Below are 72,089 nucleotides of genomic sequence, written 5' to 3'. Positions count from 1 at the left end.
GCAGTTCCTTTGTTTCAAGGCAAAACAAGATAAAGACTGGTTAGGTGAGTAATAAACTTATATCACAGACATTAATATACAGTAATCAGATAGTAAAATCTTATTCAAAAAGCCTATTGTGCAAGACATGGTACAAAGACAGAGTTCCTGCCTGGCAGCTCCAAAAAGGCAAACGGGAGAATGAATCTATTTAACAGAAGATTAACACAAAGCATAGTAAAGTCAGTGCTGGTCTTTCCATGGACTTCCCTTGACTGCAGATCCCATATGCACACGTGTACATGTATGTCATGCCTGTGTTTGTAGATGCGCACATTTAACTGAGATGCAAGTCTTGCAGTGGTGCTTCATATGTGCAGCAGTGTACAAGGTCATAAACTCAGAGAATGGTTTCTGTTGGAAGGGACCATAGAGATCATCCAGTTCCAGCTCCCTGCCATGGGCAGGGACACTTTCCACTATCTCAGCTTGTTCAGAGCCCCATCCAGCCTGGACTTGGACACTGCCAGGGATGGGGCAGCCACAGCATCTCTGGAAAACCTGTGCCAGGGCCTCAGCATCCTCACAGGGAACAATTTTTTCCCAATATCCAAACTAAACCTGCTCTCTGTCAGGGTGAAGCCATTCCCCCTCATCCTGTCACTCCAGGCCCTTGCCAAGAGTCTCCATCTTTCCTGTGGCTTCCCTTCAGGCACTGCAAGGCCACAATGAGGTCACCCCAAAGCCTTCTCTTCCCCAGGCTGAACAATCCCAATTGTTCCCTCAGCCTTTCCTCCCAGCAGAGCTGCTCCATCCCTCTGATTGCCTTGGTGTCCCTGCTCTGGCCTGGCTGCAGCAGCTCCCTGTCCTTCCTGTGCTGGGCCCAGGGCTGGATGCAGCCCTGCAGGGGGGGCTCAGCAGAGCCGGGCAGAGGGGCAGAATCGCCCTCCCCTGCTGCCCTGGGGCTCTGGGTGCAGCCCAGCACGGGGGGGTTCTGAGTTGGGGTATGTCCAGCTCTCACCCACAGCACCCCCAGGTCCCTCTCCCAGGGCCACTCTCAATCTGTTTATCCCCAGCTTGGATTGATCCCAGGGATCACTTGGTCTTGTTGAACCTTATGAAATGTCCACGGGCCACTGCTCGAGCTTGTCCAAGTCCCTCTGGATGCCATCCCATCCTTCAGGTGTGGTAACAGACCACTCAGCTTGGTGGCATCTGCAATTTGCTGAGGGTGCACTTCATCCCTGACTGTACTGAAAAAAGAATCCACATTTCTCCTGGCAATGAAATCAACCCCTGTTGTGTTTAATTGCTGCCACTCTCCTGGAATGGGTTGGTGTCCTAACAGTTGTACTGTGACAGAAAGAGGGAATGAGGGAGGATCTATCTCGAGCAGAAATAGAGGATTACATTTTAGAAAAATGTGTAATAACAATGCAGAATAACAATGTATATTTTCATCCAAATAAGCTGTTCTATGAGGAGGAGAAGGAATTTCACTCTTTGAATTTTCTGGGGTTTAGTGTAAGCTGAGGTACTAAATTCCTACACTGAAGGCATGAGCTACAAAGGTTAAACCTAGTAAAGCACAGTTTTAGCAATGTGGGGGCAGGGTAAGAATGCATCTTTTCTCCCACAGTATTTCAAGAACCAGTTCTCACAAATTTTTGAAATATTTTGTGCAGCATTTAGTGAAGCCACATCAAGACTCCCTCCTCAGCCCTTAAGAGATGCTATTGTCTTTTTCAAACACACTTTTTCAAAGCATACTCCTTCGCTGCTAAACTCATGATAAAAACCAGTGTGAAAGGCACAGAGAATTTTCAATACATGAAACATTCCATTTGTGTGAAACTTGAGGATAGAAACCAGTGCCACAAAGTCTCATGAACAGGGGACAAGTTTTAAATGATGCTGAAGGAAGGTGGGTGCTCTCCCTCAAAAAGATTGACTGAACCCAGTGTGAAATGCTCCTGTCCATGAGAACTTCCAGTCACAGGGTTTTTTTGGCTTAGATTTAGCTTTCATTTGTGAATGCTTACTCCCCAGTTGCCCTTTGGTCCCTTATGGAGGATGCTGACTCCTACAGAAAGATCGCTGTACCTTTTACCCAAATCCTACCTCCCAGCCGGCTCCTAACTTTCCCTAACCTAGCAGGAGTAATCTCAGCCTCAAAACCCTACCCAAACTTCACCAAATAAATGTACTCTGCCTACCCAGCTCTCCTACTTAGTTTCAGTAGGAAAAATTCATGCTGCAGGTTCCGTATTGCTGTGTTTTATAAAGTTTTTACAATGTAAATGTACCAAGTCTTTGCCAAAATGTGCCCTACTTCTGACACAGCCACAAAAGTGAGGGGGGGAAATGCTCGGTGAATGGCACGCACTGATGGCTCTGAAATGTCTTTGTGTGAAGGAATTTCTATAAATTATGTATAAACCTATTTTTGTTCATTTAAAGGCATTTCTTCTGGTGGCTTATTGTCTCAGGCTAATGTACGCAGTTATGCCACCATCGTACATTTACAAATTGGGCTATGAATAAATAACAATTAAACTGTTTATACTTTCATTTTCAAATTTCACATCCTACTGGCACTGAGAATGTATAACTTGAAGGTTGAACCCAGGAATACAATAAGGGAAGGATGCACATGGCTAAGCCTTGGGTTTATAACATCTTGCTTGCAGATATTTCCTTTTGCATCTAACGGGAGGCGAGGGAAGACCCATGTTTCAGTTTATCTGAACCACCAAAGTTTACAGAGAAGGAAAAGAGTGGGTGGGAGAAGAGGAAAAGGGAGGGGAGGCTGAGGGGAAAAAAACCAATTCAGCTGTTGTCTATCTATATTCTAAACACAGAATCCTCTGATCCACTGATATGTCATTCATACCAGCAATTTGATACCTTGAAAATATTTTGCATGGGGCTGATGATGTTATAGTTTCCCTCCACCTCCTTTAACAAACAGGGCCACAGGATGATTTTCCTCTTGTAGCCTGAGTCATTTCCTCTTCCGTCGCCCGGAGCTCTTTCAGCTACAACTGACAGCAGCCATCTCTCCATCAGGGGAGCCCTCCAAGTGTCCCTGCCCGGCTGCAGCTCGCAGGAATTCCGCATTGCTCTTTGGGGAAGCTGTTGTGACACTTGCCAGGGTGTCAGCGGAGTTATTGTGGTTGAACTGCCCACGTGGACACTCTTATTCTGCCTTTTTTTTTTGTGGTTTGATTTGATCCAGTTCCAAACGAGCCTATGCTAAAGCCACATGGACATATCTACATGGAAAAGTAGCTTGAAATAGCTTGTAAGAGCTTGTATTCTTCCAATGTAGGGATGGTTATTCCCACCCTAATTACCCTTTGGAATTGCCTACTGAAACCTTGGGTAGTTTTATATAAAAAATTGTTTCTATTATCTCTTTTATACTACCAACTGCAAGCAACCCTACCCAGCTATATAAAATGAGAACTTCCCTGATTACCCTTTTTCACGAGCATTCTGAAATGCCTTGAGTGAGTGATATTTTATAGATTTACTGGAATACCACAGATAAGACACAGATCTTTTTAAGAAAAGATCATGCTGATGAGACGTTGCTATAGAAATACTTAAAATATAAATGGCCTTCATTTAATAAATAACTTCAGCTATTGTGATGGAGAAAAAAAAAAAAAGACAGAAACTTCCAGGTGTTTTGGCACTTCAGGCTAAGCCTGGAAGCAGTGGGGTGATAGGTGCAGGTAGCAGGTAAGGAGAGCCAAGGTGTGAGGCAACAGCATTTCATCAGGCAAAGCTGGAGGAGCCAGGGCAGAGGCAGTGCATGGTTAATGAGAGCTTGGAGCTTCTGGGGCATGGTCAGAGGAAGGGGTTTGGGCTTAGGAAGGAGTGGAGTGTGCTGTGGGGAAAAGGGCTTTGGAGCGAAGACAATCCCAGCAGAAGGGAGTGGGAAGTGGGGAGCTGGAGGGCTGAAAGGCTCTGGAGGGGTAGAGCAGGGACAAACCTTGTGGCAGACAACCAGAACAGAAGTACTTGTGGCTGGGAGGTGCAGGAGGGCTCTGAGATGAGGTGGGTGCGAGCAGGGACGTCTTGGACAGCTGGATTCACCATGGATGTACTCCTTCCCAGGCATTCCCAGTTACACCTGGGGTCTAACAGGGGTCAATTACCTTCACCTTCCTCATCTTCACGTTTGCTGTGAGGAAGGCAGGAGCTCAGCTTAAAGCTCTGTGCTTGCTGCTGCTGGGGCCTCTTTGAACTCCAAGGATTTTGGCAGCAGAGCTGACAACCCTGGCTGCTGCAGGTCCTGGGGAGCCTTGAGGGGTTCAGGGCCTCCCCCAGAGCTGTGTGAGTCACAGACCTGCTTGTGAATGACTTTTGAATTCAGAATTGAACACGAGTTCAGCTAAAAGGAGTAAAAGGAGAGCTTTATGTGCTGGGAAACCACTTCAATCCAAGGGGATTCAGGCTGTGAGATCCCCAGAACACTCCCTCCAAGGACAATGTCCAAAGAGTGATGCAGATGTTTCTGTCCACAGACCCAAAGAGTGAAATCTCTGTCCCACAGGGCTGGAATTGTATTTACAGAAACTATAGGGACTTCTGAGCAACAAGTTAAATGCTGCTGCTGCTGTGACTGCTCAGGAGTCCACTTACTCATCACTGTATTTGGCAACATCTTAAATTACTTATAATAATTTCATTTAGAGCATGGAAAACCTTTAGAGAAAGGACTGAATGATAAGGTCCTTTGAGTTTGTTTTATGTTGAGAGCTTTATTTTTTAAGAACCTAGGTTATGACATTTTTTAAAAGCATTTGTCTGTGTATCAAGCCTTTACAAGAGTTGGGAGGGAAAAGGAAGAACAACAGACATTTCATCCTGAAACATAAAGGAGTCATGTGGATCTTGGCTTAGTTCAAGTTAATTTCTACTTAGGTGATAAATCTATTTTTCATAGATTTGTAACTTGGCTATAAAAGCATATTTGAAGCTTTGAATATTGGCAGTCAAAACTTTCAGGTCAGGAGATTATTTTTAGCAATATTTTATTAAAAAAAAAAAAAAAAAGAAAACCATAAAATGTTGTTTTTAAGTCTAGAAAGTTAAAGGGAGAGTTTTAAAAAGTATGGGTTGGGTCACATTTTGACACCCGTGTTTGTTTTATTTTCCCTTAAAGAAAAGAAACAAAAATCCCGTCCAACACGCTTCCACCCTGATAGATAATAAAAGACATTTCAGATTGATCCTTTTAAAAACTGCCCACAGGCTTTTTTCATATCCAAGAGTAAACAGTCCATCTCAACTAATAACCCATAAAAAGCTGAAATCAAGGGACTAGTGTGAATTTTAATGGGTGGGTTAAATGAGCAGATCTTCAGCTTGTGCAGATCGTTGTAACTCTGGGAATGGCAACAGCACTACATCAACCAGCACTCGCTGGAGATGTGGGTGGTAAATATACACTAGCCTCCCTCCCTCCAAACACGTGACTAATCCAGCAATACTGAGGCAGTAATTAAGGTAATTGATACACCGGAAGGAATGAAGACCCAATGAGAGGAGACCAGTCAGCTCAGCATGCCACGTACAAAAAGCATCAGGACAATTTTGGCCACATGTTCTGGGGCAAACACTTCGCCACAGAATCCTTCGTTTCACAGTTTCCTTCAGCCTCAAAATTACAGAGGGGCTGAGTCAATCCTGCCAGGATCTGAGTTAGTGGCTCCAGGGAGAGCAGGAGCTGAGCCACTGGTACAGCTAAGCTGGGGGACAGAGAAGGTGTGGAGCAGACAGAGCAAACAGGAAGGCTCATTTCTGGCCTTTCACTCACACCCTCTTGTGTGTTTTGTGCTGCACAGTCTCTCTACTGTGATTTAGGCTCCCTTTAACACTGTGGGCCAAATGCAGCTCTGGCTGCCAGGGTTCACCTCTTTGTGCTATCCCTGTATGGAAAAGGGGTGTCCTAAAAGAGCAGCTGCTATTTAGTTGACAAGAAGAGAAATCCAGACTTGGTATAAAGATGATTCATCCACCTGCTCCCAGCTCAGACCAAGAAACTCTTTAGGACATTGTCTGGGCCAGACCTAAGGCACCCCCTGCAATGGAACAACCCCTATGAGACCATTTTAGAGAAGTTATGGCTTTAAATATTCTGGAGCCAAACTGATCCCAGCCCTGCAAAGTTTGGAGGGATCAGAAAGATCACTTTGACAGATTTTACTCTCACCACGGGGTCTGTTTTCAGTTCAGCCCATCTGGGCCAGATGATCTAGTTCTTCTGAGGCGACCAAATCAACATTTAAAAGCAATTCTCATCCCAAAGGAGGTCTTTGAGTTTATCTTCAGATGTTTCACATCCAGCGGTGACTTGTAATCCCAATTACTACCTTAGTCTCTGTCCCTCCACCACTGCTCCTTCCACCCTCATCCTTCCTTGCTCTCCCTCCCCTGCCTCCTTCCTCCTGCGGCTGGGTCCCCCCCTTTGGGCTGCACACACCCTCCTAATGATTTCTGCACATCTTCCAAGCACACATCCTTCCTACAGCGTGTCACAGCGCGCACCTCCCCTGCCGAACAACCGGCCTTTTCTTCCAGCTGCTGTCCAGCGGCTCGGTCCCAGCACCTCGCCACAGCCCAAAATAGAATAGAGCAAGGAGGGGGATGGCTGGGCAAGGTTTGGGCTATGCTGGGCTCAGTTTCACACCCAGCAAAGCCGTGGGGCAGCAGCTGGGATGTTCGCAGCCTGTTTGCAATTAGCAAGGTAGCTGTGCTGGAGGAGGTGGATGTATGCTTTCACTTAAAGGTAGGGCTCTGCTAACACCATTTAGGGGGAGAATCTCACCACTCAGCTATTTCAGCCGGGCTTTGAGCTGCTGCTGGAGCTCTTTCAGCTCCAGGCTAGGTATTATATAGTCCCCCTCGCTGCAGAATTGGAGCACCTCCCAAGTATTTGGAAACAGAAGTCGCAGTAACAATCTCCCTTTCTTACTTGGCAGCGAGAGGGAGAAATACTTGGCGTAACTTATGCATTTGTTTGCATATTGGTGGGTGGGATAAAGTTATTTGTTGATGTGTATATGGGAAGAATTAAATCTCAGTAAGCTGAAAATATTTTAGCATAAGGAAACATGACTTTAGAGGCAGTTTTCCACGTACGCACAGTGCAGCTCAATGAGCTGCCTTGTGTCCCCTTGTGTTCCCTAGGTTTTGCCCAGAGGGCAAAGGTGTGGCCAAGGCAACGATCTGGAGCTCATCGTTCTTGTTAATTAGCTAATGGGGTCCCCCCAGCATGAAGATCTTTCTGTCCCTTTCTTGCTTCCAGAGAAAGCCACAGCGCTGCTTTGGAAACACTTCTGTGCTCTGGAAAGCCTTTTGAAAGGGCCGAGCAGCCCACCCACGTGGCACAAACACCAATTGTTTGTTTGGACAAGTCTCTCTAATGGAACATTCTTCACCCCACGCCCTCTGTCACCCAGACAGGGCCGACTGCCCTGGGATGCAGTTCCTATCAGCAGCTCACTGCATGGATCCCAGATATGACTGTACACGACGTGTACTCATCAGCTCACACATCTGTACACTGAGGGAGGACACACCTCACAATGAGGTCAGCACGCTGCTGAGAAATACAGCTTGAACCTTCAAGGGTTACCAACTTAGCAGGGATCAAGCCCAGAAGGTGACTGAGCCTGGAGAATCAATGGGAAACGATGAAATTGCTCACAGATCGATATTGGGAGGGGAGGGAAAGGGTGGAAATGGAAGAATTTAATCCCTTTGCCTGCTATAAATATAAACTGGAGGCAAATATGGTGGGCATAAATAAATGTGAGGAGAAATAGGAAAGCTGGAATCTCTTCTCTGATAATTTTTGCTCTCTGAAAACAATCTAAAGATATAGGATGTACTCCAGGACTGAGTGTCTGGATGTATTTATCAGGAAGTTTCTCAGCTGGAAAAGGATAAAGAGCAAGGGGCTTTTTCTGTCTGGATGTGTCCTTGAAGAGAGTAGATAACCTTATATTTACTTCCTTTCTGTCCCTTGTTTAGGCAAAAATGAAAGGCATTGTTTCCTATTGTTGTCTTGTTATTAACTAATTTCTCAACAAATATATGGAATTTAACATGCACTGCCATGATACTGGCATTGTTTTAGTTCTTGAAGCTTCAGATTTTCTTGTGAAATGCCCCTGGAATAATGCAAAACTTTGGCAGAAGGAGGTCTGTAAGTAATGCCTGTTCTGGACTTATAGGCCTGAAAAAGCCAAACCTGCTCCTACTCAGTGTGAGTTAATTTAGGTGGTGTGGAGCCATCTCCCAGCCTTTGGAAAGGTGTGGGGTGCCACCCCACAGGAATGTTCCTTGTAACACAGTGCCCTACAGACAGGTGATGCAACAGCTGAGGTGCTCCTGGGATGCTGGATGTTAATTTGCCTCTGTTGCAACCTGTCCCACTCAGCCTGTCTAGCTCCTTGTCCCTGTTGCCGCAGCTCCACTCACCTCCCCAAAACCCAAACCTGAGGTTTCCCGGTGGGTGTCTGCGTTCCCACACCTGACCTAAAATAGCTTAAGCCTCCCATGTTGCCTCCTTTGCTACCCTTTTGCCACACAACCAGATGGGTGAGCTGAAGGTGCTTTTGTGTGTCCCAAATCGTGGCTGAGCAGCCAGGGATGAATCTGACCCGGCAGCCTCTGTATGGTCACGTGCAAGCTGCAGCACTTTGAGCTCATTAGAGCTTTTCCTCATACTGTCAGTGGCTCTCTGAAGAGCTTTCTACCATTTTCAGAGTATGATTTATTGACCCCGCACATATTCCAGTATGGTACATCAAGGTTTGGCTACCTGGTCTTACATTTCTCTTACATTTCTTGATCATTTCTCCAGGCACCTCCAGAGATTCACTAATCAACTAATCCTACCCTCTGCTCAAGGCAGGATCAGGCTGCCATGTCCATGTCCAGCTAGATTTTGAATATCTCCAAGGTCAGAGACTCCACAACCTCTTTGGGCAACTTGTTCCAGCATTTGATCACCCTTCCAGTAAAAAAGACTTTTTCTGTTTATGGTAGATTCTCCCATATTTGCCTTTGCCATGTTCCTGGGGAAAAGCCTGGCTCCATCTCCTTTATATCCTCTTGTCAGTTCTCTATACACATGGATAGAATCCAGCAGGCCTCATCAGCCCAACACTCTCAGCCTCTCCTTGTGGGACAGGTACACCAATCCCTTAACCACCTTACTGGCCTTTTGCTGTATTCACTCTGTATTTCCATGTCTCCCTAATGCTGGGAGACCCCAGGACTGGATCCGGTGCTCCAGACACACCTCAGCAGTGCTGAACAGAGAGGAAAGATCACCCCTTTGAACCTGCTGGTAGTGCTTTTTGAATGCATCCAGGGAGGCTCTTGCCTTCCTTGTCTTGGCAGAATGCTTCTTTTTGAGACTGTTTTCTGCTAGCAAAGGTGTACACCCAAAATACACAGGAAAAATGAAACTACTGTAATTTTCCCTTCTTGTCACTGAAGCACTACGGTTGTCACTGGACTTATCAGGAATAGACTGTGATTCATGCCCACTGGCAAACACACACAGATCCTACGCAATTCTGCCACAATCAGAAAATCCCTTCCATGGCTCTGGGCTGCTGGCACTCTTCTGACTATCATGATTAACACCAGCCACCAGAAAACACCCGTACCAGGGCTCCTGAATTATGAGATGTAAACAGCCTCATGTGGATTACTGGAGTTATACTGGAAAGCTTCTGGCTGTCCTGCAGAAAGGTTTTGAGCTGCTGGGCACAGTGACAGCATTCCAGTACCCTCATTTCAACACTTCCACTCATGCAGGTAGCATGTCTCCTGATGAGAGACCCTTACCTTGCAATTGTCTTTAGCATAAACTAGAGTAAGGTAAAAGCAAATAAGAGCAAAATAAGCTCAAAATATAAGCAATCCAAAATCCATAACATTTTGTAAAGATTTGTGAAGCCAGAGGTGACAAAAAAGACAGAAAAAAAACCTTTTATCATGTGATGAAATCCTTAATTCCTCCTCCTCTCCTCCTTCCCCCTTAAGCTGATAAGCTGTAGATCCACTCTTAACCCACATGGTCAGACTGGATCCCTGTGCACACTCCTGCCTTCAGGCAGCATTTACAGCTGGTGGAACCACACCAGCTCTGTAGTTTCACCTTTGTGTGGAATTTGTGTGGGAATTACTCAGATTCAGATCTCACGCTTCTCCCAACTTGGCCCTGCCTCCTGGTTTCAAACCTCATCTCCTGAAACTGTACCTTTGTTTTTTTCGAAATACCAATCCCTGTGCAAGGCCTGATGTATCAGAGCTGTCTCTGAGGATATGTAAAACACCTTTTCTACCTGACAGGACCAAATGCAAATACTCAGTGAGCAGCATTTCCCTACACTTGCACTTATTTTTCACAGGAATATGCACATGGCAACCACACTGAGGGCAGATACCTGTTTGAGAGACATCCTGGCTGAGATTTCACGTGACAGTGATTAGTTATTTCAGACAACAACATGCATGGGAAAGCTGAGCAACCAGTTCTTGGTTTGGGGATGTTGTTTGCAGCTGCACATCGTAAATTTGCCAGGACAAATCAAAACTAGTGTTACACATCCTAAATTTAACACTGGTACCTCCTTGTTACCACTTGTGTAAAGTGGAACCTTGTTTTACCCCCCCTTCACACGTCTGCAGTGGCATGACTGGGCAAGATGCAGAGCAGCTTCCTCTCTTGAGGAATTATTATTATTATTATTATTATTATTATTATTATTATTATTATTATTATTATTATTATTATTAATAATAATAATAATAATAATAATAATAATAATAACTTGAATAGTGCTTTTCATCCATGAGGTTCCTCAGTAATGTTAATACAACTAGCTAACTTAATTTTCCCTCCTCCTTCCCCCTGAACATGCACAGAGCAGGCAAAATGAGGTGCCAAAGGAAGTGTGAGAGGCCCTGGCATCCATCCCTGAGGCCGCTCCCTCTTCGAGAAAAGTGACACAAGACCTCCCTACAAGGCCCCACTCCTCCAGCTCAGTGTCCTGAGCACCTCTGAGTAGCAGCTTTTGTTCTTTATCACCCAAGGCAAACAGCTTCTGGGAAGGGACACACTCCTGTTTACCTTTGCTCTGTGTGCCACCACCAGCGCTCCCCAAAGCCAGGCAGGCAGGGAACAGGTGCCAGGGTTGTGTGTTTGAGTCACCCTCGGTATAAAAGCTGACTCATAATTGCAGTGAAGGTAGAGTCTGCTTTCAGAGCTTTGGGGAGAGATGTGAAAACTGATTGTCACGTTAAAGAAAGGCTGTCAGCCTTCTTTGTCTCTAAGGAAACAGGGTTTGACAGTGAAAATGGATAATGATATCATTTCTGAAACATTTTTTAGAGTTTATGACTCCTAGACTTTACACAAATCAATTAGGCTTCTCTATGCAGCCGCTACAGAAACACATCTAAAAAATACACATTTATGGAGGAAGTCTCTCAGTTGTCCTCAGGGGAAAAAAATTTGCATTTAAGTGAATAGAAGAGAACAGGCACAAAGACCACCCCTTTTAGCTTAGATTGAAGTCAGAGCTGATCCCAAGCTATGTCAGGCACAGGTGAGTTTTCAATATGTTTCAGTAGTTCATGTTCAGGCATTTCTGCACAGTGTGTGCCCTGTTTGCTTTCATTACTGAGGATGGTCTCCCAAATTTAGAGAAGATTCTTTCTTTACTAATGAGCGAGGAGGGAAACAAAGTAGAATGGACTTCTCAGGAGGCAAATGAACCTGGCAAAATGAGAGACCTTTAATTTCTGCAACATGAGGCCTTTCCTACCTTTGGACTAGCAGCACTTCTCTCCACCCCTTTCCCTTCTCTGCAGCTGGGACCGGCAGCTGGAGTCCAGCTGGAAAGGTCATCGCTGCATTAACCCCTGCCGGGCTGATTTCCTGCCCTTCAGACCGAGGGGATCCTGGACTGGGAGTATCTCACTGTACTTTGGTGAAGGACTGGGGATTTCTGACTCTAATTTGGTGGAGGAGTTCTAAATGACCACCTGCAGAGCTGCATCCAGCCCTGGGCCCAGCACAGGAAGGACAGGGAGCTGCTGCAGCCACTCCAGAGCAGGGACACCAAGGGCATCAGAGGGATGGAGCAGCTCTGCTGGGAGGAAAGGCTGAGGGAACAATTGGGATTGTTCAGCCTGGGGAAGAGAAGGCTTTGGGGTGTCCTCATTGTGGCCTTGCAGTGCCTGAAGGGAAGCCACAGGAAAGATGGAGAGAGACTCTTGACAAGGGTCTGGAGTGACAGGATGAGGGGGAATGGCTTCACACTGACAGAGAGCAGGTTTTGATTGGATATTGGGAAAAAATTGTTCCCTGTGAGGATGCTGAGGCCCTGGCACAGGTTTTCCAGAGATGCTGTGGCTGCCCCATCCCTGGCAGTGTCCAAGGCCAGGTTGGATGGGGCTCTGAACAAGCTGAGATAGTGGAAGGTGTCCCTGCCCATGGCAGGAGGGGTTGGAACTGGATGGGCTTTAAGGTCCCTTTCAACAGAAGTCTTTCTGTGATTTTATGCTTTTGGCCCATCCAAAACGCAGGGAAGAGTTTATGGCCAATCCTAAGGGAGCTTTACAAGCTAATGTGCCTGCACAGTACTCTTACATAGCACATTATCCAATTATCAATCACTATTTTTAAACAAAGGAAATAAAACTATCCCCATTGTATAGAAATATCAGGCACAGGAAGTTGTATGTAAACTTCTTAAATGGACATAAACATCTCTGTTAGAGCTGCAGTCAGGACCCAGGTCAGTGCTGTAACCTCTTGTTTCTCTCTGCTGGGTGTTACTTCAGATATTTCACAGACAATTTCAGAGGCTAGATTTTCTAAATGTTGCAGAAGAGCACCATGATTACTCAGAAGACAAGAGCAAAAATACAAAGTCACATTCCCTCTTCATTACCTCATCAAAAATGCACTTGAGAGGGCAGTATCTACTCCCCACCTGGTTACACACCAGGTAACTTCCCAAAAGGGATCAAAGAGTCCTGCCAGGGAGCACATCTGCAGCAGAACAATACAGTTCTGGTGTAGCAAGAAACACTTCCTCTCACTACGATGGTTACGCTGGATCAGTTCCCTGGGAGACAATCTAATCAAGTGATCAGTTTGATCAGAGGTTTCTATGAAGGTTTTATATGCTCCTGTCTGGTGAGAACAGTTTACTGCCAGCCAAGTTCTGGCATGTTTGAAAGATTGAGAAATAACAGATTCCAGTAGCAACAATTCAGAAGAACTTCTGCCAGCAAAGGCCCAGATCCTACAATCAGAAGCAGGCAAGCAACCTCCTACACCTACAAGCCACTGTTGATTGAAGTGAAACTTTGTGCTTTCTTTGACAGTTCTTGCCCATGAGCTCCCTGTTATGAAGCTGAGCCAAAGGCTGTACCTCCCAGCCACGGACAGATTCCCAAGGAAATGGGAAGGCTCTAGGGGCAGGTTTCACACCATGCACCTGTATTCCAGCCCCACCTGAACTGTGTGTGCCCTTGGCAGAACAGGAGGCACCTTCCTAGTATCTCCCAATGAGGTCTTCCTCAAGAATGACTGCTCCCTGTTTTCCTTTCCCTTGCTTTCCTTGGCTTTGTGCATTCATCAAATTGTCTCACAGAACTCCCTCCTTGCTGGTTTTCATCCAGTCTCCTCCTGCATCTATTGCTGTTTCCACAGTCCTGCTAAATACTTGGAGATTATCTGGAGACCACACCAGTCTCTTGCCCTACGGCATCACCCCCACCTTCATTACTACCATCTTTCATGCCAAACAGCAGGATTTCTCCTATCATGGAACATCCCACAGGCAGAGAATCAAGTATTTCACCTCCAGTGCTTAAAAACTTTGTCCCATTTTGTTCTCTACTCTTCCACCATTGTGGTGATGGGCTGAACAATGCACCTGACTCAACTAAAAAAAAAAAAAAACCAAACAAAAAACCTGGGGAAGTTGAAATCTAGACCTGCAGCTGAGATGACCCCTGCAAAGCAACAGTAACAAGAGTAGCAAGAGCTAAAAACCAATTGGACTTATCCAACCTTGTGGATGTCCAAAGAACTGACATGATTTTGCCTAAAAGTAAAGGTCACAGATTAGTTCACCATTAGTGTAACACCAGAACCTCCACAGTTTTGGCAGCTCCTCTATGGAACGGGAGAGTCACCACAGAGCATCCCTGAGCTCTATAACCTTCCCCTCCAACTGCATCAAGCTCTCTGGGAAACATTAGCATGCCTAAATTTAGCAGCTTTGGTGCTAAACTGAGGGCTCAGGCATGTCCTGCTGAAGTCTCACTGAGGAGGTTCAGACTCTCACTCCAAAGAAAATTTACCTTATGGATTTTAGGAAGCATGTGTTCTTTTATTTTCTCAGCCAGTATATGTAAATTAGGCATAAACCAGAACTTTAAATGAGTACAAGTCTTTGCACCATATCTGTTCACAGCTGCCAACTGTGAAAGTGCCAAGTGTTTGTCCTGGACTGCAATTAAAAATGAAACCAGTATAGTTAGAGGAGAGCAGGAGTTTCTGTGTGGATATGTGGGAACAAACCACTTATTTCCAGCACAGCTGTCCCTGGGAGAAAACCACTTTCTGCTACATCACCAAAGGAGAACCCATCCGCTGGTGCTTATTATGTAACTTGGAAGCACTAAGATATCTGTCAGAAATACGGGTGTGACTCCAAACCCTCTGCAAATTCGGGGAAATTCAGCTCTGTAATGCCTCTATCTGGGCAATTCCCTCTGGATAGGCAAAGTCCCCCTAGGTCCTGTGCAGCACTGAAAACACAAGCACTTAGCACTCATTCTAATGGCCCTGGGATGATTTCAGCCGAGCACTGCAGCGTGATTTGAGCTCAGCACCCCCTGAATCGATTTTCCACGGTCTATAATCTTTGCTGTAAACAGCCTGCTCTGCAACTAAGGAAGCAGAAAGGGTTTTAATGCCATCAGTTTCACCCTCAATACCCTCACATTAAGCTCAAAGAGCTGAAAGGATTTCATATGATTTGTTCCAGACTTGTATCAGACCCTACATCAAGGCACCTCCCTTGTTCTAGACCACCATGGTGGCCTCTCATGTTTGGCTCTTTGCAGGACCAGCCCTGTGTTCGGCATAAATTAAAGCAGCTGGAGGATTGCATCCAAAGGAGTGGGGAAGCCCTCTCAGGGTAACCTCTGCCCTCCCCAGGCTTGGCATGTGCCCATGTTGGGAGCAAGACAGAAGTTCCACAGGCTGCTTTACCTTCGCTTCCAGCACAAACCCGAAGGAAAGCCAGTTCTGCCGTGTGATGTCCCCTTTGAACAGCTGCACAGTCTCCAAGGGGTCACGGTGCTGGGGAGGGGTGAACTGCTCTCTTTGTTTCTTATATCCACCCTGCAGTCAAACATCCATTCTCTTTTTAGCCATCCAAACTATAACAAAATCTCCAAAGGCATTTTCCCAACCTTCACCCCCAAATAAACCACACAAGAGGATGCCACAGGGTGCTAGAAAGACTTTGAAGTCCCCATGAGAGAATTTTCTGTGACATTCCCTCCCTTATCATGCCTAAATTATGCTTCTAAAAAAACAACAGCGTAAGAAAGATAAGCCATAACCTCTTTTTGCTTCATCTCCGTTTAAAACTGAAGCCTGTGAAAAGCTGTAGTTAAGATCCGACATAAATAAAAGGAGTTGCCAGTTGGGGTTGAACCACAACATTGGGCTATCTTTAAAATCACAGGTAACATCATAAGCAAAAGAGCATTTAATAAATGAGAAATCATCCCTGCAATGCTCCAAAACCTCAGAAGCACAGCAGGTTTTCCATAACTTAAGATAGGGGGGTGTCTTCGGTATTGAGTACTCTGAAATAGTAACTGTGCAAAACCCCTGTGATGCAGCAGATGATGAAGACTGCTGACTAGAGTACCACTGTCATCATGTGATAGAAATCCCGGAGAAATTTCTTTCTGACAGAACAGTCCCCACCTCTTTTTTTTTTTTCTGTCCTTCTGTAGCATCTCTTTGGAAAGAAAAAAACTGCCCAAGTGGCCACTGTAGCTACTGAGAAAGAGTTAGACTAAAAAGGACAAAAGGTCGAAGAACAGAGAGCCAAATGTGAAGAAACAATGTCAACTTTTGACATTACACATAGTTCTGCCTTATTTTTTAAAAGTCTGCAGTACCAATGTTTAGATTTCAGAAGTCCTCAAAAACATTCAGTGTTTGGATCTCAGGTTCTGGTTTGAATTAACTCTTATTTTCAGGCTGTTTTCCCTTACCATTGGTGTAAGTACATCTTTTTGAAATGCCTGATAATGATTAGCACACATTTTTAATTTTTTTAATTTGTTCATTTTGTATGGATATGAAAAACCCTCAAACCCTAAACCTTCAATTGAGATCAAGGAAATGTCTCATTAAAAGAAAAGAAAAAAAAAAAGAGAGCGAGAACGGGTTTTTGCTTCCAGAGTCCTAAGTCTAGCTAAGCCTAGCAATTATTTTATTTTGGTACATCATGAAACAAAAAGCAGTATTTCTAAATGACCTGAGACATTTAAATTTTTACACATGTTGAAATTTTTTCTGGTGAGCTCAGAAACCAGGCCCTGCCCCCACCACTTCGTTGGAAGGATGGAAGGGAGGGAGGAAGGAAGGAAGAGAGGAAGGAAGGAAAAGTCAGCTTGGCTTTTCCTGTGATACAAAGCAAACCAAGCAGAAGAACTGAGTCTGATTCTACAGCTGTGAGAGCCTCTGTGCTGATGAACAAGCTGTTAATGGGCAGAAAGGGGGACACCAGACGTGCTTCCAGCAGCACCTCACTTCTCTCACTGCACCCTTCACAGGGAGAACAGAACTGGCACCGTGCAGCACCTTGGGATGGTGTCCAGACTCAACGAGGCTGATTTTTTGTTGCAATCTCTTGAGAAAAAAACCTGCAGAATAACATTTTGCATCCTCACAGGTGGGCTCTTCCAGCAAAGACTCGTGAGGTGCTGCTCACCCAAACTGCTTCCCAGGGGCAGATCGTGGAATGGCCTGGGCTGGAAAGGGACCTCAAAGATCATCACATTCCATCTGCTGTGGGCAGGGACACTTTCCACTATCCCAGGTTGCTCCAAGCCCCTTCCAGCCTGGCCTGAAACACTGCCAGCGATGGGGCAGCCACAGCTTCTCTGGGCAACCTGTGCCGGGGCCTCACTACTCTCACAGGGAACAATTCCTTCCCCATACCCAATCTAAACCTGCTCTCTGTCAGTGTGAAGCCATTCCCCCTTGTCCTGTCAGTCCTGTGCAGTGGGTGTTCCCCACACTGTGCAGCAGGGGAAACCGAGGCACCACAGGCTCAAATCACTTGCCCACAACAACAACACAGTAAAGCTGCAACAGCCCAGCAATAAAGCCCACGAGTTATGAGATAATGATAGGAACTGTCATTTTCTAATTTTTTCACAGTTTGATGAGGGATAACACATTACAGAACAGCAGCTGTCCCTGTCATATTGTTAGCCTTCACTTTTTGGATGTGTGAACACTTTACTGAAGCGGTTGGAAAGTGCTGAGTTTTGTTTCTGAGTCCCATGCCTGTGTATTCTTCTTGCAAATGCCAGCTACAAGGTGTTGTCATAGTGAAGGCTGAGGGCAAAATACATACATTAAGACACACTCAGCTTTTTCAGTTAATCTTTTTGTCACTCTTCACAGCTTTTTTTGTGGTAGGTTTCTGCACGCACTGGAGCTGCCTGGGCAAAAAAACATTCAGCCAGTGCACTTCCTCCATCATACAGGTAAGCCTTTGCTGAAAATTAATTTCAGATTGCCTTGTGCAAGAATCCATGTACCAAATGCATGCACACAATCCAGCCAGGCAAAGGGAAGAGCGTGTTCAATCAATCACAAAAATCAGACAGTGTTTTGGACAAAACATTTCCCAAGCATGTAAAACCTTCTCTGTCCTTAGTGTGCCAGGGCACACAGGTGGTTTAATGCAGCTTTTGTCTGCTCTGCAGATCTGCCTTTCCCTTAACTACTGACAACAGCTCACCAGGCTAAGCTGGGGTTTGTGCTGGTGGGGTTTTGCTGTTGGCTATGAGTTTTAGTAAGAACCCTTGGCCAAATTAATTCCTGGCAAAATTATGACTTGCTCTACAATGATGCAATCACCCCCCTCCAAATCCTGTTACTGGTAGCAGTTCTGACACCTGTTTAAAAATCCCTGTTTTGATCACTTGCAGCCAAAATCAATCCTGTGGTTCCCTTCTGGGGCTCTGCAGGAGCCACTAATGTATTCTGGGCTGCACCAAGGGTGGGGCAGAAATCGAGCCAGCTCTGGATGTTCCTCCAACAGAGGCACGAAATGGGGAAAAGAACAAAACAAAGCAGCTCCTCGTGGATTTGGACATCAGTGGGAGACAAATGGGAGAACTGAATTCCTCATCACAGGAGCATGCCTCACTGCAATCCCGAATATCCCATACCCTGAACTGAACAGACTGAAAGTTCTTGTTTAGCTGATGGATAGGAAAATGAGGTGAGCCTTATCTGATGCAGCAGGAACCTGACTGCATAACCCTCAAGGAAGCTGTTGGGGTCAGGTTCACAGCTGCAGCTTTCCATGGAGCAGCAGCAATTCAGCTTCAGTGCATCAAACAAAAATGCACTGAGCTTGGTCCAGGGGAACCCTCCCCTCCAGGGGCCTGTTCCTGGAATGGGATAAGGAATGCCAAGCCCAACAGCTGGGCTGATTACCTGTCTGCAAGAGGAACATTAGGAAACTTGGAGTGAAAAAAATGGAACTCATAGAAAACAAAACTCTAGAAGAGTCCAGCAGAACAGGGCAGTATGACATGAGCATGGACAACTCTGGAGCTCAGTGACAGCTGAACAAGGGACTTTTAGATGACCCTTCAGTTCCACTTAAACACTGTTGTGGCCCCTAAACCATCTGGAACCCTAGTCTCACCAGGAGAATGGACTCCCTGGCTCTTCCTTTCTGCCCTCTGCAAGTCCCCAAGTCCCCAGTACAAGTCCCCTGCAAGGGGATCTGACACTGCATGAAACACGCCTGACCCAGATATCTGAAAATGCTTCTTTTGTACTTAGCAAGGAGGTTCCTCATCCCAAGAAACCCAACTCTTCTGCCCTCCTATAGATAACATGCATGAAGGTAAAATGCTGAGGCCAAGGAGTACAAGTGACTGGAGTCTGAAGTGTGGCAACCTACACCCCAACCTACCCAACAGGTTTTGGTTAATTGTAAAATAAATGAGCCCTGACTTTAAAAATACTAACCCAAACTACTTCTCCTCACTTACTTGAGAAAGCTTTTGTTTACTGGTGTTGAAAGCACCGTATGGGAAACTTATTACAAGTGCCTATTCTTAGCTGAGCAAACGTCACAGCATTGTCACAGCAAAAAGGATCTCTAAATGCCATCACTAAGGCCTGTTGCCTGAGATTCTGATCCTGTTGTGCTGGCACATACCCAGAGATCCTTTAGGCCTTGAACATGCAGTTGGTGAGCTCTTCAAAGAGTAAAGCCAACACCACCTGATCCCAAACAAGCTCCCCAGTCTCAGAGGAAATGAGAAAGAAGGGTAGTGCAAAGGTGTTTGTAAATAGGACATGTCAGTGGGCCCCAACATATTTACAAATTCCATACAAAAAAGTATTATCCACTTTGTCACTGTGGGATTTCTCACTGAGGGTCCATAAATTGGTCTGTGTTACTAATACAGGACACAGAATGAACTACAGATGTGGCCTTTGAACTATACACTGGGGTCTAAAGCAGATTAATCAGGTAACTTTGGGACAGCTTTAAGAAGCAAGCTGTAACTCCAAGGGCTGCTGTTTGGGGAAACCCACATGTCAAAACAGCTCCTTTCCTTGTTAAGTACTGAAAAATGTGAACCACTAGCTCGAGGCCGCTTTCAGCCAAACTTCCCCTCAGTTTTCCCATGTATAAAACAGGCACAGAGTTACCTTGCACTGGGTTTTATGCTACAGACCCATATTTAGGAGGGAAAAAATGAAACTATGCCAAAAGAACTATTTTGAGTCTCTTCATATAAGAAACAGTTTGCAGAACAGGGTTTAGAGATTACTGTATGGCATATTCCACAGACAGAAATGTAATGCTGCAGAAACTAAATGTGAGCTCTTTAATCCCAAGACATATTTACACAAACGTGTTCTATTTCAAAACCGCCTCTAAATTATTTCAGGCAAGCAGAGAACGCTCCCTCCCCAAAGTGTTAAATTATGCACAGAAATGGCGATTCCATTCCAGTAAAATGCTCATTCTGATGCTAGGTTTATTTTCCCCTCCTGATTAATTGCATGTGCTGAAAAGACCGCAGAGTCCCCGACAACCTGAGGCCGTTTTACCGAGCGCTGCTGAGGTCATGTAAAAAAGCTGCATAATGGGCAAGGCAGGCAGCTCTCATAACATGCCACAAGGCTGGGATGACACACCTTCTGTACACTCTGACACCTGGGTTCCTTTCCAGAGTACAGACCTTTATGAAGGAGCAATTTTAGTCCACAGACTAATAAGGCAAGACAAGTTGCCCAGGTTGGAAACATGGGAGGAGCTGCTTAGAAGAATGTGGCTCTCAACACACTGAATTAATAATTAACAAGACAGACAGAAGGACAGGAAAAGAAAAAAAAAAAGAAGAGAAAAGAATGAACTCATTGAGAGCCACGTTTCCAGAAGGCCCAAAGCCACTCTTGCAATATTGCTGTGGAGAACTGTCCACTGAGTGGGACACCCACCCTGTCTGGGTCCCTAGCCAATGTGAAAAAGGCAACCACCTTCCTCAGCAACTCCCCTGGGTTTGTGTTTCCTGTGGGATCCTACTCAGCATGCCCTCACTGCTGTGCTTCCTTGGCACTGTCAGGCAGATGGCAAGGCAAACTCCACCACACAAAGTCCAGGTTTTGTACTCTGATTCTGGCTCACAGGCTTTAATGTTCTTTTTTGTACTGATATGGAAGACTCGAGCCGCTGGAAGGCTCCAAAGATTAGTGCAATTTACAGGTGGAAAAAATTCATGAAAATGTACATTAAAGTAGCGTGAGTGATACTCAAAAAAAAAAAAAAAAAAAAAAAGCTTGAATACTGCTTTTTGTAAGGGTATGGTGCATTTTAGATCTAGAGGTGTTGTTTTTTTTTTTTTCCTTTTCCTGTGAACTTATGTCATCTTCTGAATCTGGCTCTGCTGGTAAAATCTGTTACCACCCCAAGCCCCTCTGCTGGATGTTGGCCTCTTCCAACTGCCTGTGGAGCAGTTCCAGTGAGCACTCCTCCTTTCCCTTCAGATGAGCTCAGACCGACTATTGCAACTATTCAAGCCAGCCTGCCTGATTTTTGCCTGAAAAGAATTAGGATGTGCTCCCACAGACTGGCAGCTTGCTGGGAATGGCAGTTTTCAGCCAGGAGACAATTACAGACAGACAGAAAGCTGCATGTGAAAAGTGGCATCTTTCTACAGCCTTGTTGAAATAATCAGTCTGGGAAAGCAAATGTGGCAATTCTGGGACCAAAAATATCTTATTTGTGCTGCTCAGCCTCATCCCCATCCCTGGAAGTGTTCAAGGCAAGATTGGATGGGACTTTGAACAATGTGGTCTAGTGGAAGGTGTCTGTGCCCATGGCAGGGGATTGGCATTAGTCTTTAAGGTCCCTTCCAGTGCAGGCCATTCTGTGATTCTCTGATGCTGCACCTTAGCCAGATGCTTTTGGCCACCAAAACAGGCAGTGTGTCCCCGTTTCTCTCCCCAGGGTGCCCTGTCTGGTCTTTCACTTCCTCTATTGCTCACCAAAACCACATGGGAATTAATTCAGCTCATTCATCAAGCATAGGAGTGACTTTTTTCAGTGATTTGCCTCAACATTAGTAGCCTTGTGCTGCATGAGTGACTTCAGCCAGCTCTACCTGGGGACTGACAAACAACAGAGACAGTGAATGTGTGGGACAGACTGGTAGCACTTACCCTGGAGCCCTCATGGGGATGGCTGGGAGCAGATCACCTCCCTTCTGCTGCCAGCAAGTCCTTAGATCTGCACAGGCCCCACCAGATAGCTACAAACTCCAGAGAACTGCATTTATTTTGCTGCGATCTAAGCCAGTCAATATTAATTGGAAACATCAATGTAATGGTATCCCTGCCACGGCCCCAGAGTGCTTAATTCTACCAACACTGCTCATAGCAGACAACGTTTAGACAGTCACAAATTTCAACCTTTGTGGAAGAAGCAAAACCCAAAGGATTTTTCCCTTTATATATGTATATATACACACATACCTCTCTGTATATGCACCTCTATACTCGTATAACTACATTGATTACTATCCAATATCTCTAGTAAAAGATCTTTATTGGCACAAGTCCCAGTGTGGACACAATTACAGAAAACAAGGTTGTGCTGCTGCCAACGCCATTAGCAGCCTGAGGCATTCACTAAGCTATTCAATTTTCATCAGGGGTAGTGATTTAAAAACAAACAAACAAACAAATCACAAATCTATCAGAGGTTATAACTAGAATGAGACTTTAGTAGGACAACAGGTAGGCAAACACACGCAGGTGAGTGCTTGCGAGAGGGACAAGGGGACCTCAGCATCACTCCTGGGTTCAGGCAGCTCACCAACAAGTACAAGTCCCTGCCAGAACACACCAGGGGCTGCTAAATTTCAGCCAAGCCTTTCAGAAAGCCTGTCACCCTCACAGGCTGCTTGGTCACAGATGGAGCTCGATTTCTCTGTGCCAGCACGGGCCCTGCCTCTCCACCTGATCCTGCCCTGCAGAACAAAAGCCTCCTGCTCAGCAGCCGTGGGGGACTGCTGTGCATGCCTTGCTGCCCAGCTCCATCCCATTTCAGCTGGGATGTGCATAAACCTCCTTCCTTGCTTTGCTCCCCACTGATATCTGGTCGTTTTCAATTTGAAAGCAGTCCCTTTCTTTGTACACACTGAGTAGCGAGGCGGAGATTTGGGAATCCTTTATATTCCTGCCCAATGTGAGCATGCAGATGGTATTTGCTGGTGAAGCTTCACACCCAGCCTAACTCCACTCTTTGTGGATCTGGCTGGTTTTTGCTTTCATTTATTACGGAATATAATCCAGAGCACGAAAAAAGTGCAGAATTACTTGCATCTATTTCATGCACTGGTGATACATTGCTACATAAACTTCCCTATATTCAGGGATTCCCTATTGATTTAACCACCGAAGGTAGTAAAACCTACAGCTTTAAAATTGCACGTGAAAGTTGCAGTCAATTCTCAAGCAGATGTCTACAAAAGTGCAGTTAGAAAAACAGAGAAAAACCCCAACCAAACAAAACCAGGTCACTTGAAGCACATTCCAGCTATGAAATACATTTCTCCCTCTCTCCCACTGTGGCTGCTTAACAATTCCAGAAAGCCTTTGTAAAATGCACTTACCCATCACAATACTTTAGCACACAGTTCCTTCAAGGGCCTGACCCCCATAATCTTAAAATTACTATTCTAATAAGTCTCTGCACTGATTGAATAGGCATTGGTCATAATTTTAAATGCTCAGCAAGAATGAATCATTTGTTGCCTTTTTTCCTGATTTACTCACAACATCTGGCCCAGATCCATTACAGTTTCATCCTGGAAACCACTGTCCTGCTCTGATAGAACAGGGGTCAAGTCAATCTGTGCCCCTGAAGCACCATGAAGGCAGAGTGCTGGCAAGAAACTGGCAGCAGGGACATGAGGCTACCCAAAGCCCTGCTGGCAGCCAGCTCTCAACACATGGGTAGGCTTTGGGGTTGCTGTGGGGTTTTCTTCTTTTCTTGGTTTGAAGGAAATCTTGATAAAAGCCGCAGGAAAACTTGTCAGTCTGCCTCTGCTGTGCCAAGCAGTAAGAGTTAGAGCAGTTCCTGTCCCCATCCACATTCACATCCTCCTCTTAATTACATACAGTGTGGTGAGCTGCCACACCTGAAGGATGGGAGGGCATCCAGAGGGACCCGGACAACGTTGAGCTCTGGGCCATGAGAATCTCATGGGATTTAACAAGAGCAAGTGCTGCTGCTGCACCTGGGTCAGGAAAACTCCCAGGATCAATCCAGGCTGTGGGGCTGGAAAGAGACGGGCTTTAAAGTCCCTTCCAACCCAGGCTATTCTGTGATACCTTAGGAAAGTATGCCTTGCCAAGAGCTTAGGGAGGTTTAGGTTGGTTCTTAGGAAAAGGTTCTTCCCCCAGAGGTGCTGGGGCACTGAACAGGCTCCCCCAGGGAATGATCACAGCCCCAAGACTGCCAGAGCTCCAGGAACATTGGGACAACACTCTCAGGGATGGGTAGGAATTTGTGGGGTGTCCTGTGTGGGGCCAGGGGTTGGACTTGATGATCCCTGTAGGTCCCTTACAGCTCTGCACTCTGTGATACTTTAATGTGACGTTTTTCTTTAAAACTGGAGTAAAGATATTTGCAATTCTTACAGCGTTCAGCTGTGCTACAGGAAGGAGAGACAAGCACAGGTATCAACCAGATGAAAGGCTACGTATGCAAACACATAATACACTTAGAAACAGCAGGCTGGGCTTCCAAATGAAGGGGGAAACGCTGCTGATTTCAGTAGCACTGCAAGCTGTATGACAAATGACGAGTGTAGCTTATGGAGACACAAAGCTGCTGTTCGTGATAGAAAACCCCTGGGTGCCTGTTCTGTAGAGGGCTGAGACCGAGCTGGCGAGTCGGGCTTTGATCACCAGAGCCGCTCTCGGGGCGGAACAGATCCAAAGCCCTGCTGGCCCGTCAGTGCCGGGGATGATACCATCTGACACACCTACAGATGCCGGGCCACCTCCGCCAGCCCTGGAGCATCACCGAGTCTCCCTTCCAACCCTCACCGCTGAACCTCTATCGGGCGGGGGGGAAGCGGGGGGGAAGCGGGGGGGTCGCGTGTCACAAAAGCTTTTTCACAGCGCTGAGCTCTGGTCCTGAGGGGAGGAGAGTGAAGCGGGGTGGAAGTGAGAGCAGCGGCGCTCGGCAGAGCGGCTGGCGAGGCTCCGGGAGCGCGGAGGGCCGGAGCCGGGGCCGGGCGGCCGGAGCGCTCCCAGCGCCGCCGATCGGGCCCGGCCCCGCGGCCGCCAGCGCCTCACGCGGCTCCTTAAATAGCGGCTATAAATACAACGCTGGCCGCGCGCTCCCATTGGCTGAGCCCCCCGCGAGGTTTGCATAAGGAGGCGTGGCCAAAGGGCGAGGGGCGGGGCGAGCGGCGCGCTTTGCCCGGCGGGGCCGCAGCGCCCTCCAGCGGCCAGGGAGCCCCGATCCCCCATCCCGGGCCAGCGCTGGCCTGGCCCTGCCTTGTCCTGCCGTGCTTTGTCCTGCCGTGCCTTGTCCTGCCGTGTCTTGTCCTGCCCTGCCTTGTCCTGCCGTGTCTTGTCCTGCCCTGCCTTGTCCTGCCGTGCCTTGTCCTGCCCTGCCTTGCGCTGCTCTCCACCCCTCGGTCCGTGTCTTGTTCCCGGGGCCGCCCCTCAGAGCCTCGGAAATGTTGTCAGTGACAACTGAATGAGAAGGCTCTAAAGTTAAAGTAGTGCCCCCCACCTCATGGGACCTGGGTGCAGGCAAATTGCATGAAAATTACTTCCACATTGGTATATTGTGTTTTGCTTCTTCACCCAAAAGTGCTGTTGAAATACATTCCATGTATTGGATGATAATCATAATTAATGCACCAAATTTAGCAAGGAGGTAATAAAGGGTATGAAGGGTTTACTGTAAAAATGTGAGCCTCAGCACGGGAATTTGAGTTACTACTTTTGACAAGCAAAGCCTTTACCCTGTAGGCTAGAAAATGTCATCTCCATTTCAGGTGCAGGTCATAAGAGTGTCATGGAAATTAACCGTGGTTTTATGTGCTGAAAAAAGGGTGTGGGAAAGGAGACTAAATCTGTGGGTGTCTGGAGCAAAACAGAGGATAAATTGTAAGACTTTACCTCCCCACCCTTATGCTGATGCTCAGCACAGTGCTGTCCCCCTGCCTTGGAGAGGATTCAGATCTGGCCCGCAAGCAGCACGTCCCAGTGATGTGTTTCTGGAATTAGGAGAGGTGGGAAAGACAAATAAGGCCCTTGGAACTGTGGGTGTCAAGAGCGTGTGACACCACAGTCAATAATGCCCATGCAAACCATAGCTGGGCACAAAGCAGTGGAGCAGACGGAGCCAGGGGGGGTCACTCCAAGCCAGCTTGGGGCTGGACCAGCTGCGTGGGAGAGTGGAGCCCAGTTCCAGGCCAGGCTGGATGGGCTCTGAGAAACCTGGGATAGTGGAAGGTGTCCCTGCCCATGGCAGGGGTTGGAATGAGTTGATCTTTATGGTCCCTTCTGGCCCAAATCCATTGTTAAAAAAAATAGGATAGCGGGATGCCCTGAGCACCTGCTTCTTGCAGAGCTGCCCTTTGAAGAACTGAGTGATATGTATTCACTGGAATTGCCCAAAAATTTTTGGGAACACAGCTTCCCTTCCAAAAAGAGTTGCCAGGCAAAAAAAAAAAATGCAAGGTGCTTTATGGAAACAGGATTTTGCATTCTCATATCCCAAGGGGCTGTTCAGAGAGCTCCTTTAGGTCTGTCATCATTGCTGCAAGCTGAATATCTTATTTCAAATGAGGCCAAATTAAGAACAAGGACTGCTGTTGAGTTTTTGCTGACTCACCCTGAAATAATATTAGAAAATGTTCATATTTCTTGGCATGAAAATCTGGAATTTTGACAGCTCCTGGAATTTACAGAGTTGCCCTGATTCTTCAGCAAGACACAGACCTTCTCTGCTTTAGCAGCAGGAGGAGGAATCTCTTGGGCAAAGAGGAGAGAGATTTCCTGTGCCCTGCAGCAGTCACAGGGCCTTCCTTCAAGCCCAGCTGACCCCAAAGCCAACCCACGCTAAATAATCGACCTTTCCCAAACCTTTGATCTGAGGGTCTTCAAATTCCTGCTGTGCCTCCAGACTTATGCTACACCCCCACAACACATCCCAACCTCCCCTAAGCAAGGGGATCACACAGATAGTGACTCAGGGGCAAGCAGCTTCCTTAGGCAGAGCCTAGACCTGCAGACTGCTGCTTGAAAGGCAGCAGACAAAATCAGAAGCCCGAGTATTCCTTAAAATACAAAATACCCTTTTTTGTTTAGTAACAGCTCAGCAGTGAAACTTGGAGATGGAAATATATGGGGATTGAGCTCAAGGCTCATATGTGGGGTGTTTTTCTTAGACCGATGGCACTCTGAGTTATCTGATTATAACAGACTCTCAGCTTTAATTACAGAAGAGTTTCTTCATCTCATGACTGTGCAGGAAGATGCATTGTGGTAGCTGTAAAGGAGACACACATAGTAGGGGGGAGAGAGAGAGAAGACAAGCCAAAAGAAAAAACGAGCCAGAATCTAGTATATGAACAATCACTCAAGGTTTTTGAGTTCTTGGCATCGGCTGTGCCTCATCCAGCTCCGAAGGCCAGTGCTGTGAGTGGGGGAATTGCAGCTCCTGTAGGAGTTACCCTGTTCCCACTGAACAGGTAGAACAATGTTTGCCCACACGCTGCGTTCCTCAGTAATTCTGCTTGAGCTGAGGTGACCTAGATCTGCCTGAGAGCCTTATATATTCCTGAGTGCAAACATAAATACACTCTGTTTCTGCATTTAATTTTTGAGCAGCTGTAATTAAGCTTAGCTTTGTTTAAACACATCCAGAGCTCCCTTGGTATTTGGCCTTCAGTGTGAAGACTTCGCCATTCACAAGAAGAGCTGGGCCATAAATGAGAGTGAATGGCAGCTGCTCCTGCATCCCTGGTTGCTGCTGGTGGAACCTGGGGGTTCTGTTTCTGCTGCAGCCCCAGGGACTTGTCTGAGCCTGATGGGCTCTCACAGGGCTTGTGTGCTGAGGGCAAGGGAAGGGAATACAGAGTGAAAATGCCAAGACCCACAGGCTGGAGGTCTCAGTTGTCATGTTAACTCATGTTTCATGGCTGCATTGCATTTCTGCCAGAGAAAAGCAGGGAATGTGTTCACAGCCCAACATGCAGCTGGGTTCCTGTATAAATAACAGTTAAAATGGGCAGTTCATGTTTCTCCCTCTCTCCTGATTTTCCCATTTCAGCTGGCAAAGAGTCCAGGCTTTTAAAATCACTTTTTTTTTATTATTTTTTTCCCCCTTGCTTGCAAGAATGAGCCATTTCTGACCACCATCCCAAAGTAGTGACATCAATTTGTAAGGGACTCAGACACATCTGCAGACTGGACTTTGTAAAGGGCTGCAGGCCAGATCTGCTCTGGCAATGTGCCATAACCCCTGTCAGACTCACTCTCACTACCCCTTTAACCCTGCCCATCTCTCTGCTTCCAAACCACCAAACTTAGTTCCTTATGCAGCCAAAGATTGGGTAGGTCCCAGTAGGCCCAGCTCTGAGAGAGGGCTGGATGGAAAAATCTGCTCAGCACAGGGACCTTCCCACCCTGCTGCCCCACAAAGTCCCACTGCCATGGGCCACCTTGCACTGGCCCTGGAGTCTCCTTGACCTCAGAGATGTCCCACATGCCTAAGGGTGGTGGTGCTGTGGCTGGATTTGAATCCCTGTGTCCCAGTGCTCCCTGTGTGTAACAAGGGGGTGCATTTTTGCATCTTGAGCACTGACCCTCTACCCCAGAAGTAAAAGCCAATCTGGCTAAGCAGAGCAGGTTAAGAAGGGGGAGCTACTCTTGTGTAGCTGTCCTTTTCCTGCTTTGCTTCCAGCTGATGTCAAAGAGCTCCAGAAGCTGAAACCTTTCGGAGCAGCACCACCATGGTACCCGTGGAGTTGCACTGCCTCACCAGCTGAAACCTACTCCGACCACAGCTCTGTTTGCTCTTTCTACCACAACAGCAGTTGGTTTGCGTAATGAAACACTTTTTGTGTTGTAATCAAAACCTACTTAGGTGGTGCCACCAGCAAGGCAAGCTTATCGCTTTGCCTGTGTCTACACGCACATCCAGAGATGCCAGTTTTCCTCCAAAAGCCAGATAGAACCAGAACCTTGTCATGAGAAAATGCAAGCATTAGGGTAGGAAGGTCTTGTTGCATCAATAGATTTAAAGTACCAAATGATAACGCATTTTACAGTCACCCATTCCACTGCAAAGTTGCTATGAAGTGCTTCAAAGGCTGACTGCTCACCCATTTTAAGGCATAATAAATGACCACACAAGAGGCAGTGCCATAAAGCTTCAGACCTGTGATCTATAAGTATTCACACCGTGCAGCCAGCCAAGTCCTATCAAATCCTATATTGCTGTTGGCATTTCTACGCTGTTCAATGCTCTTGTGAGTGCCAGGTTATCTTGAACTTCATTATATATGACTTTGAACATTTCATCAAGTTCTTCTCTTGCTGGAACAATAAATAACCAGTCCTAACTAGGCACAACTCTGGAAAATTAAAATTGCACTGACGTGGAAAATTAGTCCTGGATAGCAAGACTTCAGCAGCTGGACCAGTAGGACTTTGTAGACCATCCAGGGAAATGCTGAAGCTCCTGCGGGGAAGGATTTAGCTGCTTGAAGCAGACGTGTCTTGTGCTCTTTTAGTCATGTGTGTGTGTCATGCCCAACCCTGCCAGTCCAGAAGGGCACAGGACTCTCAGGGGCTGTGAGTCAGACATGTCAGGCCCATACGGGTGTGTGGGGCACTGTGGGATGTATAAAACAGCCAGTCAGAGGCTGGGAAGGGTAAACAAATGTGCTTAAAATAGCTCTGCATGACTACATTTAGGCAAATGAACGTTGCCTTGGCACGTCTGAAACCCTGCCCCGTGCTGTCATTCTGGTACCTGACACAAGGCAGGGGGGAGACTTGGTCTCTTGGGCTACACACATCACACTGACACAGTGCTCAGAAAAAGCCAAGGTGGGGAAGGAATGATTAGTCAGGTGGAAACTGGAAGGGTGTGGCCTTTTGGAGGGGTCACAACTTGGGGCTTGAAGGTTTTGGTTGCCTCTGGGTCGTGGCTGAGGTACCTACACACACCTGCAGTAGGATCCTGCCCACAGCCAACCCCTGCAGCCATTCCCTGGAAGCTGGAATGTGCAGATGGGGGTGTGTTCTTCACTGCTGGCTCCAAATGTCTGAGGGGATCCTGCAAAGGAAAAGAAGCGAGGCCTCATCAGTGCTGGGGGAACTAGTTGTGAGCTCAGAGCAAGGAAGCTTCTCCCTGCTGGAAGTGTCTGCCGCAGCCAAGGAGGGAAAAAAAATCATCTTTGTACACAGTCTTTATAAATAAGTAGGTTACACCAAGCTCATCACTGACTCATGCTGCTGTCATCCCAGGGAAGCAGCTCCGCCAGGCTCTGAACTCTGGCTGCCCGGCAGGATTGTACGTGGAAAGGCAGCTCACTGGAGGGGTTGGATTCAGCCACACCACACAACTCCACTGCAAGCTCCTCTGGAAACAGGGCAGAGCTGTAAATTTCCCATCTTTTCTGGGCTTGGAGAGATGAGTCTTGCTGTGCCCAATGCCCCTGCCACATTTCCCATCAATTTGTGATCAGTCACGGAGGAGAGACCACACGTCCCTGTAGCACAGAAGGCTCTCCCCAGGCAGCTTGTGCAGTTTCCTGGGGGAAGGAACAATAATTTGAGCTTTTGCCTCGTTTATAATTGAGCAGAGCATCACTTCAGTCTCTCCTCTTATTTCCAGTGATGATATCTGCACCAGAGTACAGGCATGGCCTCAAGCAGCAACACAGAGCCCTATGTGGTTTTTAAGTGTTAGCACATTCCCTGCCACTGTTTTGGCCCATGGTGCCCTGGGATGTCCCAGCTGGCAGCTCTGGGGCTGGTGCTGACCGCAGAATGGGTGAGCTCACCCTGTCCTGGGGAGAAAATGAGGTCAGCCCTGAGGACATGAGCTGGGCTCTGGGCATGCTTGTCTGACCTCAGGGCAGAGAACAGACCCTGGCCAATTGCTCACTGCTGCAGATAGTGCCAGCAAGAATGAGCTCTTTTACTCAGGAAACCGTAGCAGTGGTGCCACAGGAGTTAACAGCCATCCTTTTGACTGCTGAGGTGATCTCAGGGGCTGCCACTCAATCTGCAGGTATTCTGCGGGAAGCAGAGCACCCCTGACCTCTGCTTTGACAAATGCTCCACGCAGATATTTCCACAGGACATTACTGCATCCTTAGAAAGCCCTCGTTGTGCTGGTGCGTGAAGTGGCTTCTGAAGGCAAGATACAGAGCTGCAGACAGGCAGACGAGAGAGATGGAGCTTGTGCTGGGCCCAGGGAGCTGCAGCAGGTAAACCTCTCCTGTAGCCTTTTCCCACTGAAGTGCTAATACAGAGCAGAACAGAGCTTTCAAGTGGTGCTTCCAGCTGCTCAGCACTGTCAGCTTGCCGACATCCCAAAACTGCTGAGGAAGCACAGTGTGCCCCAGAAAAAAGTCCTCAGAAACTTCTGTGAAAGTTTGGCTTAACACTTTACATTGCAAAGTCCTGCTCATGGCTGATGGAGGGACAGCCCTGCCCACGTCCCTGAGGTCCCAGTGCAAACAGAGGATAATTAACACACCCCATGCTGGCCTGAGCTCCTCCTCCAGCCCATGTTCCAGGCTTTAGCTCAGGGATTGAGGTATCACTCTAGGGAGCAGGTGACCATCCCTTGGCACCCTACACAAGCTAAGCAGGTCCAGTCCTTTCGTATATCTCACACCAAGTCTAGGCTCTATTCTTGCCCTGTGTAAGCCTAGTTTGAAGCCTAGAGCACTGCCTGGTATGACCAAGCAGTCACGTGTGGGCCAAAAATGCTTTTCCTCCCAGAGAGAGGCACTTTTAGATGCAGGACCTGTGGCTCTGGCTGCATCTGAACTTTGTTTCCTCCTAGCTGCTCATGGCCAGAAAGCTCCAGGCTGCAGTCTGGGCTGATGGCTCAGCATCCAATTGCAGCCGCAGGGAGATGTTTTTTGGCATCATTTTGTGACTGGTCTTTCTCCTCAGCCACCACAGACCTTTGCTCCAGGCCATTTTGATGCTTTTGGAAGACAGCCGTATCTTGAACTGAAAGATCACAGGACATCTTTGCAAGGAATTAAATTTGCAGCCATGAAAAAACAAAAGCAGAAGTCTAAGCAGGTTTATTTAGGGCTCAAAAAGCAGCCTGACATTTGAAGTCTGTCAGGTATTTTCAGAAGTCTGCCTCTATCAACATTATCTCTACCCATGGAGTCGCTTTGTGTCGGTGCTTATGTTCTACGTTGTCATTTTTCCCCAGCACAACCACTGTGTATCAGTGGGGATGTCACAAAATGCTTTCTGAAGGCTGAAAAAAAAGAATGAAGGGTTGGGGTGCCAGGAAAAAACAGGTACAAAGCTCCCATGGCATTTGAGCAGCAAAGCTTTGGACACTCACCCAAAGCCAGGTCATTGTCCTCACAGTACCTTGCTGGTTCTCAAAGCATCCAGTTAAAGATGAGTCCTGCTGCATCCCTGAGGAACTGGCAGTAGGTATGTAGCAAACAGATAAGGATGGCTACAAGTTTCCAGGACACTAAAGAAGTACCACCTATTTTCCCTGGAATTCAGATTACTCATAGCATGCTAGTGATAATTTTGCATCTCACCTAACAGGTGGTCTATTAAGGTTTCTTGGCTGCAGTTGCAGGAACAGTACTTCTGGGCTTTACAAGCAGCATTTATCATGGCTGGCAAGGTAATTTATTTGTGTCTTAAATACTTGTAATTAGACTGCCTTATACTCATACAGTGAGGAACAAAACAGACTTCAGTAACAGGCGGATAAATAATTCAAAGAGCATTCCTTAAAAGAAGCATTTGTTTTTCCTCTCTGTTCCCACTGTCACTTTGAGTTCCTTGATCTAAAAGCTGGGATCAGTTTCCCCGGGGTTTGCAGGTCACATAGCTGCCACCCCTCCCGGGAAGTTGGAAAGTTCAGAGAAAACCAAAGCATTTAAGAAGGAAAGAAGTTCTGTAATGTCAGCTTCTCTATTCTGGAGAGCCAGCTCCCAGCTGCTGCCTCTCCAATAGCTACTCCACCCAGCCCTCAGATAATAATCACAAGCTATTTCGCCACCTCTGTTTCCTTCTACATTTTTGCTGTTAACTCCATCAGCTGAATTGATAGCGTTTAGCTCAAGAGCACAGAGACTTACAGAGCAAAAAGTTGTTATTTGGGTTCTAGGTGATAAAAAAGCATTGTCCCTTGTCCTGCAAACTACACAAGCAGGTGCAAAGCTTTGTTTCAAGGAGTAAGAGTAAAGTTAAGCAGGGGTCTTGAAGAAACATGGTCAAAAATACATGGGGTGCTTTGCCAGGGTGAGCTGATTTCCTAAATGGATGTGGATGTTTGTAATGTCACATTTGTAGGAAAAATCACTGCCATACCCTGCCCTTCAGGCTGTCCCTGGGGAAGGAACAGCTCTGCTGTCCAAGGCCCCAGCTCTCCTGCTCCCACTCAGGCAAAAATCCCACTGAGAGCGAGAGTTGAGATGGCAGAATGGAAATTGCAAAACACCAGATTCAGATTGGCACCTGGTCAAAAGCCAGGAACCTTCAGTGATAAAATGTTTTTATTTTTCAAAGCATGCATCGGATTCTGAAGCATCTTTTCATTTTCAAAAGTGTCATTTTCTTCCTCAGTTGCTCACAGTTTCCCTCACACACAGGATTATTTTAGCAGCCCCAAATACATGTATCTGCATGTGCAAACTTCAGCAGCACGTTAAAGAGACACTGCCCAAAACACTTCAGTCCTCGTGAAGTGAAACTCAGTGTCTGACATGGAAAGTTTGTATTAGCTTAAGCTCAAATAATTCAATCCATCTGCCACACAGACTTAATAAAACTCCTTTTGCTGGACTGGTTTTCTTTAAGGCTTCCCTTCATCTGAACAGGTCTCTAGAGTTGCTTTTCCTGGACACATTTGCTGTGCACAAACAGTATCCCACACTCCGGATATGGCATTTCCCAACAAAATCATCCTCATGAAACCCAGGAGGGTTTTCTCTCTCACCTGCTCACATGATATGGCTTCAGAACATCATCTCTGGTGTCCCAGAGTACAACCCATGTCTGCAGGGACCTGTGGGGCTGGAGGGATGCACACATTTTCCCAAGGCATCAAAGAGCACTTCAGCCAGCACGCCAAGGAAACAGCTGAGAGAGGGTTACTGTGCACATAGAACAGCACAGGCATGCCCCCACCTGTTTAAGGGCTTCCCTCAAAGTCCACTAAAGAGCTCAGTGTACTCCTTTACTCACAAGGGGTTTTTGGGGGTCTCAGTTGCCCAGATCTATCTATGCTCTAGCAACTTTATTTCAAAGGCACCTGTACCCTCTACTGACTGATTCCCCACTTGGTGAACACGTTGTCCTTTCTGCGGCATTCAGTCCTGAGAAAACTAATTCAGCCTTCTCCAAATCCAAGGGCTTTCCATCTGCGTGGAAAGAGCTGTGTTCAAGAGCTTTCTATTCCATGCCACCACGTCAAGTGAAGGTATTTCCACCCCTTAGCCCTCATCTCCAGCTCAGTGTGTCAGGGAAATAGGGATGAGAAGGTGAAGGAGCCCTCCAGACAGGGTTGTTCTGCTGGCACAGGTGTGCTGAGAGGGGCCCTGGTGCTACAGGGCTATCATAGAGCCATAGAGTAGCCTGGCTTGGAAGGGACCTTAAAGATCATCCAGTTCCACCCCCTGCAATGGGCAGGGACACCTTCCACTATCCCAGGTTGCTTACAGCTCCATCCAGCTCCTTGGACACTTCCAGGATTAGGCAGGCATAGCTTCTCTGGGCAGACTTCACATACCTGTGTGGCCAAAATCCTCTTATCAACACCCAGCAAATGACAGCAGTAGCCAAATGGGAGAGGGAAACTCAGATGGGTGCAGACAATTGGTGATGGCAATTTTCAGCAATGTAAATGTGGGGAAGCTGTCCTAACCTTCTGCTCAGGGTAACAGCACTCCAGGCTATGTTCTGCCAGATTTATTTATCCTGATTTCAATGGGAACAGTCAGGGGCTGGAGCGATACTTGCTGCAGGTCGATGACACAGTCTGGCACACACGGTTGACCAGAGAGTTACAATTTCTCCTCACTGAGCTGATAGAAGTAGCTCAGATGTCTCTGCTAAGCTCCCATTTATGGGATGGTTTGGCTGAACACCCTCTGCTTCATCACATTGCTTAGTTAGTCCTGGTTTCATACAGCACTGCTTTCTGGCAGCTACTGCAAAGATGAGAGTTTCCCAGTGGGGAAAAGTTGATCACAATAAAATCAGCAGCATCTTGCCATTAATTTCATGGCAGTAGGATCTGACCAAAGAAAATCTCTACAAGTCTTTGAGTGTTTTGATTCCATGCAACTAGAAAAATACTTTGCTCAAGAAAAGTGTCTGTAAACAAAAGGGAGCTCAGCTAAAACTGGGAGATGTGAGTCTGAACAAGCTCAGCACACCCAGTATCAGCCAGTCTGATTTGTAGGCAGAAGTTTCAAAATGATTGTTGTTTTGGCAAGAACCAGAAGTTTGGGCTCCATTACTGAGCTAGATAATCAATATGTGCTGAGGCCAAACCCCACAGCTTTTCTAAGGCTAGGCTATTTCTTGCTTCATATTATTAGGCACAAGAGACAGAGCTGACTTGGCTCAGACACAGTTAGCATTAGCATGACTGCTGAGGATGAGTATATTCTCAGTTAAGGCCCCTTCAGGAATCAGGTCTTTTCATGGAATTTCAAAAGCCCAGTGGAGGTGCAGCATTAATTTCTACCACAGCATCATTGGTGTGTTGCATGGGGAAGTATAAGATTACATCCAGGGTATACTGGGGTTTTAGAGTTTTTCTTTATTTCAGCCTTAAAGCTGAATCAGCCCAGGCAAATTTGGAACTGCTGCCTCCTCTGCATCCATGCTGCTCTTGCCTGTGGTCAGGCTTTCCAGCATCAGGAGCCACAGAGGCTTCCATCAGGCACCAGAGTTCCTGCAGAAAAATCCTTTCCAAAGTATTTTTCCCTGTGCTGCACTGCTGAAATGCAGCTGACTGGAGAGAGGCTGGATGCAGTGCAGACACACCACAGAGCAGCTCTGAATTTGCAGGAAAGAATAACTTCTCCCAATAAAAACTCCAAGGGGAATCAAGGCAGCGATTTTGGCAACAGCCAGGATAAAAAGCATATTTTTCTGTGGGAGGGTTGTCTGGAGAGTTTTTGGATGGATCTGGGAACTTATTACAGTTTTCCACCTTATCCAAAAGATGGCACTGTGAACATTGCAGCCATGCTCTGCTCCTGCCTGGGTCTGGCCCTGCTCAGCTCTTGGGGGCTGATCTCACAGCCCACCCTGCTATGGCACCCAGCTTTTTACAGCATTTTCCATAGCTGATTATCCTTGTCCCAGAAAAAAGAGCAAATCAGAGCCTGGCTTGGTTCAGACAGTGTTTGTTTCCCGTAAAATCCAATTACTCAGGTTTTGGAGAAGCTTTGTATTTTAAAGTGAGATGGGATACAGGGAGAAACAGGAGAGGGATGAGAGGGAGAGGGGATGAGAAGTTGTGAGGAGGAGCAGATGGGAGGACAGGAGTAGGACTTGAGTCAGCAGTGGGAGAGGAGAGGAAAGCAAAGGAAGGAAGGAAGGTGACAGGGTCCCTCCTTTGCTCATCACAAGAATTATCTGGCTTAACACCTGGAGGGGACATCTGTGACTGCCCAGAGCAGGATGGGCCTTCCATTTGGTCACTCCAGCTCCAGCCTCACGCTCACACTGCATCCCAGCTAGAGACCTTTGTAGAGAGATATGAAAATAATGCATCAGATTTTTGGGCAAGCACAGGAACATCACACAGGAGTGCTGGACAGGAAATGAGACATCTTGCATTAGCTTGAAACTACAGAAGTTTAATTGTACTTACATGCCTTTCAATCCAATTTGTAACTTTTAAGATGACCCCAGAGGGTTGTCGGTTTGAGTTTAATTGACCCATTTGCAACCGAGCCAGTTCATTCCTACAGCTGGGGACACTTTTTTCACAGATTCCAATTCAGTGATTCAAGCTTTTGAGGCCAAAAGGACCATTAGATCATGTAGTCTTGGCCTCTTGCATATGGACTTTCCTCCAGACGTTCTGAGCTGCACAAGATGTGCCTGGTGAAAGCCTGCATCCCAAAAAGGAGTTCAGGCTGGACCAGTGTTCCCAGGGATGGGCACTGCACCATTTCCCTTAATCACTTTTTCCCATGGGCAATCACTCATTTGGAGATTGAAATGTAAACATCATCCAAGATATCGCCTGACCCAAAAGTGTTTAATGAACAGTGCCTGATGGACATTCTATTAATTCCTTAAAGCAAAATTTTTAAAATATAAATTGGATTATGAAGTACTTAGGAGATGTTAATTTTACCAAGTGGTCTGATTAGCTCCAGATCCAGACAGAGCAGACTAAACAGCAGGAGTCATCAGTTGTTCTCTCAGCTTTAACTTATATTCTTGTGAAAACTCAAGCCCTTTGGAGCAATGGCATGTACAGAACTCCGTGTTTTTAGTTATCCTTTGGAAGCTGTGACCGGGAAATGCCCCCATAAGACATCACAGATGGCTCTTTCCATGCACTGCTTGGCAGATGTGCAGGAAAATTACACTGGAAAGTTGGCTCTCAGCTGGGCTTTGCAGCGAGGTGCTAAATGCATGTGCTGTAACACTGTGTGATGACGTGCTTTGAGTTGTTGGTTTGGTGTTTTTCAAGTTTCTTTGCCAAATTACAAACCCAGTTGCTGTTTGGAAGCTCAAAATTGCCCATCTTTACAAAAAAAGCAAGGGGTGAGCTGAGCAGATGTCTCCCAGCCTGGGATGTGGTGCTGCCTTCTGGGGTGCAGCTCTCCCTGTGGGCACAGGCACTGCTCTCCCAGGTCTAACAACACCTCCTCAGCCCCTCCAAGCTCCCTTTAACCCTCGTTCCTCTTGCTTTAACCCCTGGCCTCCTTCCCCTCTCCCAACACTGTCACCTCTTCTCTATTGCTTTTTTTCTGCAGCTCTCCAGGACAGCCCCTTCCCTCATGGCCATGAGCTGAGGGAAAAGAGGATTTTCTTCTTCACTGCTTCCCAACTAACTGGGGACCAGACTTCACTTTTAATAAGGTAAAACACTCACCTGTCAAGCTGGCATAGCAAAATATGGCCAGGGTCACACACTCAGACACTGGGCTTCTCTTCACATTGTGGTCAAACTCACTCCCCACAAATACAAGCACTGCAACAGCCTTGCAACACATCCAGAAGTCTGTCCAGGGAGCTGGGAGAATCCTCTCTTCCCAAAACTGAAGCCTCCAGCACACACACAGTGCAGTCAGTGCTGAGCCGTACTTGTTAGAAGCACTTTATGTCTTTGCAGCCTGCCTGACCATCAGGGCTTTGCCATAGACAAGGGGCTCCTTCTCCATCGTGCTTCCACCCCTTCCAGCACTAAGGCACACTGCTGCTTTCCAGGGATTCAGGCAATTTGGGGAGTGCTGGCTGACTTTTGATGCTATTTAGGGCAGGCTGGATGGAGCTGTGAGAAGCCTGGTGTAGGGGAAGGTGTCCCTGCCTGTGGGATGGGGTTGGAACTGGAGAATCTTTAAGGTCTTTCCAACCCAACCCATTCTTTGATTCCATGATTTGGTGATTCCATAATTATTCTTATTACAGTTATTTGACCAAGAGAAGCAAGAAACTAGGCTCATCAAAAAATCTGAGGGCAAGGCATATCACACCTGCTGGCCACAGGACAGTGAAGCCCTGCAAACCCTGACGTGGCAGTCTCAGGCAAAGGTACGGTCGCAGCTCTTTGGAGCAGAAATGAATGCTGTCACTAAAAGAAACTGCAAAGGGAATTTTAAATTAAATGGGGATTTTAAAATTTAACGGCATTTAAATTTTAAATAGTCCAGCTCTCGGCAAAATGAAAGCAGTCTTTCTATTCCAATGTGGAATGGGCCAGATCCTCTGCAGCTGTAAGTTGGTGGCCCTCTCTGCTGGAATCAGAGGGAGTTAATTGATTTGTAGCAGCTGAGGGTCTGCCAGCTCAGGCTCTCTCCTGGAAACACACCACTCCAATCTGGCTGGCAGTACAGCCTTGATGTTTCATTAATTCACAAGAAAGCTTCTGCCAGAACAGACACATGTGGCTGAAAAAAAGAAAGAAAATTACTCTAAAACTTATTATCATCTGTCATGTTATTGAAGCTAATTTAAAAAACACTTCCCAGGCTCCCAATCTCAAAGGATGTTGTTTTTCTTTCTGTGTGCCTGTATTTAGGAGACCACTAGTCTCATGTTTTTCAGGCTCTGTTTCTCTCAGGAGGGAGAGGGCAGGGAGTCAGCAAGGAGGAATGGGAAAGACCCTTCATGCCCTGCCAGCACAGAACCATTCCCCACACTTGGGCTTTGTCCTTCAAAGTTTGAAATGACTCATTGATAAAGGTTCCCACTGCTTCCTTTGGGAGATATTTAACAGTCCTTTTGGGCTTCAGTGTTGGGATGTTTTTCTTTATAGTCAGCCTAGACATTGCTTTGCTCCGTTTCCTCCCATTGCCCCTGGTTACACCTCGTGCCAGCCTAAACAATTCCTTTTCCCCTCCTTGTGTTGATACTGTGCATATCAGAAAAGGAGGGGTGATTGACACGGGAATAACACAGAAACATGTTTTCAGTCCAGCCTGCAGAATAATTTCCAGCCAGAGTTTCCACAGATTACTATTTACCCATCATCTTTTGGACAAAGAATGAGGGCAGGGGGGTAGAATGGCATCAGGGCTGTCTTAAGGATTGAACCATCTTCCACCTGCTGTCCATTCCCTTCAGGTGCCACCACCACCTCTGGGAACTGGGCCTTGTGGTCCTTGCTCTTTTTAGTGAGCATGTGGTTCACTGTAAAAATTGAGTGTAACAGAAGCTAAAAGATCCCTCTGGATGAGGCAGCATATGGAAAAAAGGGATTTAATGGCAATGTTATATCATAACCATAATCTGAAAAGTACTTGAAACTTGTGTTTATTGACTTCTCTGCTGCAGTAACAGCCTGGCAAAACAAAAGGCAAGAAAAGCTGACAAATGCATGGATACAAATGCAGTGCAAAGCGAAGCACAGCAAACAGCTTTACTGATGAGAGATGCACTTTTCCTTCCTGGTTTATAGCAATTGTGCAGCTTCCTCTGTGCTACTGAAGTGCAGCAGAGATTTTTGGCTTACCAATTAAAGTTGCTTCCAAAGCTGTGCTTTGAATATCTCTAAGTTTTGGGGTAAACCCCACCCTTCCCAGTTTTTTGGCTTCCTTATGTGACAGACCTAGGATTTAAAGGCACTGCTCAAAATGTAAACAAAAAGATTGACTTTGGTTTTGGCAAAGAAGCAGCAAAGAGAAGTTCATTGGCCTGACACTGCTGCACTGTGATATTCCCTGTAAAAAGCATCACCTGCAGAACTGGGATGGGCAGGAAAGGAGGACAGAACTCACCTGATGTGCTGGTGCAACCCACAAACACAGATCTTGGAGGAAAAGCTCCAGAAACACCTATTCATGAACGTTTCTGCACATAATGCCTTAAAGCATCAGATCAGGTCACCAGAATGGGTTAATTCTAGCAAAAGATACAAGTGTAGTCAGCCTGGGAGAAAGCTGCACCTCAGAGGCAGGAAATAGGAATTGTTTTGTCTCTTCGTATGTGACTTCAGGGGACTTTCTCCTCAGATTTTGGGGTCATTGAAAGCTTTGGGCTGCTTTGGCTTTGTTGCTGCCATCTGGGTTGTTCAGTAGAATGTAAAAATCAGTGAGGTCACCACACACCTCTGGGGATGCAGACAGTGAGGCCAGGAATGTTGCCTGCATCCTTCAGCACTGAGGGGAGGCACAGGCATTTCTCCTGGTGGCAGAAATCACACACCTCCTGGCCTCCTGCAGGGCAGCAATCTCTATCCAAGAAAGATGCTCAAAGCTGAGGGACTAATTATGAAAGTCTGAGGAAAAAACAGGTCTGCAGAAAGAACTGGAGCAAGGTTTTCTTGCTGACAGCAGGATTGAGGCAGAAGCACAGCTTTCCATACCTGGATTAAAACTAGGCATTTAGAGTCTGGATTTAAATTTCATAACACTCTCATAATGAGGGAAATCAAAGGGCCTTTGGGATCTTGGCACTCCTGGGTTTACAGGGAGCTGGGATCTAAAAAAAATTGCTTTGAAAGCCAGGCTCTAGACAGGATAAACATATTCCTGGGGACAGATCTGATTAGGTGAGCTCCTCTGAAGAGGAGCCATGGTATAAAGAGAGCTGTGGTTGGCCTTTCTGACTCAGCTAATCTGATCATTACCTCCTGCTGGCCTCCAGGTCACCCTATCTGACCAGCTCTGCTGACCCCTTGGAATATCCCAGCAGCTCCCATCCAGCAGGTGACTTGCCAGTGGCTTATAAAGATACAGAAGAAAGCAGATCGAGAGAGGGAAAGCATCCTGCAAAATCTTTTCAATACCCCTTCTTTCCTCATGCAAAATGGACGTTGCTTCTGAAGAGCTCTGGAGGTAAAATCACTGACCTACGTAGCAATGGGGTTTTTTTCTCTTAAATATTGCATACAGGCATATGTACTTAGAGAATTTATAAATCATACATACCTCAGTGTGCATCAATACAAATGTGGAATTACTGAGCAATGCTAGTAATGAGAAGAATTAAAATAAACTTTATTGTTAAAATACACTTATCAGTCTGTGCTGATAAAGTTGACAACCTCTGGTGTCACCACAGAGCCAAATTTCTTCCTTTCTTGAGGAAATTATTGTTTTGCAAAGGATTAAAAAAAAAAAGCCAAAAACTCAAGCCCAGATAATCTCTTCCTGTTCATAGAAGTGGTTCTGGAAGCTAAAGCAAGTGATGTATTTTCAGCATGGATATGTAAGATGGAGTGACACAGTACTCCCAGAGAGCAGTGACAGATGGGGTGAGACCCTACAAAAATTACCAAAACTATGCTGGAAGGTAAAAAAAACCCAAGAAACTCTTGTAAGTACTGGCAGTGCACACAATCAATAATTTTAACTTGATCCCTGCTGATATAGTTTAACTTTTTTTTTTTTTTTTCCTCTTAGTAATCATCTAACTGCTCACCAATGCCTCTGATTATTTATTCAATAACAAAAATATCCCTTGTGCCATTCCTGCTGCCTTGGCCCTAGCAAGAGATGCCCACTCTGTTTCTGGGTCCTTTTCCTGAGACTTTTATGGGAGGCTACCTGGTGTTAGAGAAGATCATGGTGTTATTTTTTTGCATTCATTTTCTGGGCATTGGACTGCACAGGATTATGTATTTAACTTTCCAAGCTGTAAATTGATCATTACCAATAAATTCTTTTGAAAAAAATAGTCAGGTGAGAACCCTGGTAGTATAAACATCCCTGTCTTTCCCTGTTCTATCACCTATATTTTCCCTGCCCTCTTTTCTGGAATTTCATCAGAGTAGAAGGGGCAAAAAGAGAAATTGAGATTTTCCAAGTGTGCTGCTGACCTTGGAGAATGAAGATGGTATTATTGCAAAAGGGCCTGGTTTTCCTTGAGTACAAACATTCATTCACTTTTAGAAAAATCAATGGCTACTCAAGGTGATCACCTAAATCATAAAATGGTTTGGGTTGGAAGGAACCTTAAAGATCATCCAGTTCCAACTCCCTGCCATGGGCAGGAACACCTTCCACTATCCCAGCTTGCTCAGAGCCCCATCCAACCTGGCCTTGGACACTGCCAGGGATGGGGCAGCCACAGCTTCTCTGGGCAGAATACCAAAGCAATTGTAGATCAGTGGTATCTTTCTACACAGAAAGGACCTAAACTTTTTTTTTTTTAAAAGGCATTCATTTAACATTTTGAAGTTCAAGACTTTACATTTTTCTCTCTGGAGTGGGAAAAAAAAGAAAAAAAATATGTGTATCCCAGATTTAGCCACTGCACCCAAGAACACGTGCCAACAAATTGGTATTTTCATTACCTTGCAGTCTTTAACCGTGTTTCTGGTAGCATGTAAGCAGCTGAAAACAAGAGATATTAGAAAAAAAGTGTTCCCTGTGAGGATGGTAAGGCCATGGCACAGGTTTCCCAGAGAATCTGGCTGTCCCTGGATCCCTGGCAGTGTCCAAGGCCAGGTTGGATGTGGCTCTGAGCAACCTGGGAAAGTGGCAGGTGGCCCTGCCCATGGCAGGGGGTGGGAGTGAGGTGATGTTTAAAGTTCCTTCCAACCCTGGCCATTCTGTGATTCTATAACAGGAATTTTAGATGGTTGCATAAAGAAGCACCAAGGAAGCAAAAAATGTAATTCCTGAACCACTGAGGAGACAATTCAGTGATGCAATTACTGACAAAGCACTCACAAAGGGAACATCCAAACTTTGGAGTGGTCAAGGTCAACACAACTTTCCACTGCTTCCTATGGGCTTTTGCACCTTAGCATTGCTCCTGCTTAAATACAAAAATGCTGTGCTCTCCTTCTAATTTAGCTTCCATAAGGCCTTGTAAGGTTGAAAACAATGTTAAATCACACTGAGTCCCTCCAATACTTTGTTCAACCCAGCTGCAATTGTCCATTTAGTCAGAAGGTGTAAGACACAGCTAAGTTGACACATTTGTCAAAATGTCTTGGCCAAGAGTCACTGCCAAATATGAGATTGCAAGATTTTTTTTTTTATGCTTGCAGCAACTGCAGTGTCCTGCCTGGGAACTCATAGAAGACTAAGGAAGAGGCTTTGCTGTGGAAGGATGTGGGCTAGTGGCTAAAGGAACAGTGTGGTTTTCAGGAGAGACTCAGAGATTTATCCCTGGCGGCTCTTTGCACTGTGACCTTCAAAAGGTTACGGGAGGCATCAGGCTGGTGATACCTAGGATGTAGGGGTAGTAGAGAGGCTTAATTAATTACAGCCTTGAAGTTTCAAACCCAGACAAAGGAGGTGAAAATCAGTATTATTTCAATAATTTGGGCCCTCTAGCTGATTGTGTTCAGGATCAGATAGGCAGAGTGATTTAAGAAGGATGTGTTGGCAGGTGCCCTGCAGCTGGCCTGTGCCAATTCCCTGCTGGGTGCAGGTATTTTTAGCTGTAAATGAACCCATGGTATAATTCAAAGATCTCCCAGGCTGTGGCATGGGGAGCTGCTGTGGAATTTAACAGCAGAACTGTGCAAGTTGCCAGCCATGGAGAGTGGACAGCACCAAAAGTTCCTGGAGAAGAGGAAATGGGGGCAGAGGTGGGAGTGGATGGAGCAGCCACAGGGTAACGCCTGGGCAAAATTATACTTTGCAGTAAGAAGACCTCATCGTTAACTGTGCATTGTGGAGGAGAGTCCTCTTTGATCTGTTCTAAATGCTCAGTTTAATTAAATTCCTTTTATTCTTCTTGAGAAGAAAGAATAAGCTTAACTAAAAGAGTTACTTTCTCTCCAGTGTTTTTCCTTTTATTCATTGCTAAATGACAGCTTCAATCTTTTGAGCTTCACTTCCCATGAACACTTTTATCTGGTAATTTCAATGTCCCATTTCTAGACCTTTTCTATTTCTTCCAAATACTTTCAATTAAAAAGATAACCAAGAATTAATACAATATTTCAGATATGCCAATAAGCTTGGTTTATCAAAGAGTGTTGTAATATTTGCAGAGCCTGTTTTGCATCCTGGGCTGTGCAGTACTCACACAGCTTAGTTCTTGGATGTCTCTGCATTTTAAGTAAGGATTTTCACTGTCATCAATGATGACCCACTCTTTTTTCTTTTTCCTGAGTGATTTTCAGCTTTTATGAATAGCTGACTTGTGGTGTTGCTTCTTTTTTTTTTTCCTTCACTAAACTCTGATTATTTTGTATTTATTCCAAACAGAAGATTCTGCTTGCTCTTATATTTCTATCTCATCTTGCTTTCCTAGAGTCTTCTAAAAGTTTTCATGGCCATCCCTTTTCCTCAGTGACTTTCAACCACTTTGTGTAATCTCCAAAATTTCTGACTTTGCTGCTCACTCAGTTTTCCAGACCATTCATAAAAACAGCAAAGAATACATCTGACAACGTGGATCATTAAGACACCTGCTTCTAATCCTTTGCCAAAGTGAAAATGTCTAATTTTCTCACACATTATTTTCTCTGTCTTATCTAATTTCTAAGACTGAGTAGTAATTTGACTTTTGCTTAAGGTGCTTACAAGGAACCCGATAAATAAGTCTCAGATATTGGCACTGTGAGATTAAATAAAAAGTACTTTAAATAAAGAGTGCTGCATGAAAAGTCTCAGATGATTCTCATCTTATGTTAATATTGTCTATTCTCCTTATGCTCCTAATGCCAAATTGCATTAGACCTTTAAATGACAGTCTTTTGGAACATAAAGACAGCCTGCTGATATTTTTGATCTCTGTATTTCAGCACAATGTGCCCATCCAAACAGTTCAGTTATTTTTTCTTTATTAAAATAGCAGTCTTAAGTATGTACCCGGGAAGAATAACTGGATTTTGATGGAAAATAAATTCCATTGTGTACAACAGGGGAAAACACAATTATCTTTACCTATTAAAGAAGGAGATCTATTCTAGGAATAAATCAGCCGAGACTGATATTCTGAACAGATCATTTCTGTACCTTCATGAAACCACCTTTCAAAGCTGCCTGCAAAAAAAACCCCAAACCCCAAAATGCTGCTCTCTGGTGTTTAGTAGTGCTGTAAATTCAAGAAGCTTTGACTACAGTGAATTTTTCTGAAATAATCTGATTTTAAGCAAATCAATTCATTAAGTGTTGAGTCCCTTGGGTGAAAGTGGAAGTGACTAAACTAACTCATTCAGGAGAGAAATTTGCAGGCAGAAGAAAGAGGGCAGCAAAAGGACAGCTGATGTTTGTCCAGGCTGGTTTCAGCTCGGGTTATCTGTGATCAGTGTAGCCCCATGTGATACAGAGCTGTCCTGCATGGGACACTGCCCAGAACAACCCTCTGTGCTGATGCTTTGGCTCTGGAATAACGAGGGCATCTCTAAATCTGGAGTGATTAGCCCGAGATAAAATCACCACTCTGCTGGGATTGTGATTCTTAGGGGGAGGAAGGATGTGGCTAATGATTACAACGAAAAATTTACAAATTCTTCCCCTCCTCTGGCAAATGCAGCAGAGGCAGTGGATCCCATCAGCTGTGCCAGTGAAATTCTGGGAATATCTGCAGCACAGTGACTCCCTGCAGCAGCAGCAGCAGCAGCCACTGCAGCTGAGTGTCCCCAGGCAGGCAGCTCCCAGAGCTGCAGTGATGCTCCACCAAGTCAGAAAAGCTCCCTCATTCAAAAAGGGTGCCAATGCTTAATTTTGGAGGCGTTCCGACGTGCATGACTAATTTCCCCATCATCAATTTCTCTGTCATTTGCCCCATTCTTTCTCCTGGTGTCAACAGGGGAGTTGGGTGGTCGCCCAAGGGAAATGGCCATGTGCTCCTGGTGGCCTGGCTTATGGCCACATTAAAAGGACAGAAACAGGGATGAATCAGAAAGATGTAAACATCAGCCTAATACATGGATCAACTTAATCCCTCTGCAGGCCTAGCAAAGAACCATCCATCTGTTAATGACAGCAAAGGGACTCTTGCAGGGCTAATTACTAAGCAGAACACTTAGAAGGAGGGTTGTACTGCTTTAGTTTTTAATTACTAATAAGAAGGGAGAAATCAGAATATTTTAATGAACCTCCAGATGTCAACAAGTTGGTATAATAAATTGGATGTGGAAGATAACAATTTACAGTTAGAATTTGTCATCTCAGAAGCTCCAGTGGGAAACCACATCTTTCAGAGGCTCCCACGATATCCAGTCATGCTGTGTGATAGCCCAGCTCCCACAAAACATTCAGCATCTCGAGAGGAGAGATGCATTAGGGCCCTTCTGCTCCCTTTCATCCACACAAAGGATGTGTCATCAATCAGTGTGCACTTCATTGCAAGACCAGGTCTTTCATGAACTGTTTTTTTACCTTGGGAATGAAATTATCTTTACTATCGACTTCTGTCCACTTTGCCATGACCTTACTCGACCTCTAGGTGGGTCCAAAGCCTCAACTAAAATAGAGAAGCCCCATAGGACTGTAACCAAATAGCTTTCTGCACACCCTTCTCACAAATATGTAACCAGCTAAAAGACAGATATCCCATCCAAGCTGGTCATACAGATTTTCCCTGGCTGTATGGAGAAAAATAACTCCACTGGGAAAATCATCCAGTCAGCCCTAGGCACCTATTCTTGGGCAGGATGAATCATCTTCTAGAAGCACCTCTCTCTTCACTGGCTGCCAATAGAGCCCAGACTGAGACTAAAACCGATTGTTTTATGCCTGATGTTAAATGAAGGAAGTCTTACTCTAAATCACAGTATTATTATACTTCAATCCAAACAGTTTATTGTTAAATCTTCATGGAGTAAATCCATCAATTTGTCACACAATCAAACAGAGAGAATGGTAAAGATCCTGATAATAAAATAGGAGGTATAATTTATTATAGAAATGCCAGTTAAAAAGTAGGAATGATCAAGGCTTAGGACCTTCTCAGGAAAACTACATGCCAATCTTAAACCTCAGTAAAGGAAGCCAGATGTTGGTGCTGTGTTCTCCCTCCCTCATTGCAAATACAGTAAAAGCTCTGGGTCTACCTCCTGCATTTCCTTGCTATTCCTCTGGCTTGGTACCTAGTATGGTAAACAAAAGTGATCTTTCCATACAAGATAAAGTTCCTGATATGTCACATGTATATAACTTCTTGGTGCCCCTTTGGGATCTTGAGTCAATAAATCAGTCCTGTGAGCTTTTGGCTACCCACTGATTTGCTGCCTTATGCAAAAGAGGAATTGTTTTTCAAAAAAAATATTTGTCGTCTTTGAGTTGAGCATCCCAAAAATATGTGGGGAATGAAGTCAGTGCACACAGCTTTTATAACTGGGCACATCCCATCAGAAGGCTCTGTGCTCCATGGATACTGCAGCCAGAACACAGAACTCTGTGCACAGAGGGGTTGGGAAAAGGAACAGCCCAAGAACTGATCACTGTTGGGTTAGGGAATCAACACACCCACCCCACGTGTCTTGAGCTGGATTTTAGAAGCTTTCCAAGGCTGCTACACCCTTCTTGGCAGGAGCCCATCTGCACATAGCTCTCAGCTTGTGGGTGAGGCTGGATTTCTGTCTCCAGCTCTGCAGAGCCCCTCTGCCTTCCTCTGCCTTGGACGGGCTGTGTGAGCTGCCTTAAAACCTCATGGTGCCCCACAAAAGTGGTGCCAATGACTAAAACCCCACAGAACTGGAGTAAAACATCTTGGCTCCAATCATTCATTTCACAGGCTCCTGCCCTCTCTTCCAGGCAGGTAAAGGGAATTTAAATGGAGCAGCATTTTCCTTTCCTTTCCTCTAAATAAGTCCTTTCCTTGCTGAAATTTCAACCATCTCCAGTGATCTTTTTTCTAACTGATCTCAGACTAATTCAAGAAACAGTCTTTATGAATGCCTCTGGAGTATCACCAAGCTTAAAGTGAGTTTTCAAGAGAAGAACTACAGTGGAAAAATATTCAATGTATATTCCAGTAGCAAATTCCCATGACTTTGGGTCAATTCTTTCGATGGAGTGATCTGGCAGGGTTCATTTCTGACAACAAAGGTGTGTGCTGGTTGATACCAATTGAAAGTTTCATCCTGCCTTTGCTTACCAAATGAATGCTGAACTTCCAAAAAATAATGACATTACCAGGTCATGCAGCTGCAGCCTTCTGTTCCTGACAGAGAAGTGGGAGGGAAGTCAATCCCACTTTCCTCCCTTCCCTACAGACTCCAGTCCCACTGGTGGTACAGAGATGAGAAACCTTGGGGAGTCTTGTACTCTCATTAGCTTCTCCATAACTAAGAATTGTTATTTTTGAAGCAAAAATTGATAGATCTTGTTGATTCAGCAATAATGACACAAAAATAGAGAGCAATGAGTTAGTAGAAAATAGGTGCCCATGGTAACAGCTCAGTATTTAATAATACTTATCAGGAGACTCAGCAGGTCTAAAGATGGGTGATTTTTCTCTGAAATTAAAGCAGCTCTGAAATTGGACCAGATTAGTGACAATGTCCATCCATTTCTTCCAGATGCTTAAGGAGACTGCTAAATTCTAGGAGAAAAAGAGGAAATCACTGTACAATGACTCTCCTGCTTCTTTTTAATGAAATTTGCAAACAGAGGAGGTTCAAATAAGAAACTGGCCTCTTGTTTATCTAATTGGACCTGAACACTGCTACTTTGAAAAAACACCATATACAGGCTTGTTTCTAGCCAAGGATTTCTTTCTAGCAGGATATCCTAGGATTGGGAAGAATTATGTGTTTCACACTTTTAGTACAATCCCACGGTAAGGGGGAGAATCTCACCGTGGGGAAGGATGTGCATGTGTATGTATGGATGCAAAATCCCAGAGGAGACTCAGAAGAGCCAAATATACTCCATATCATTAGGATAAAATAAATCATGCTATTTTGCTGACAGATTACAATAGGGACACAGAGATACTCAAGCTGGGTGTAGATACTCATAGCCTTTGCCTGCTACCTGCTTGGCAGGAGATATATGTGGAATTATCTCTAGTTAGACTATGGACCACAGTGCTCAATTCAGCCATAAAAATTGTCTAATTTATTGAAATAGTGCAGTTGGATGACATGAAAACTAATCCAGCTAGTGATGCCACAGCTGCCTAGAACAAATCATATTTCACTGTACCTCATCCCATTCCTCCATCATTTAGGAAGTGATTCCTCCATCATTTAGCATCATCATGCTGGAAAAACATTGCTTGAATCTGAAGTTCCCCTGTTCTCCCACAGAACTAATTAAGAAAAGGTGAGGTAGCCCCATCCTTGCAATGAGATTGTGCCACTCCTGCCAGCAGAGACAGCACGACAGCCACCTCTCCTTTTTCTGTGGACAGCCTCTCATGGCACATGTTGTGCCGTGGATCCCCTAAATCCAAGCAGTTTCTGGGACACTGCAGAGCACAGCCCTCATGGTGAAGCTGCACTGGTTTCTCTGGAAGAAACATCTGTGCCAAGAGCTGAGGCTGAGCAGTTTTGTCTCCACAAACCTGAGCTGGCAGCACTCAGTGTTACTGTGGGTGGTTCTGCCATAAGTACCCAGAGGAAGAGGGCAGGATGCAGGTGCTGGAACACTGAGTGAAAAGCCTTCCTGAGACTGGCAGAGCTCATGCACTCTAAGGAAGCACAGCATTGCTCTCAGGAAGAATTTCTTCATGGAAAGGATGGTTAAGCATTGGAAGGGGCTGCCCAGGGAGGTGGTGGAATCACAATCTCTGGAGGTTTTTAAGGAAAGACTGGACGTGGCACTCAATGCTCTGGGCTGGGTGACAAGGTGGGGATCAGTCACAGGTTGGACTTGGTGATCTTGGAGGTCTTTTCTCACCTAAATGATTCTGTGATTCTGGACAATCCAAGCAGACTCCCTCCTGCACCACTCAGGTGTCTTTCTAAAGTGCTTCCCTACACAACCCACTGCATTTCTATAACCTCAAATACATTCTCCACTATTCTAGCTGGAGAAGAACCAGCTGTCTTTAGGAAATACTACAGCCCTGCAGATGGTCAATATTGTTTCATAAGGGCTTTCAAGTGCTGGGAGATTCTGCCCATGCCCACTGCAATAATGATTTGAGAGCTTCTTTTCCAGCCCCCTGGGCACATGCAATGTCCTAAAGAAGCATCAAAACTAAGAAACTGGACAAGGAGAGGCTGTTACCCTGTTGACAGGGACTGGAGGAATGAAAGATCAGACACTTTCACTGTAATCCAGAGAAGTCCACAACAAGCACTGGGTGTTTGACCTCCAGGTCTTCTCAGTCTTGTGCCATCTAACTGGGCCAACTTTCCTGTCCTTCACCTCCTCCTGCCAACTTACCTCACAGTGCCTTTATCATGTGCTTCAACTGCACACGTAGTTATCAAGGTGACACAACAGGCTGAGCATCACCTTCAGCCACACCATTGGCCACAAGAACATTTAAATGTGCAGCTAGAAGAGCTGGCATGTGACTGCCACCAAAGCATGTGTTGTTTCTGTTCTAGGTGACCTGGAGTCCAATGCCACCACCTGGGAAGAGCAGGAGGGAGCTGCCTGAGGTGCATTCACAGGAGGGTTTGCCGTTGACAGAAACACTGTAAATTTGGGAATAAACATTTATAGGAATGTTCTGTGATGTATCCAGTTCAGCCTTGGGTGCCAAAGGGTATGGGTATGACCAAACTCATGGAGAGTTTATCAGTCATGGAGGCAAAGTCAATTCCCTGTGCTTCCACCAGAGCAAACCACACTGCACTTGATTTAGTGAAATGTCATGCAGCAGGTGAGGGCTGAAGCAATCACCCCTCTTCTTGTGCTCTCAGGCTTCTCTGCAGCATGGTGTCCTGCTGCTGAATCAATTCACTCCTTCTTCAGGTTCCTGCAGTAATCCCTAATTTTACAGGATGAACATGATGTTTCTCTGTGCTGCACTTCCCCATTTGCAATGGGGTTTTCATAGGCTCAGGCTCTGACTGAGGACACAATGTTCTGGCCCAAAAGGATGTGTCTGACAAGACATTTAGAGTAAGACTGCATCTGCTCTTCTGGGGAGACATGAGCCTAATAGGCAATCTACTTGATTTATGTACCATGAAGCATGATTAGAGTAGGGGTGAGATCCTCATTCATTACATAATTTCTTTGAAATGATGAACCTGGCATGTTTGTTATGAGATGCCAAAGAAAGAGTAAAAGGACATTTTCAAGGTTGGCATTAAGGCTGTGTTTAGCAAAACCTTTTTTGTTGCTCCTCAGACTTATGAAAATGCTGTGGAACTTTATTTATCTTTCTAAAGAATTTTTTTTTTTTTTTTGTATCACTTAATTCCTTTTGCTTCAGGTGCTTTAAAAACAAGCATCATTTAAATTTCAAAAAGGCATTATGCCCTGTATTCAAATGGGTAAACTGAGGCAAATGGACAGATAAGTAATTTCTCTGAGAGGCTAAGCTCACCCTCCACCACCCTTGCCCTGCTTTACCCACATCTCTCCTGCCTCGGGTTACCTGTTCCCCTCAAATGCCTTGACCCCAGGGTTCCCCACTGTCTCTTGATACTTTTGCCCATCTTTACCCTCACCAATCTCTGGCACCCTGCCCTCCCTGACTCTCCACCTTGTGCCCTGTGTCCCCCACCATGGACAGGGGGAAAGGAAAACAAAGATTTTAAAATATCAGAGGCACATCTTCAATTAAGTGGTTTCCCAGCTGTGGAGAACCTTTGTGTAAGGGACGTTTAGGACCTTATGCACAGTCTTCTACTGAAATCTCGCCCTGGCTTAAATAAAGCCTGGATTAGGGCCTAATCTCTGTTTTGTGCAGATATTTCTCAAGTGCAAGAAGTGATAGATTATTCCATGTACACCTTAAATGAAAGAACAGGGGCAGCAAAGGTAAATAACGTATTAAAGCACAGCAAGGAAATGTTGGGAGATCGTTCAGATGTCCTTTCCCTTTTCAAAAACAAACTGTCAGAGGAAAGAGAAAGTAGCAATTGGGAAATGAGGTGCACTCCATATCTGAAAAGATGGTGTCTGTAAAAGAACAAAAATCTAATACAATATTAATTAGAATTACTCTCTCCAGCCTACCAAATTTGAAGGATATGTTTACTTTTATAACAATAAATATGTATATTTGTTCTATTAGGAGATAAAAAAAAAGAGTTTGGCAGTTTCTATGAAATTACTGTTTTATTTTCTTAGGTTATAAATTACAAATCTTCAAACTCTGCTGGTCTCTATGGCTACTCCTCAACAAAGTAAAAGTGTCTGTCCTCTAAAGCCAGCAGAACATCACGAGAGGACAAGATCTCATTACACTGGATTTGAACTTACACTTTTGTGTACAAACTGGTGCTTTCTAGCACTGAGAGCTGCTTTAGAGCCACACAGTCACTGCCTGAAATACCCTGCCCATGAGGAGGGGCTGGAAAACATCACATGGCAAGGGAAGCCATTGTGTTGTCCATCTGGGTGGTCACCCTGGCAATTGCTTGGGTCTATGGAAGAGAAAGACTGGAAAGCAGCAGATTTTTTTTAGCTGCTTTCAAATGTTTAACACCCAGGGCCAATATTTACCCAATTATCCCTCGAAGTTCCAGCAATAAAGCCTGAGATCAAGATATTTTCCTTAGAGGGAATATATTCATAATAGATCAACAATCCTGCTTTTTGCCCAGGCTTTGCAGGAAAAGCACAAAGTGAGGACCAGGAGACATGAGGTCTGGTAAAGATGATGGCACACACCACATGGGAAGGGTTCCTTCAGCTGTGTCTGATGGAGCACCACTCACACACAGGAAGGATCAGGAAAGGGTTGGTTTGTGAAGTTGTGGCAAGTCCTGTATCTGCTGCTGCTTGGTCAGCTGGAGCTGGCTTCAGGTGTGAAAAATCAGATTTGGACTGAACGAAAATGAAGCTACTCTATTTCTGTTGCACTGTGTCATGGGATAGCTTCACCTTTAAGACAGATTGAAAAGAGGGGAAGTTGAAGCTGCTGGTGGCTGATGGGAGTTTTTTCCTCCTGACCAATTATCAGTCATTTCCAAGAATTGACAGCAGATCTGACCATTAAAAAGTGAATTCAACTTGTAAACACTCCCTTAAGAAGTACATTCAGAGCTCTCTCACGCTTTTTGGTTTCCGACTTCTAACAAGGTAACAAGGCTCTGTCTTGGCTTTCCCCCCCTTCCAGGCCGGAACAAGGCCGCAGGGAAGGTGGGGGAGGAAGCAGAGCTGGTCAGCCGAGCTTGGTTTTCAGTTTCTGCTGCTGGACTGAAACCTGACACCATGAACTTTTACAGTTTTCTAAGCTTTTAATTCTTTTACTACCTGAATAAACGTACAGACTACTCTTTCTTCCCAGAAAGGCAGAGAAAGAGAGACAATCAACATGTAAGGCATCATAAAACCACCAAAAACAGTGAAGAAAAGAGTTAAGTTTAAATAAGAAAGAGACAAAAAGAAGATGCTTGCCGCTGAAATGTCTTTCTGTTACAGCTATGGAGATAGACAATAGTAGTTTAAAAGACTCCTTTAATTCATGACTAGAGTATGGGAGGAATAGAGTATTCAAAGTGTGGACTTTAGAGAAAAGGAGAGAGTGGTTGTGATACTGTGAGTTGCTGGAAATGAGTAAAGTGAAGATTTTAAAGCCTTGAGGGGGCAAGGGGATGGCTGTTTTCCAGGAAGGCTCACAGAAACAGATGAAGAAGACTTCTACCTTTGAATAACTTATCCTTAAAAATAGCATCCCTGGACTCATTGACCCATGCACACCTCGGAGTGGTGTAATATGGGAGGAGTAAACTCTAAAAACTCCATAGATTGGCAGAAAGAGACTTCTGTTTCTCTACAAAGACTGATGAAAAGACTCTAGAAAATTAAGACTGTTTTTTGACCACCAAAGTTCTAAAGTTTTTGTCTCTATGTTGTTATGTGTACAAAGAAATGGTCAAGTAGTGGGAAGTAAAAGGGTTTTCTGAAAGTTTATTCTAGTATTCTTATTCTTGTAGTTTGTTAATAAACTGTCTTTATTCCTTTTAAGTTTTAAGCCTGTTTTGCTCTTATTTTAATCCATAACTCACAGCAAGAAATAAGTAATTTTTTGTTACTGGTTTAAAACCACGACACACTGTTAGTGCCTTTGGTCTGGGCTTTTCTTCACCCTGCTTTGGCAACTGCACCACAGAATCACAGAATGGCTTGGATTGGAAAGGACCTCTGGAGATCACCCTGTCCAACCCCCTACCAAGGCAGGGTCACCTGGAGCAGGTGACACAGGAGCGTGTCCAGGTGGGTTTGGAATGGCCCCAGAGACAGAGACTCCAGGCCCTCCCTGGGCAGCTGTTCCAGGGCTCTGCCACCCTCAGTGTGCAGAAGTTCTTCCTCTCACTGAGGTGGAACTTCTTGTGTTTAGTTTGTCCATTGCTCCTTGTCCTTTCCCTGGGCACCACTGAAAAGAATCTGGCACCTCCCCTGACACCCACCCTTGAGATGTGTGTCCTGATGAGATCAGTACACAGCCCCTTCACACTGCCAGGACAGGGCAGGATTTACAACCATTAACAGAAGTGAGGAGTGGAAGGATGAGATGAAGGTACCTTCTCAAGCTCCCCACAGTCCTCCAGACCAGAACTCAGATCATACACAACTTGCCCACCTCTACTGCTGGCCAGTCCCCAGCACTCTACATTGTTCTTCCAGCCTGCATAACACCTCAATTCAGAGCTGCCGGGGAGATGGAAAAGCCCCAGTCATGATTTATGGGGAACTGGGACAAATCGGGGTCAGGGAGTCTGTCTGAGTTACCCCAAGTTTGACTGGCTGCCCTACAGACTGAAATATTACCTAGGCTCCCCAATGCTTCATCACTGCTCACCAGTTCCTATTAAAGGTTCAATCACAGGTCAAAACTCATAGGAGCAATCTGGATCCCTTCTCTTTCTATCCTCTAGAATAAGGAATAAAAGGGGCAGGTCCACAGACTATCTGTGAATCATACCAGTGCATTTGTACCGAGTGCATTTGTAATATTCTCTTCATAACAAATATTGCAAACTCATCTCTGTGACTGACATATTTATGGAAATTTGGGCCTGCATGGAAATCAGCCAGGGCCAAAGTTTACTGGATAATTGACCCAAAACAAACAACTCACCCACTGCTTCGGAAATGCGATGTAACCTGCTTATTTGGTGACCTCTGTGAATTAGTTGCCCTTCACCCCACCCTCACTGAGACATAGTTTATCCTCAGTAGAATTACTACACAGCTGGTATTATTTGTTATCTCTTTGGACACTCTCTGCAGAGGCACTTACAAATTAAAGGGCACAGAGACTCAAGTACCATCATCAGTTTTCAGAGGAAACTCATCCTGCCACTTCTCAGGCTTCCCTTTGATTTGTGGATAAAAGCAGAGTCTCAAGGAAGATCAGTCTGGAAACTCTGAGGAGCCACAGGTTTTGCACATACTGAAGTTTAACTGATTTTGCAAACTAGAAGGGCAAACCCCCATGATTAAAAGAGTTGATGGTATCACGGCATCATTTATTTTGAATTGTAAGGTTAGGTTTACGTATTATATATATGGCCATAAACCAAAATATGAGAAGTTCCACCTGAACTTCAAGGAAGAACAAGGAAGAACTTCTGCACACTGAGGGTGGCAGAGCCCTGGAACAGCTGCCCAGGGAGGGCCTGGAGTCTTCCTCTCTGGAGACATTCCAAACCCACCTGGACACCCTCCTGTGTCACCTGCTCCAGGTGACCCTGCCTTGGCAGAGGCACGGGACTGGGTGATCTCCAGAGGTCCCTTCCCACTCAAACAATTCTGAGATTCTGTGATTTGTACTAACACTTCATAGAGGGTCATTAAATCTTGTGTAGCAGACTGTTGTGAAAGCAATGAAATGACAGGACATGTGACCACAGCACTGACTGCCCTTCCAGAGGGAAATCACTGTGTCTGCAGCACAGCTAATGGAGAATGATCAAGATTTTTCTTGCTGCCAGATGAACTCTATTTAGAGATTGTAAGACAGTAAAACAAAAATCTCCCAAGTGAGAGAAATTAAAGAGCACAAAATGAAGTGTTGTCAATAGGAGGAAATAAATCAATGATTTTCAAGCCCAGCTCTCAGGCTCTGTTCCTGTGTGTGTAGAGAACATCCTGCAGCCTTTACACCTCCTGCCTCGTGTCATGCCAGGCTGCCTCTGGTTTGCAGCCAGCACCTCTTGCTGTTCTCGTGATTCCATAGACTGAGGAAACATCATCTCTTTAATCACCATTAAAGCCAGCACAATCACCTCCCCATGATCACTAGGGCAGGGCTGCAAGGTTGTAGTTTCAAATATGGCAATCTTGTACGACTCCAAAAGAACTCTTTCCAAGGTCAAGATAGACTGAGCCTACCTTTCCAAGGTGTATTTCATAATTAGAGAAATGGAAAAAGCCTACTTTCTGTCTAGTTTCTACCCTGCAGCCATCTGATATGCTTGTACTCAGCACACACTACAATCGCAGAAAGGAAAGCAAGGAGAACACAGCACCCACCCTTAAACCCCAATGTCAGCAAAGGAATCAAAGCCATTTATGTGGTGTGTTCACCTGCCAACTGTTCCACAGGCTGCACTTCAGTTTCTTCAGGATAAAGGGACACTAAAAATCAAGTTTCTTTATGATGGAAGAAGGCACCAATGTCATCCTATTGCAAATGGATGCCCAAGTAAGACAGAAAAGGATGCAGCCAAAGAGCAAATGGACCCAAATCCCATGTGTTGAAAGCCAAAAGAGGCATGAAAAAAAGACCCCTAACCAACTTCCTGCTGTTTGAGTCATATTGCTTGCTTGCTTGATTGATTAAGTCAAGGGACTATGAAAAATAAACTAACAATTTTTTTTGCCATTAATTCACTCAATCACCATAAATATAGAGTGGATCAATGATTTCAGAGGACTCCTCTGTCTTTATCAATAGCCAGCACAGTGACCTCAGAGTGGTTGCAATGAATCTTCCATCCATGGGATTTCCAGTGTGCACTCAGGTACTAGCCTCACACCTTACCTCTCCATAAACAGTTTCCAAATGATATTCTGGTGAGAAATGTGATGAAAATCAAAATATTTTGAAGGCAGAGATGGCAACACAGAGCTGGAAGAGACCAAGATCCACACACTTTGGAGGGAGTCAGTAATTTCCCACAGGAGGATGGAAGGATTGAGTAACTGGATAAAGTTTTGATAAGAAACAAGGGAGCCAGCTGGGAATCCAGTACAGGATCCAGCTAGCAGAGGTAGGAACTCCCTGGTTAAACATATGAGAAAACACTTGGAGGATACTGGAACTTGCCAGAAAAGCTTGGTCCAGCCATAACCTGCACACATTGAGAGTTGAATGAGACAGGGTGGGGGGCAGAGTTCTAACTCCTCAGGGATCTAAACTGAGGTTGTACAGGACATCCTAATTTTGGCATTTCTCAGTTTTTGCTCACAGAGTTTTGCATCATGAACAATCTCTTGCTGTTGCTTTTTCTGTACACTGTCATTTTGCATTTAAGTGAGGAGTGAAGTCTAATTTATCCCTACTGAACTCAGAGAACATATCTTCCTTTAAAGCTCTTTCACAAGAAGTTTTATGCACATTTACCTCACTGTCCTAAGTAACTTTCCACTGTAACACTGTGAAGGCCTGGACTTCACTGGTAGAATGCATTGGGATATTTTGGCAATAAAATTTAGAGTAGAATCCTTCTTTCCTTCATTAGCTACATCCCACTTGAAACTGCCACTGAAAATTAAAAGTGGGCCCTGAGCTGAACAGGTGAAGTCAAAAAATACGTGTGGACATCACTTCAGCAGGATGACTTAATCTTTGAAACTGCAAAGAAGTGCACAGTGACTGATTTCTTTTGGCTTAAAGTTTTGTTATGAAAGTTTCTCTCAGCACCGTGGAGAAGAAAAGGGAACCTGTCAAAAGCAGAGACCTCTCATGAGGTTTTGGGAATGCATTTTCTCTCAGCAAGGTTGCAAACCAGGCTTCTAAAATATCCTGAAATTCACAGGAGCCCCTGTTGTCTTCCTAAGCTCTATTACATCCCCTGTCTTTCTAATAACTGTGATAAAAATAGCATGTGATTCCAGTCTGCTTTCAGAGCTGTGTCTAAAGAAGATGTGCAGTGACACCCAGACATGTCCCAACTGCCTGGGATTACGCACAGTAATATCAGCCTACAGACTGGACAATAAATGTTTAACATTCATCTTGAGCCGGCAGGGGAGTTCACTCTGTGTTACAGTGTCTCCTGGGTGGAGCAGGCAGCAAAATTGTGATTCACCAAGTGTTTTGTTTAACAGGGAAGAGGCAGACAGAAAGAAAACAGGGAACTCTCCAAAAACTGTGCACTGCCTTGTGATTGTGCAATATTCCAGAAAGGATGTCATGGATGTCCTGTGATTGCTTGGAACTTGTACCAGATATTCCTGCAAAATGAAGTGCTAAGGGCCAGACCTGTGGGCAAATGTGGTTGCTGCATGTGAGGAAGGACATGGAGCTGTTGGAGTGAGTCCACAGGAGGCCACCAAAGGGATCAGAGGGATGGAGCAGCTCTGCTGGGAGGAAAGGCTGAGGGAACAATTGGGATTGTGCAGCCTGGGGAAGAGAAGGCTTTGGGGTGACCTCATTGTGGCCTTGCAGTGCCTGAAGGGAACCCACAGGAAAGATGGAGAGAGACTCTTGACAAGGGCCTGGAGTGACAGGATGAGGGGGAATGGCTTCACACTGACAGAGAGCAGGTTTAGATTGGATATTGGGAAAAAATTGTTCCCTGTGAGGATGCTGAGGCCCTGGCACAGGTTTTCCAGAGATGCTGTGGCTGCCCCATCGCTGGAAGTGTCCAAGGCCAGGTTGGAGGGGCTTGGAGCCAGCTGGGATAGTGAAAGGTGTCCCTGCCCTTGTTAGGGGTTGGAACTGGATGATCTTTAAGGTCACTTCCAACCCAAACCATTCCATGATTCTATGATTAAAGAGTAAGGAAGAATATGGAGTGACCTTGCCCCATATTAGTTAAGTGGGGTAAGTCTAGATTGAGGAGTTCCATATCAGGAGAAGTGTAAACTGTAGGGAATACAGGGATCAGAGATAAGGTGCAAATTTAATTTCCTTATTTTGAAATATCCTGTTTTATCCTACAGTGTCCAAAGCAGCCTCAGGTGTGTGTGAAGAACTGAATGGGATAAAGTTACACCGAGCCTGTCTTCACAGATGTCTAGAAATATCTGTATCTATTTTGGGTACTTGACATTGTCTTAGCTTGTAAAAGAAGCCATACAGCTAGCCTTGGAGAATAAATGTAATTAATTCATAAATCCACAACACAGGGTAAGCAGTAGAAACCGTGTTCTTATGCTATCCATCTATTTTGTCTTAAAACTGTCCCACAGCTTTGCTTCTCCTCTCTGCCTGTGCAGTCTCTGCCTTCTCTGTTGGGATTGCGACCAGCAGCACACAAAGGGGTGGCTTCTCTACCAGAGGCTCAGCTGACACCCACAGACATGTCCCACACTGTTGCAATCTGCTTGTGACAGCAGCTGGGACATAATAACCCACACTGCTGACACCAGGTGAGAGAGCCTTTGGAATTAAATCCCTGTCTTCAGCATCCCCACTGCTCAGGCTCAGCACTGGGCCTGACTGCAAAACGACTCAGAGTGCAGTGGAAGAGGATGAGAGAACAAAAGGTTACCAGGAGAGGCTGCCTGTTCCATCTCTCCTCTAACAGTAATCCAGAGTGTCACTTGTTCCTGAGCTATTCCCAATGACCTGAAATGCAGTGGGGAGGATATCAACATGAATTCTGCACTGCTATTCTGACAGCTGACTGTGTGCCTGAACATAGCTTGTTTGTACTGCTTCTAATTCATTGTTTAAAAAAAAAAAAAAATACCTTGTGACACAGCAACAGCCACTGCAGAAGAACCAAACTGAATGGAAGAAGTATGGTTCACCAACCACAGGACCTTGCTGATTTGAAATCTGCATTTTGGATTTTTAAATCCTTGTGTTTTAAATGCTAGAGCTCATCATGAGAAAGAACAGATGAGTCAACCCCTTTTCCCATCCTGTAGCTCCCATGAAGCCTCACAGAAGAGTTCGGGAGGCAGCCAGCCTTGTTCTCTCTATCCTGCTTTTCCCCACCCACAAAACAGAGCCTTGCACTGGGATGGACAGCAACACTTCTGATCTGGTCCTGTCATGGAATCAAATTTTTCTTTTCAAATATTCTAAGCTTTCCCAATGTCTATTTAGTATGGAAAAGGTCCAACTCCTGCCCAGAAATAAAGCCACTCTTAGGCCAGTTGGCTTCAGGGGTAAAGCCTCTTGATTACTGCCATCAGATTTTCCTTGCATTAGATGCTGTGAAAAACCCAATTCAAGAACAACAGAAATCACTCAGGAAGCCATTATTAAGTAATCTGAGCCCAGTGCATACTCACAGGTATTCCTCTACCATTATTATACAGGAAAGAACATGTTATCTATACTTAGTGAAGGTATTTATTAAGGTGATCTGTATGGGAAAACTTACTTGTATAATTGTACCACTGGGTTCACAGGGATTGGACTGCCCTTATAGATATTCCATTCAGAATAAGAGTTGAGGATTTTGCTTGTTTGAGTTTTTTCTGTTTTAGTTTATATAGTTTTGAAAGTGAAAGCCAAGAAAAGGGAGTTCTAATTGGGAATAAGACTATCCCTATAGTGATTGAATTCAGTGATTGAATTTTACCTGTTCCTGTTTCCCACACTGAAACTACCTTTAAATAGGATGAAAGCTTTTGTGCTTCTGAGTTTCTGGTGTCTCTCAGAATCTCCTGTCTAGTTTGTGGTTTTAGGGCAGAATTTAGGATTACACAAACATTCTGATTGTTTCTCTAAGAACGTAAGGTCATAGTGAGCCAAAAGACCTTATACACAAATGTTGTCTTAATAGTCATCATTGTTACAGCACTCCAAATGTACAGAGAGTTTGGGAAAATCATTAAAAACTGTCCATAGCCATCATCAGCAGTAAAATATAAAAAATTATCTTTATTCTATAAGGCAATTAGCAAGTGGATTTGCTTGGGCACAAGAGCGAAGCTCTTGAGTTTCACAGAACACTTGAGTTCTGTGTCCTCGTGGGGGCTGTGCACACCTCACTTCCAGCAGCACATCCCACAGTCCTTTCAGCCTCAGCACCATCAGCTGCTCTGCTATTTCTGACCCTGTGCAACAACTTCCAGATCCATCCCAGTTACTTTGGACCACTCTTCATGGCAAAGAGGGCAAGTGGCCAGCCCTCGTGAGAGCTCCTCTTGGGACTGAAGGCAGTGCTCTTGACACTCTGGCTTGACTGAGAGTAGAATGCTATCATGTGAAAGGATTTTTAAGGAGCATCAGAATAAATGCCTGACTTGGCTGAGAAGCAGATGTATTTTTAGGGCTCTGCAGCACAGCTGTGACACCAGAATTTAATGACTTGCTACAGGACAGCTAGGTCAGCGTCAAGCTGAATTTTTAACATCCTGTAGTCTGAAGCATACTTTTAAATCTCTTTTGCTGAAACAAAACAAATATCCATGTTTTCATTTGCTCTGAGACAACTGTGTATAGAGTCAGTTACTGCTGATAACACTACAGGTCACAGGATGAGTTTGTTTTTTGTATTCTGAAATGTCCACAGTGTGAACCAGCATCAAGTGCTAAGGGCCTCCTCCCCATAAAGCTGTAAAATGTCACATAGTTGTTTTTAGCTGTTGCAATCCTTCCACTAAACCCTGACTATCAGGTAACAAACCTAGAGATTAAAAAACAAATTACTTGGTCATGGTTTTCTGGAGGTCATTTTAATTCAGAAACTTCCTCAGGAACTGTGGAATTCTTAATCAAAAAGCATTTAATCTAGTGTCACTGAGAAAAACACCAATTCATTGCACTTCTGAAGTGCCTCTCAGCTAAAGAAAGAAAAGGTTTTTGCAAACACTGCTGACTCACACTGCCCCTAGCAGAGAAGTGTTATTACTCTCATTTTATATAAGGCAAAGCTGTAGCACTGATGTGTAAGTCTGTACCTGGGCAAAGTGAGCAGACAGGCACAAGCAACAATCCACCACTTCCCTTTTTCTTCTTTATCTCTACCTGATGTGCATAGCCTTATTATTCTTGTTCTTCTATATATTTATGTGTATATAGGTCTATTTATTCATATTATCTACATATATATATTCATATACTCATACATTTTTATTTATGTATTTTTAAAATGTATAAAGGACTTTGGAGAAAACTAAGCATTGCAACATCAATACATATTGCACAACTTAGTTATTACGGCAATACTAATAGAAAATTGTATGTATCACTAGTTTCATGGACAAACCCCACAATTCCTATACCTTTTGCTACAGAACCTAAGAAGTAAAATATGATTTTGGAATGATATTTAGCATGTCACAATGCTTTCCCAACATCTGAGTATTTAATGATATTTTGTAGTACAGCCATAAGTAAAATATTCTGAATTACAATGAATCGTGCAGCTGATAGTAAGTAAAATCAAACATCCAGCTCCAAGGGAAGAGTCAGGAAATCAAGAAGTTGGAAAAAAGAACTTGCAACAACTCAAGTTTGAGCATCTGTGGATTCGCATGTGGAGGTTTCACGACTGACCCCAGATTGGGCCTTTAGAAAGGGTAAAGCATGCAACAGAATCTTCAAAGAGATTCAGAAACTGTATCTGGGTGTTCACTTGAACCTTTATTTTCCCTGGAAGGAACACTGTAAATAGTTTCCAAATGAAAGCAAACCTGAGATGCAAACATGGAGTTCTCTAGAATTAGATGTGTGTGGCTGTGATCAAGTTGCAATGCCTGAATCCAGATGCTTTCCATTTGTGGTCTGGCACAGGTACTCCTCACAGAAAGAAGACAAAAAGGATTTTCAACAAAATAAAGAAATTCTTGTACTCTGAAATGTGAGGGGTTTTAAAACTCTAACTTTTTTTCTTTGTTTTGTTTGTTTGTTTGTTTTGAAAACTGTTTTGTAGCAACTCTGCGCACCCCTGGTTGAGTCGGCCGCCTTCCACCTTTCCCACTCACCCAGCTGGGAGCTGAAGGATTTTTCTTCTGGCTACTTCCTTCATGTTGATGACAACACTCATTATTTCCACATACCTGCTTTGACAAGAAAGTCAGTTCAAACACACTGCAACAAAAATGCTCTGTTTCTTATGACTTTATGGAAGAACATTTTAAATAGAAGTCACACTGGGATAAATATACAGTCACATGCAAGGTCACTAGCTGTCACTAAGATACCTTTACTTTTAGGAATCAACCTCTCTCTTTTCAGGCTTTTGGTTAAATTGGGTTTCAGCAAGCATTGGTTGGCCAAAGTCATGGGTTGCTCTGGCTACCCATGGACAACATGTACCTCTCCAAACTTTTATCAGCCTCTGAATGGAGATTACCTCATTTTCCTCCCCTCTGTCTCTTTCCCTCCAGGCCGTGCTTTCAGATTCTGCCTTACACCATCCCCACAAGTCTCACTGCAAAAGACATCACATGTTTGGCTCCCTCTTTTCACTTCCTTCAGTCCTTCACAAATTCCTGGCAGGGAGGGAACAAACTTTTTCACTCCCTCACCCTGGACTTCTGTCAGTTTTTAGAGCTGTGTTCAAACCTAATCTCAGCCCTGGACACACTTTTACCATAAAATCATCTTCTAAATTACTCCACACTAATATTGATGTGACCACCACCTCTAAGCAAGTTCACTTGGAGATTTCCTGGGTGCTGGGGGTTGTGATGACATGAAAGCAATTTCCAGGAGCAAATCTCTGGACTCCATTTTACCACTCCATTATATGACTCAGCCATGGACAGTGTGCTGCAAGAGGTGACAAGAAGATAAAGGGCCACCCTTAGTCATGGCTTCTTGAAGGTCAGACTGTTCTGCCAAAATTATCCAGGAGGGAATTGCTTTGTCACAGGCCAACCTAACACTTGCAACCACAGTTTCCCCATAGCCATCAGCTTGCAAGAGAAGCAAAGGGCAATAAATGAACTTTTCATCCAGGCAGTGCTGCTGATATTTCCAGGTGACTTGTCCTTGTGGAAGTGTCCTCATCTCAAAGGCAGCTCTCCAGATTTTTCTCTTGGCCATAACCAGGGTTGGCAAGTGCCAAATGTGTCAGTACACATCAAAATATGTCACCCACATCAAAAGTGGGAGACGTATTTGGTTTCCTAAAGTTTTTAGAAAGCCTCCTATCAAATGCCACCTCCTCTCTCACTCAACAAAATGATGGTTAAATCTCTGATTTGTTTTCTGTGACACTGAAGTATCCATAATGTGACTTACTTGACCATGATGGAAGTCGTTTTCTTGTTTATATTGTTAAAAGATGTTGCCAATTATCCTGAATTCCTTTCACAATTTACATATATGGCCACAGAGAACTATTATTTGTCCCTTGATTTGCCCTGTTTTTTCCCCTCTGCCAAAATTCTAGGTCAGAATAACCTCTCAGTTTTGTTTCCTGAAGCACCAAAAATACACCCATGCACATTGCATCACTGTTTTTTAAGTGGTTAACAACAAAAAGATAAGGAAATAATTTTGATTTTTTTAATATGCCTGGCAGATAGGGAAAGACAGTGTTGGATAATGAGATATCATAGCAGAAGTTCTTCACTTTGTGTCAACAGGAACACTTCATTGATCCACTCTGGTCAATTGATCTACTGGAGAAAGCAGCTGACTCAGTTTCTTCCTGTGGGATACCTTCTTATGTCTTGTTTGACCTCTTGCTACGTAGAAATTGCATCTGTGTGTTTGTACAACATCATTTAAAATGGCCAATTTTATTGCTTAGTCTTGCCCGTAAAATGTCAACGCCCTGAGGCAGAAGAGATGAATCTGCAAACATTCCTCACAGCTAACTGGAAATCACTGGGCAGTTCCAGAAACTGTGGAAGTCCTTGGGACAAGTTAAGAGAGGAAATGCATCATGATGTGAGTGCACATCATCTCGACACCTAATTTCTGGGACAAAACCCTGGAGAACCAGTGGTAAGAACAGAAAGCTCTCAGTGGTAGGAATTGGCTTTTTCTCACCGAAAATGTGTGCTAAATGTGTTCCTCGTCTACAGGTTCAATTTGGCCCTGAAAGCTTAATTAGTGTTCCTTAGCAACAGGGAAACATCCTGATTGACAAAACCCGCGGGTTTTGGCTGAGGCTTCAAAGTGCTCAATTCACGGTTATTTTTAAACTTCCCAAATTCACAGCTGAGCATTTCGATTCAGAGTGAAATTCATCAACAACAACAGAAAAGAAACATCCCCAGAGTGATGCATTTCTGAGGAAAATGAGAGTCAGGAGCTCAGCTCAAACTTTGTGATCTATGGCAGCAGCAGTTTTTTGCCTTTTATCCCTCAATCTACAGAAGAAAATGGGGCTACTTGGGTGAAGAGGAAACCAAACAGAGAGTTCAATAATTAATGAAAAAGACTATAAATTAAAGACTGTGAGGAATTAAGTGAAACCATTTATAGATAACTTGTGAAGTCTTGCTGTCAGCACCAAAGAACTACAGGAGGGACCCAGAAGGCAAAGTGGACAAACAGTAAAGAAAAATCAAAAGATAATAAAAGAACATATTTATACAGTTTAAAATCATAATACTATTGTATATTTGAAGATATTATTCCATCACCATCAGAGATAATGTCTGGTGGCATACTTGTACAAATCTGCCTAAAGCACTTGAATTTTTGCATTGTAATAAAATAAGAATGATGCTTACACCTCTATGTATTCAGTTCTGGAAAAAATCCATCAGTAATATGTATTAAACATGAATATTTATATGAGTAAAAAAATATTATATCCTTATTTAATTTTCAGACTGAGATTTTGGATATTATTGAGTCTCCTGGCAGTATTAAGAGGAATAATTTCATAATTCAGTAGTGAAAAGAACTGCAAATGAACCAAAAGTAAATAGAGCTGAATTATCTTTTGCAAAGATCTCAGAGACTGAGGGTATGCGGGCTGCATGTGAAAACCTACAGAAATCAGATGTATTTAATGTGTGACAGACCACTTTTCTCTGAGTTCCCATGCTCAGGAAATAAATTTGCAGGCATCCTTCTCCCTCTGCCTGCAGCCTTGTGTCCCGGAACAATGTGACTGCATTGCAGGCTCTGGTGCTTTGGTTTGATTTCCTGTCTATTGCAAAAGTTTTTAGTCTTAACAACTGCAAAGGGGAGTAAAAAAAAAAATTAATCTTGAAACCAAATGTAGGGAGTGGCAAGAGCACTGACTTCCATGTGGAGGAATGTGACAAGAGACGGGAACACAGCAAAGGAATGCACACAGATTATCCACACCATGCCAGCAGCTCGCTTTGGAGCAGCCCGGGAAGGTTCATACCCAGAAAGGAGCTGTGCCATGCAGAGGTGGGTGGGACCTCCCTGCCTGGAGCTGGGACAAAGTAAAATGTCCTTAAAATGTGTGCAGGGTGGATGCCAGATCTGCAGCAAACAGGGTTTTGTTCTACAGGCCTGCTCCTGCTCATCACAACCTCTGATGTCACCAGTACCCCCAAATGCTGATTCCCACTCTGTCCCCAGCTTTCCCCTGTGCAGGAAACCAGAACAACACACACGGGGGAGGCAGCTCTGCAGAAGACCAGAGAGACACACAACAAAAGAAAATGAATTTTGGGCAAATGAGGCAAACCAGGACTACACAAAATTGACACCCAGTAGCTGATGATTAAGACAGAGCAGGAAACAAATCATGATATCTGATCTATTACAACTGACTCCATCAGGTTTTAATCTTAGAATCACAGAATGGTTTGGGCTGGAAGGGATCTTAAATCCCATCCAGTTCCAACCCCCTGCCATGGGCAGGGACACCTTCCACTATCCCAGGTTGCTCAGAGCCACATCCAGCCTGGCCTTGGACGCTGCCAGGGATGAGGCAGACACAGCTTCTCTGGGCAACCTGTGCCAGGGCCTCAGCATCCTCACAGGGAAAAATTTCTCCCTAATATTCAATCTAAACCTGCTCTATGTCAGTGTGAAGCCATTCCTCCTTGTCCTGCTACTACCTGCCCCTATAAAAAAGTCCCTGTCCTGCTGTCTGCTTTGCCTGGATGTAAGAGTTGAGGGAGATCTTCCTTACAGTCCTCCCTGGTTGCAGGATTGCTGTTTGGGTGTGTAAAGCTAAACATTTGCATAAACACTCCCCTCTCTCAGCTGAAAGGCTTTTCCTAGGCTGGCATTCCTAGAAATCGCATTTTAAAATACTTTAAATCTTTTTGTATTTATGTCCTCCTTTTAAATGTCTGTTCATGTGCATGTTTTACAATGTGCATAATATATATTTGTAGTAGTAAATATACATAATTCACAAATAAATAAGTGTATATATTGTGGAAGGGGACAGAGTGAGTGTGTGTGTGTGTGTGTGTTCAAGGATTTTTTACTGATACCAGTACACAATTATAAACCTTTGGAGATCACTGCTACAGAAGAAAGAGGTGGTAACCTACCTATATGTTAAGACTTAAGTCTGCTGTTGTGTTTTTCACACATTTTGCACATGCATGTATGTGCACAGGTATAAAAAATATGTGTATTTTATATATTACTGCATTATTTCTTGTGTTACATTAGCATATTTATTAATGTCTTTTGCATAGATTTACTGAGCTTCCTACACACATACATTAGATTTATGCAATATACCTAACAAACAGCACACATATATTTGACACATTCTGCATTTAGTTGTAGGTAAAACTAGAACTTCCACAGAGTTTGACATATCACATTATAATTTACCATTTGCCTTTGGTTATAACTCTGCCAGGTTTGAACTCTTTACACTGAATTTTTACATAATTTTGCCCTGCTTCTGAGTTACTTTCTTTGGAGAGTTTGAGTAAAAGTGATTTAGCCATTTTTTAAGAACAAAACTTGTGAAAAACAGTCAGTGTAACCTATGCTGAAAATTGTTCATCTTATGAACATCTCCAGCCACAGTCTGGAGAAGAAATTTAGAGAAGAGCAATTCCACCAAAATCACCCACTTTGTTTTTTGTTTTGTTTTTTTTTGGGGGGGGGGGGGGGGGGGCATGGGGCGTGGAAAATATATCCAGATTGGCCAATCCTTTATCTTTTAAGAACATATTTTACCCTTGTGAATCAGGCTCAAATCCTGGTATTCCCAATTGTGATCTCTGAGTGGGGCAGAGAGGATAATATGTAACAATAAAATCACATTTGAAGAAGAATTTTACTTGGATTTTACTTTCCACTTAGTCTTGACTGACAGTGATTGCACAGCTATAAGGAGATTTGGGCTGTATTCCTGTTTGAAGCTGAAGGTTAATTTGTATGTTCAAGATGCAGAGCTGCTCAACAATTGCTTACCAAGACACTCATTTAAAAGCATTCACTTACAGAGCCAGTCTGGCACAATGCTGCAATTGCAGAGTGCACATAACAAATGTCACACGCACCTTTTAATGAAGATTCGTCTTTTCTTGTGCTTGTCATGGGTCAGCCTCTTCCACTCTGCATCATTTGTAGTAAATTCCTGTTCATTTTGCCGTCCCTCTTTTTGCTCTGTTGAGAAAGTTGTAAGACAATGTTCTCAAATTTTATTTTTAAATAAATAAATAAATTTAATCTATTTTACCTCTTTCAACACTCATCCTTGTCTTCTGTTGCAGTAGAGAGGGGTGTACCAAGCCATAGCCTGAAAAAAACCAATGAAACAACATTTCACAGCCTATTTATATTCTACATCTTTTCCTCAAGGTACTTGTTTTTTGTGGATCAACAGGGAGGGCTGAAAGAAGAGGTATTTCAATGTGTTTCTGAGTTATTTAACATTTAAAAGATAAATAATTTTCACCACCACCAAATTCCATCTTTTTTACATCAGTCTTTAAAATCCATTTTCAGTTTTTAAATATATTTAGGATAAATTCGTCATCTAAGAGTCTTAAAATTCCATGGCTCCAATTAAGTAAAGAGGTTAAAGAAGGAGAGAAAAGAGGAGCAAGTATGGCCAAACTGAGTTAGGAGAGGAGTAAATGTGAAAAGGTGAGACTAAAAGTCAACATTCACTCAGCACTTTGTAAGGTGTGAATTATGGTGCCTTGGGGAAGTTATATAATTTACACTGTTTATGAAAATCACAGATCTTTTCCGTGTTCTCACTAGCTTGAGTCTAGCTAAAAATGACCAAACACACAATTACCACTGGGCAACTCTGGGGTAAAAAATGATCTTGGGTTTTCTCTCATCCCCAGATTAACAGAACTTTGTCTAAAAATACTCAGCAGGGCTGCCAAGCCAATGCCAGCTCCTAGCTGGGCAGCCTGGACTGGATTGTTCATGGCTGAAACTCAGGCAAGGACTATGGGCTGCTCTCAGCAGTCTCCTGGTTTCCTTCAGATCCTGATAATCCACATCCTTCAGATCCTAATAATCCACATCCTTAGATCCTAATAATCCACATCTCCAGCTGAAGCAAGGCTGACAGAGAGAGAGAACAAGATTTCTTGTGCTTGATTCAACAAGGACTTGGACAACATGGTCCCAAATCTCTGAAGGAAGCCCAGTGACAGAGCCACCACTGGACAAAGCTGGTGGCTTGTCCTAAATCTCATCAGATCCTCCCAAAGAAAATCTGAGGGAGGTTTGTGAAGCACTGGAGCATTTGCTGCTCAAACCTGCAAATATTAAAGGCAAAATGGCTCCTGGATATATATACAGTATAAGAACTAGGTAAAACACCAGGTTTTCCCTTTTCTCTTTGATTTTTGTAACACTGGTCACTGTTTGATCTGTGATATCAAAGCTGAAAGAACTTGCAGCTTAGTTTTAGTGGTTATTTTCAAGTACCTTTCCTGTGGATTAACAGAGATTAGCAAAGGCACATTTTTTCCAAGGTGTGATAGTAAATCCTGGGGTTTTTATCTGGCTTGCTGAGAATAAGATTAAAAATAGGCAGTTTCTTTTATTTTCTAAATTACCAGGGGCATTGGAAGAGATCTGTGATATCAGCTTTAAAATTCCAGTCTCTGCTTGATTCTGGAGTCCCCCTGTTAAGGGAGAAGCTGTCTCTACTGGAGACTAGACATTTTTGTACTTTCATTCTCACACAAAAGGTTTAACAACGTTGTGCTTTAAAATGTGAATGCAATTACCTGTGACCTTTATCACTAACACAGGAGCAAAAGGACCCATTATGAAAACATTTCTCTTACAAGAGACAACCACAACACATTTTTGCAAATGGTATTCCTAAAGGATTTGGCATTTGCCATCTGTGATAAAATAGCTGCAACCATTTCCTGTGAGCCAAAGCAGTTCTCAATTTTAAAGGAGAAAGATCCTGAAAAAAATAAAATGCTCTCCTCCCAAAGTGCTCACCATACTTTGCCAAGGTCTGTTTGTGGCTTTTTCACACATCCACCAGAAGACATCATTGAGTGTGGCTCTTCTGAGCCCCCCAAAATTGCATTTTCAGCTTTCTTATGGGAGGGCTCACACAGGGCTGCACTGAGCTGATGAACAGACTTTACCTGCTTTTATTCTGCCAGACCTCAATTTTCATCTCAGAAAAAGGAGCCAGAGCTGGTGGTAAAAGAGGCCTCAGGCCACATTCCAGCCATCTACACTGGGATCTAAGTGGAGCACTTTGCCTAGGTTCAGCTGGTGCTGTCTCAGGGAGCTGGAAGGGCTCCCTTGCTGTCTTGGCTGACACAGACACTACTGTGCAGGAATTTTAGATGCAAGAGTTGGCAGCCTGAACATGACCCTTGGAAATAAAGAAACCAGCAGAGGTTTTCTCCTTGCCTATGCTGGGTTCAGCCTGAAAAAAGGAAAATTAGGTTAGAAATTTCTCCCTGTGAATGTGGTGAGGCCCTGGCACAGGTTGTCCTGAGAAGCTGTTGCTGCTCCATACCTGGAAGTGTCCAAGGCCAGGTTGGATGGGGCTTGGAGCAAGCTGGGATAGTGGCAGGTGTCCCTGCCCATGGCAGGGGGCAGAAATAAATGATCTTTAAAGTTCCTTCCAAGCCAGGCCATTCTGTGATTGCATGAAACAGAAGCAGTTGCAGACCCTCTACCTCAATTCATTGCTCATCCTGGAGCCTTTTAATTCTAATATTAACAGCAACATTTAGTTCACATGTTCAGGCTTTTTTCATCACCATGGATGTCAGATGCACATATTTGTTGTTTTCTATTTAAAGCTTTTCTGGCTTGCAATGGAGCCATCTGACTCCTCATCTTAGCTTCTACCTACCTC

Source organism: Poecile atricapillus, chromosome Z (genome assembly GCF_030490865.1).
Source record: "Poecile atricapillus isolate bPoeAtr1 chromosome Z, bPoeAtr1.hap1, whole genome shotgun sequence".
In the NCBI taxonomy this organism is placed as follows: domain Eukaryota; kingdom Metazoa; phylum Chordata; class Aves; order Passeriformes; family Paridae; genus Poecile; species Poecile atricapillus.
This window is presented reverse-complemented; position numbering follows the sequence as displayed.